Here is a 72,089-nt window from a genome sequence, read left to right as displayed (position 1 = left end):
GTATACTAATAAACTAAAGTAAAACCAAAGTCTTTTAAATAAACCAAAGTCTTTGAAAACAAGAACTTAATTCATGATAACTTGTGGATTGAGGGCGTGTCTCAGGTCCAGATGTATCTTCAAAGGCGCGCCTGAAAAACACAACACAACCGTTAGAAGGGTGCCGGAAGGGGATTCCGGCAGACATCTCCGACGGTCAAGTTAATAAATGTTTTAGTGAGAGAAAGAATAAAAAGTGAAAGAGAGCTAAAAGTTGAGAGAGAAAAAGAGTATTAGCCTTTTTACCTACGTTTTCTTAATCTTCAATACTATGACTTTGTTCCTCTTTGTCTAGGTCGACAAACCTGCTATAATTCTGTTTGTATGTGCAGTGGTTGCTGGGAATGTCAGTGTACCTTCTGTCAGGTTGTCGTCTAATAATCAGAGAGGTCATATTCGGTAGAACCGAGGTATGTTGTCTCGGCCAAAGGTGTTGTGATCGGTTTAACTGGCTCTGTCCGTAAGCAGAGTTTATGTTTTTCTGTTTTGGGTCTTTGTAACCTTCGTTCATATGCCTTCTTCAGTTTATATTGGGTTGATTGCGTATGTCTTGGTATAAACCGGTCTTATTATGTCTGTCTCGGTCTAAATCGGCCTTATTATGTTTGTCTCGGTTTCTGTTACCTCATGTTGAGGTAAGTCCATCTATCATGTTATCAATTCATAACTTAATAATGCCATAACCGTAAGAAGTAAAAACCCATATAGCTTGCCAACATTTGTTAAGTTTCATGCAAAGTATATATCACTTAAATAAGCCACCTTAAATGAAATCACAATTGATTTATAACACCTTTTAAATTTCAACTCTAAACTGAACTATCTTAGTAATCCATTACACAAACAATACCTTACATGCCTTAAACTTAATTTAACCAATTACTTACCCAATCACTTAAGATAATCTATCATCCTTTTATAAGTTTAAAACATTTTTATAATCACAATTTCAGCACTTAATAATTTGATTAAAACCATACTAAGTAAGGCATAAAACATAGGCACAACCACCACAAAATCAACAATTAATCTATCTATTAAATAGGCACCTAAGGTACACATGTAAATTTATGAACTCATCCTTTTAAATAATATTTTCCAGCTGTATATACATATCTTTAAAACAGCGAATTGTTATTAAAAAGCCGCAATTGACATAACGATTTGATATAACCAAATTTTCCAACTTAGTCAAAGTATGATTGATATCTAACAACCTATTATCAAACCTCATTAGAATTTCCAAGATTTTTTATTAAGCCAAAACAAAATTATAATTCAAAACATCACCCAATTGATAAATCCTTAATCAACTCAACCAGATCAATCCATCCAAAGTATAAGTGACATGTACCAACCAACATTTTCAGATTTTATAATCAACAAAACAGAAAAATATGAGCCAATTACCCTAAATAAAGGTCTAACACAACACTCATCCAATATAATACATAGATCCTATCATAAAACCTCTAACTTTCTTTTTAAAAAAATAGCTTTTTTGATTCTCTAAATATTTTTAAGCTTTTATGCTCCTTTAACTATTTTCTTTTTTCTTTTTTTACTCCTCTAAAAATAAATCTTGGCTTTGTCTCTACTTACGACTAGTGGTTATACAGTATATAAGGGGTTTTTGATATTTGGGTGCCTCAAAGGCACCCAAATTTCTAGTGTTGTGCCTCTTTTGGAATTAATTCCAAAAGAGCGGCAGGACCCACATGTTCCGCATTCTGGGAATGCGGAACATGTGGTGTTCCGCATTCCTAAAATGCGGAACATACTAATCAGATTTAATAATCTGATTAGCAGTGTTCCGCATTCTAGGAATGCGGAACACTGCAATTATTACCGTTGGGAGCTGGTCTCCCAACGGTAAATTAAATGCGTTCGCATTTCTTGAATGCGGAACGCATTTAAGACCGTTGGTAGACCAGCTCCCAACAGTTGCCTATAAAAGGGGGGTAACCCCCTTTACTCAATTAAAAAAAACAATACTAAAGGGAAGAAAAAAAAAAGAGTATAGGGGAGAAAAAAAATTAGTTTCGAGGTTATATTTTGAAGAATATTTCGAAAAAAAAGTTGGAAGAAGTTATATTTCGGAGCTAAACGAATCTCTTCATGAAGTGTTATATTTTTTATTCGATACTTATTAATTTAAAGGACTACAAGAGGTTAGTACGTGTAATTTTTTTAATTATTGCTTTAAATAATTTTGGTGTTAATAAATGTTAGAAATTTAATAATATGTAAAATTGTTATAAAATTAATTTTAATATAGCAAAATATTAGACTTTAATTGTAATTTAGAAATGCATGTATAATATAAAAAAATTAGGATATGTTTAATATAATTATATTAGGATATAATTGGAACATGTATAATTAGAAATTTCATGTAATAAGGAAATGTATAATTAGAAATTTCATACAATTATATTAAAATATGTTTAATTTATTTTTATTTAAAAAAAATATTAGAAATAAAGTAACAGTAATTGCAATTGATATGTTCATGCTATAAATTTAAGATTCGCATTTTAAATATAGCGGTGATATATTTGCTGTTTATTAATTAGAAATGACGAGTCCAAATATATCTTTGTTGATATGGTGTGATGGCCGTATTGTGAGTTCTCCGTGTGGAATAGAATATCATGGGGGTCGTCTGGTTAATATGGCGTTTAGCGAGAGAATGAGTTTCGAAGAATTACAAAATATTTGTAGAAGAGCAGTTTCTACCGACGGGGAAGTAGAAATTTCAAAAATCTATTTCCGGCTTCCAAGAATAGTTGAGGGTCGATACGGTCGTACGTGGAGAATAACGAGCATGTGTTTGGAATTTTGAACGAGGTCATGCGGTATCCGCAACTGGAGATTTTGGAATTGTACGTGGAATAGGAGGCAGTGGTTCGCAACAAGACTTTACTGGACCAGTTGGTTTTAGGTGATTCAAGCGGGTCTGAGAGGGGTAGTGGTGAAGAGGAAGAAGAGGATTTCTATGACAGCAACGAAGAGGATGTCAAGGAAGACTTAGGAGCAGATTCACAATATCAGTCGCAGCTTCCTGAGCATGTAAGAACGGCGGATCTTTGCGACTTTGACGTCGCCCCGGAGGCTGATGAAAAGATTATGTGGGATCCTTGGATGGAATTCCGAGTAGGGATGGTCTTCCCAAATCGCGATGTCGTCCGAGCTTGTGCGACTACTTATTCGGTCGGGGTGGGAAGGGAGTACAAGGGTCGCCGGACTACCAACTCCACAATAGTGTTGGCTTTTAGGCATAACCCTGTATGTAAATGGTGGTTGCGCCCTACACTTATGCAATCAACTCAGACGTGGACGTTCACAAAATATATTGGCCCGCACACGTGCAATCAGCTGTTACCTGATCCAAACCATCAGAATTTTGAGTCTGGTGCAATCGCAGACTATATCAAGGGTCAAGTAAAGCTGCAACGTGACATACGGATCGATACCCTCAGAGCTGGAATTTGGCAACAATATGGAGTTAGGCTTCCGTATAAACGAACCTGGAATGCAAAGGAAAAGGCAATAGCTGATGTTTACGGTGGCTGGTATGCATCATTTGCTATGGTTCACAAGTTCATGAACAAGATGATGCATGTAAACCCTGGATCTTTCTGGGATGCAGAAGGTATACGTAATAACTCTAATTTGTTATAGAACGAGGCGCTTCAAGTAATAATTCTAATTTTATTGAACTTGTGATATGTAGGCGCTGAGGTGTACACTTGTAATACCCCTAATTTTCAAAATATGGAATTTTTGAAAATGCGGTGAATTGGAAATTAGCGGCGGTAGAGTACCGGCTTAGAAATTAATTTTCGGTGTTTAAATGCATGTGATTGATTTATTTGCGATGTTTGATTAATTATTTAAATGTTTACGTGTGCATGGCTACGAAAATTGATTTATTGTGCATGGGTGGCATTTTTGTAATTTTCGGCCATTGAATGATAAAATCGATTTAAATAATTAAAACGTTAAAAAAATTAAGTTATAAATATATTTGCTCAAAATTTGATCATATAAGAAATTAATTTAGTTCGGAAACGTTTTTCGAGAAAGATTTTACGGAACTTCGAAAACCGTAAAAATAATTTAAATAAGCTAAGATTAGCTTAACTTGGGGAGAAAGCAAGTGAGTAAGAAAATGACACATATTGGACACTTGTCAACATGCATGTAGCCTAAGAGTTGAGCTAATGATTGAGATGAAAAAAGGGTAAATTAGACCCCACAACTTTTTGAACTAAAATGCTATAAGTGAAAAATCTCTTTTCTTCTCCATTTTCTTAGGAGCAAATAAGATTGTAGAGAAACCCAAAAGTCACTCATATTTTTCTTGTCTTGGCCGAACCACACCCTAGGAAAATAATAGACTCCATTAATCTTTTTAACTCAAGCTTTTTGATAAGGTAAGATTAAAAGCCTTTGTAAATGTGTTATGTGATTATTTTGTGGGTTCCTATTCTTCTTCTTCTTGGGTTTTATGCTTTAATGGAAGGTTTCTTTAAAGTTTTAAAAATGTGATCTTTCTTTCAAAATGTATTTTCTTAAGAGGATTAAATATGTGGGTGTTGTTGGTTTTTGAAAAATTTCGGATTTAATAAAATTTTGGTTCAAGGGTTTAAAACCTACATGCAATCATGGATTATGGCTTTAATGAGTAAGATAAAACATGGGTAAGAGTTGGTTTTAAAAGATTCAAGATTTTTGAAGTAGCTAAGTGTTAAATTTTATTAAAACTTGAACAAGTGTTTGAACAAAGCTTAAAAATGCTGGAAATTTATATTTTAGTGTTAAAGCTTGATTCTTGAGAAAACTTAAAGGTTTTTAAAAGAAGAATTTAAAGGGTTAAATTGTGGTGTTAAAAGGCCGAATATTTTCATGATTTTTCATGAAGTAGGGTTTTAAAATTTCATGTTTAAAATGATTTAAAATTTCTTAAGAAATTTGGTGGTTTCAAAGATCAAAGTGTGAAAATTTAATAATTTTCTTTAAAACCGAAAATAATAAGATTAAAAAGGAAAATTTGTGAGATAAATTGTTTTGAGTGTAAAAGTTGTTAAAATGGGTGATCATGTGTGAAATGTGTCTAAGATTTTGAAATAAAAATTTATGGGTAATTAATTTGTGATTTGCCGAATAGTGTTATGATTTTCTATTCCTTGATAATTTGTTATGTTCATTAAAATGTTTGCATGATTATTTGGAATTGTTTAAAAGATCAATTTAAATGTGATACATGATATAATTTTTGATAAAATGTGTTAGTGGATATTTTGTTGAAATGCCGAAATATGTATGTAATTTTTCTATGATTGTTGTGGCATATTTTAGGTAATTTTTGTATGTTATATATATATGTTAAGTTGTGTAGCATGCTATGTTGAAATGAGATCAATGATAGAAATTTGTAGCATGTATTGATTTAATTTTATTTTGGCCGAATATGATAGAAAAATTATTGAGAAATTTTTAAGTGATGTATTGTGATTTACATGTTGATGGTAGGGAAATTGCTAGATAAATTGTGTTGGTTGTGAATTGCATGAAATGGTGTAGGTATATGCCTAGGATGCAAATGTTTAAAAATATGTTTGAGTGATAATTAGTTGTTGGCCGAATAAATGGAAAAAATGCAATTAAATGATTTGTATTGTTTAAATGGCATGTTATTTGGTGATTAGATGAGATTGAAATTATGTTTACATGTTATGTGGGTTAAATATTTGAAGTGATAAATTTTGGCTAAAAGCCGAATAAATCTTTGATTTAAAAGAAATTTTACTTTTAAATTTCTTGATTAATTGTTGAGTTAATAAGCATGCCATGGAAATGTTTAATTGTTAAAAATTGTGTTATATGGTAAATTTGATATGTTGGCCGAGTAGTTGGCCATTTGATGTATGATTGTTTAATTGTTTGTGATGTGGTTAGTATTGTGTATTTAATCAAGTGTGATTAAATATTTTAGTAGAGTTAAAATTCATTCAATTTGAAATTGATTGGCTATTTTGGTATAGGTGGTTTAGAGAGTGGGGTGGTGGTCGGTGAACCACTACCGGCCGGTAAACGGAGCACGGTGTCTCTGTTTAACCGAGCCAAGATTTGGTCGGGTTGAAACCGAACCAAAATGGACCAAGGCCAAGAGGGGGCCGAAACCGTAATTAGATCCCGGACTAGAACTTTGGACTTTTATTTAGACTTGACTAAATAATTTGGACCCAAAGTTAAAAAAGTTAAAAAGGTAAGTAATTAATTAAAATTTGGTAAAAGGGACTAAAAGGCAAGATTTGAAAGTATAAGGACTAATATGTCCTAAATGGATTTTTGGTGGACTTAAAAGGTAAGTGAAACCTTGAATTTATTTAATTAAAAGTTTTTAAGATTCTAAACTTTTGATTTGGGCCTAAACCCAAAAGATTTATACTTTTAAATAAATTGGAATTAATTAGTTAATATAAACTAATTAATGTTTTGTTTAATTAAAATTGGAAAATTTTAATTAAAAGATGTGTATATGTATATTGTATTTTTATAAAAGAGGATTTTGGAATAAGGGTATTTTGGAATATGAAAATTTATAAGGACCGAATAGTATTTTCTGAAATATGGGAATTTTTCCGAAAGGGTAAAATGGTAAAATTTACCTAAGGTTTAGATGGACCAAATTATGAATTTAATTGGATTCCTAAGATTGAACCCGATACGTAGTGTATGTACGGGCCACGATGTCGATCGTGATGATTAGTGGGAAACGTTTTGATTAACAAACGTTTATAGAATTGACGAAAGGTCAATCTCGGAATGCGAGACATTCACGGGGCAATAATTGCCGAGGAGCTAAATATGGATTAGCATGCGTAAATTATTGTGGAACGACAGTCTGTGAGTTTGCATTATTACATGCATACATTAAAGTAATAAAATTATAATTATTACTTTAATGTGGGAAATTAATATCATAAAGCATTTTAAATATATCGTATATTTATTTTGAGTAAATAAAATTATTATGGAATGAGTCTACGAAACGTGCCATCCTATTTGGGCTATAATAGGACTATGTGATCACTAGTTATTGCATGCATATTTATTTTTACGTAAAGAGGAATGTACTGTGTGAATCTAGACGACGGTCTAGAAGTCTGAGACGACGGTCCAGACATTGCGGGAGAGCTTCTAAGACGACGGTCTAGAACCCCGAACAAGTTAACGGTGACAGAACGATAGAGTTCGGCCGATTGATTTAAGAACTAACGGCGTCATGGAACACTTAATGTTATCGGTCGTTGAGTTCATGAGAAAAGTTGGGAACAGTCTAAAGAAAGGTTTAGAACTGTAAAGGATAGTGGAAAATAAACTAGAGTCGAGTGAATCTACGGATTCAGCCGACTAGTTTATTAATCTAAGTCTGAAAGGAGACTTAGAGGAATACGGATTAGAAATTGCATTTCATTTCAAAAGCTTTAACGTTTCTGTGATTGAACCGGTAGTATATATTTAAATATATCTATTTTATAACGAGTTAAGTATTTAATGTGTGTTTGTAAGATGTCAACTCACCAGTATATCTGACCCCGTTGTTGTACCAATTTTTCAGGTACGTAGACTGTCATTTTGGTGAGGCTTCATATTCTTGTTTCGTGAAGTCTCTATTTTGGGCGATGTGGTATTTTGTAAATACTTTCCTATCTTAGCGCTGCAGTAGAAATGTCTAGATAGACGGAACTCCTTAGCATGCTTTATTTTGCGATGAATTGCCACGATAATACTCTGTTTAATTATCATCGCATTGTTATTATTATATTTATATATGCATGCTTATTATGGATATTTTGTGATGCCTCTCGGGTATTTGAGATACCGAGATAAATGTGGAAAACAGTAAATGAAACTGTTGGCATCGAAACAAAATGTATATGTGGGCCCGACGTGGCATTAATGAGATTTGCATGTCTTACCCTAAAAACGTTTTGAAAAAGGGTTATAAAAGTTGACATGTTGAGAAAAAGGAAAAGAGGTCCCGTGGAATGGGTGACCTAGTATTTATGTTTCGGAATTTAAAATATATGATGTTATTCCGCGAAAAAATTTATAGTGAATTTCGAAACAAATTTATATGAGAAAACTTTTTAAAGAAAAGCTAAATTGTTTTAATGGGAAAAATGGATTTTATTTTAAGGCTTGCTACGGGTTTCGGAGCAACCACTCCCATTCCCTAGCGCCAGTCTCGATCCGAGAATCGGGTCGTGACAAAGGTGGTATCAGAGCAATGGTTTATTAATTGGGCCATTGCGTGAAAAAGTGATTTTATTTTCGAAAAGAGAATCAAAAATTTTTGAGAAATGAAAAATTGTGATTTTATTTCGATGTGCGAATCGAAATTTTTAATGATGTGGCGTGATGTGAAAAGTTGAGTTGTTTATCGAGTTCCTAGGAAGGAATGAGTATCCCTAGGAAATCTACTGCAGCAAAATAGGAAATCAATGTCATGTCTTGACTAAGTTATCGTTTTTCAAAATTCTATTCCGTAGAGTTCCCTAGGAATTGAATTTGTGATGTTGTGATTAAACGATAATGTGATTGGTTGCAATTATGTGATTTAATGCTTGAAAATGTGATTTGGTGATTAATTGCAATTGTTTGATGTGATAATTGAGAATGTGATTTTGTGAATATTTGCAATTACGTGATTGATAATTGAGATTTGATTGGGTTATTGGAACCGAAAATTTATGGTGTAATTGCTATGTGAAAAATGTGCAAAGTGAGTATGTGATTTAATTTTTGCATGGTGTGTTGGTTGAACCGAAATGTGTTCGGTGATAATGTGAAAATTGTGATAATTGTGATTGTTGTGTGTTTAGTGTGCACGGGATTCACATGGGTTTTATTTTGTGACAGTATGTCTAGATTTTCGGATAACATGTCACAAGGGAATCGGTATGTTGCGGATGCCGGATCGGTTAATGTGAACGTAGAGCAGTTTTTGAGAAGCGTGACCCCGGAAACCGCAAATGCTGAAAATGGTAGTAATGCTATTGGAAATGGCTTTCAATCGGAATCGGTTGGGTTGCAACCACCGAACCCTAGCTTTAGAGCCGATTGGTTCACCAAGGGAGTGGACAAGTTTAAGGAGGCTAAGATGAATGCCATTGAGGCTAAGGAAAGGGTTGCCGAAGCCTTAGATGATGTGGCTAGAACCGAGAGCCGTGAGAGGTATAGGTATGTGTTGTTGGGAGGTTATCTCGATACTTTGACTAGGGGAAGCAAATCGGTTCGAGAGTATATGGAGGAGTTCATGAGGTTTAATTCGGCGGTACCGGATTTGATGATGAATACGGAGGATGTTCATTCCCGTTTCATTTACGGTTTAGGTGATGAGTTTTATGGATTGTTGAATGAGAGGGCGAGGCCACTTCCGTACTTATACGGACGAGCATTAGCATTAGAGGAGTATATGTTAGCCCGAGGAACACCACCGCAAGCTTATTTTTATCCCTATACCGAGAATCCTATTTTTGGAGCGATGATACCCGATGATGAGGAGCAAGAGGAGGATCCGGAAGAAGACCCGGAGGAGGATCCCGAGGAGTATGTTCCGTTGGATTAGGAGTGAGATTTAGATCTCGGGAGTAGCGACAGGTATTCTTTAAGATTAAGTTTCGTTTTAAGTTTAAAGTTAGATAATTGGCAAATAGAAATAATAGTATGATAAAATGAGTAGAAAACGAAATAATAAGAATGAAGCATGAATGAAAAAGGTAAAATGGAATTAGTAAATAAATTCACTCAATGAATTAGTAATTGGAGTAAGATAGTATAAATAAAATATGGAGTATAATTCAGTTGAAGAGTAGAATGTGAATTTTACGGTAAATAAATAAAATAGTGGAATAAGATAAAAAGAAAAGGGCAATAGAAATCATAAGAGAAATTTAGGATTAAGAAAATCTTAATTATTCTCGGAGTACAAATCCAAAAGTAACTTACGAAAATTTTTCTATGAAATTTTAAGGTTTGTATTTAAAAACGGTATAGCAAGCTCGGACCCAACATAAAATATTTGGCATGCATGTAAAATTTTGAAAATGCATAAAGATAATATTTACATTCATCATGAAAATAAAATTTAAAAGAGAAATGCAACTCTTTGATAGTGAGAGCCGTCATTATCCCGAGCTACGGTTATATGAGAAGTGATGAACGAAAATTTTATGTTTTCAAGAAAAAGTTGTGTCGACCAAAAGTTTATAAAAAAAAATTTGGAAAATTTTAAAGTGAGCAAAAACGGGTAAGTACTCCCGGAAATAATGAAAATTTTGTATAACTAAATTTTTTATTTTTGTTAAGTATGTCAAATTCTAAAATCTTTAGAATAATGAGAATGAGTTATTTCTAAAGAAAAATATATGTATGAGTTGGAAAGTCTATAGAAAAATATTTAAAATAAATGAGGAAGTAATAGAAGATAAAAGTGGTATAGACATTATGTGGTTATCCTAATTGAATATAGGATAATTGGGTAGTTAAGTGATAACTAGAAACTAGTTAAACTTAACTATAGAAATCCCATGAAAATATTAAGTCTCGGAGTAGATGTTATTTTGGTGGTATGCCTAAGTTAAGACTAAGTATAGCCTTAGCAAGTGTGTCTTAGTATGTGAGAATTTCCGTAAAGGCAAAGTCGTGATGTGAAAGGTGGAGTACCTTTGTGTCGGAAAAAGTTCCGAGTTACGGAAATGGAAAGAAAAGGAATAAAGTCGAAAGGAAAAAGAATTATGAAAATTCGAGGACGAATTTTTATAAGGGGGAGTGAATGTAATACCCCTAATTTTCAAAATATGGAATTTTTGAAAATGCGGTGAATTGGAAATTAGCGGCGGTAGAGTACCGGCTTAGAAATTAATTTTCGGTGTTTAAATGCATGTGATTGATTTATTTGTGATGTTTGATTAATTATTTAAATGTTTACGTGTGCATGGCTACGAAAATTGATTTATTGTGCATGGGTGGCATTTTTGTAATTTTCGGCCATTGAATGATAAAATCGATTTAAATAATTAAAACGTTAAAAAAATTAAGTTATAAATATATTTGCTCAAAATTTGATCATATAAGAAATTAATTTAGTTCGGAAACGTTTTTCGAGAAAGATTTTACGGAACTTCGAAAACCGTAAAAATAATTTAAATAAGCTAAGATTAGCTTAACTTGGGGAGAAAGCAAGTGAGTAAGAAAATGACACATATTGGACACTTGTCAACATGCATGTAGCCTAAGAGTTGAGCTAATGATTGAGATGAAAAAAGGGTAAATTAGACCCCACAACTTTTTGAACTAAAATGCTATAAGTGAAAAATCTCTTTTCTTCTCCATTTTCTTAGGAGCAAATAAGATTGTAGAGAAACCCAAAAGTCACTCATATTTTTCTTGTCTTGGCCGAACCACACCCTAGGAAAATAATAGACTCCATTAATCTTTTTAACTCAAGCTTTTTGATAAGGTAAGATTAAAAGCCTTTGTAAATGTGTTATGTGATTATTTTGTGGGTTCCTATTCTTCTTCTTCTTGGGTTTTATGCTTTAATGGAAGGTTTCTTTAAAGTTTTAAAAATGTGATCTTTCTTTCAAAATGTATTTTCTTAAGAGGATTAAATATGTGGGTGTTGTTGGTTTTTGAAAAATTTCGGATTTAATAAAATTTTGGTTCAAGGGTTTAAAACCTACATGCAATCATGGATTATGGCTTTAATGAGTAAGATAAAACATGGGTAAGAGTTGGTTTTAAAAGATTCAAGATTTTTGAAGTAGCTAAGTGTTAAATTTTATTAAAACTTGAACAAGTGTTTGAACAAAGCTTAAAAATGCTGGAAATTTATATTTTAGTGTTAAAGCTTGATTCTTGAGAAAACTTAAAGGTTTTTAAAAGAAGAATTTAAAGGGTTAAATTGTGGTGTTAAAAGGCCGAATATTTTCATGATTTTTCATGAAGTAGGGTTTTAAAATTTCATGTTTAAAATGATTTAAAATTTCTTAAGAAATTTGGTGGTTTCAAAGATCAAAGTGTGAAAATTTAATAATTTTCTTTAAAACCGAAAATAATAAGATTAAAAAGGAAAATTTGTGAGATAAATTGTTTTGAGTGTAAAAGTTGTTAAAATGGGTGATCATGTGTGAAATGTGTCTAAGATTTTGAAATAAAAATTTATGGGTAATTAATTTGTGATTTGCCGAATAGTGTTATGATTTTCTATTCCTTGATAATTTGTTATGTTCATTAAAATGTTTGCATGATTATTTGGAATTGTTTAAAAGATCAATTTAAATGTGATACATGATATAATTTTTGATAAAATGTGTTAGTGGATATTTTGTTGAAATGCCGAAATATGTATGTAATTTTTCTATGATTGTTGTGGCATATTTTAGGTAATTTTTGTATGTTATATATATATGTTAAGTTGTGTAGCATGCTATGTTGAAATGAGATCAATGATAGAAATTTGTAGCATGTATTGATTTAATTTTATTTTGGCCGAATATGATAGAAAAATTATTGAGAAATTTTTAAGTGATGTATTGTGATTTACATGTTGATGGTAGGGAAATTGCTAGATAAATTGTGTTGGTTGTGAATTGCATGAAATGGTGTAGGTATATGCCTAGGATGCAAATGTTTAAAAATATGTTTGAGTGATAATTAGTTGTTGGCCGAATAAATGGAAAAAATGCAATTAAATGATTTGTATTGTTTAAATGGCATGTTATTTGGTGATTAGATGAGATTGAAATTATGTTTACATGTTATGTGGGTTAAATATTTGAAGTGATAAATTTTGGCTAAAAGCCGAATAAATCTTTGATTTAAAAGAAATTTTACTTTTAAATTTCTTGATTAATTGTTGAGTTAATAAGCATGCCATGGAAATGTTTAATTGTTAAAAATTGTGTTATATGGTAAATTTGATATGTTGGCCGAGTAGTTGGCCATTTGATGTATGATTGTTTAATTGTTTGTGATGTGGTTAGTATTGTGTATTTAATCAAGTGTGATTAAATATTTTAGTAGAGTTAAAATTCATTCAATTTGAAATTGATTGGCTATTTTGGTATAGGTGGTTTAGAGAGTGGGGTGGTGGTCGGTGAACCACTACCGGCCGGTAAACGGAGCACGGTGTCTCTGTTTAACCGAGCCAAGATTTGGTCGGGTTGAAACCGAACCAAAATGGACCAAGGCCAAGAGGGGGCCGAAACCGTAATTAGATCCCGGACTAGAACTTTGGACTTTTATTTAGACTTGACTAAATAATTTGGACCCAAAGTTAAAAAAGTTAAAAAGGTAAGTAATTAATTAAAATTTGGTAAAAGGGACTAAAAGGCAAGATTTGAAAGTATAAGGACTAATATGTCCTAAATGGATTTTTGGTGGACTTAAAAGGTAAGTGAAACCTTGAATTTATTTAATTAAAAGTTTTTAAGATTCTAAACTTTTGATTTAGGCCTAAACCCAAAAGATTTATACTTTTAAATAAATTGGAATTAATTAGTTAATATAAACTAATTAATGTTTTGTTTAATTAAAATTGGAAAATTTTAATTAAAAGATGTGTATATGTATATTGTATTTTTATAAAAGAGGATTTTGGAATAAGGGTATTTTGGAATATGAAAATTTATAAGGACCGAATAGTATTTTCTGAAATATGGGAATTTTTCCGAAAGGGTAAAATGGTAAAATTTACCTAAGGTTTAGATGGACCAAATTATGAATTTAATTGGATTCCTAAGATTGAACCCGATACGTAGTGTATGTACGGGCCACGATGTCGATCGTGATGATTAGTGGGAAACGTTTTGATTAACAAACGTTTATAGAATTGACGAAAGGTCAATCTCGGAATGCGAGACATTCACGGGGCAATAATTGCCGAGGAGCTAAATATGGATTAGCATGCGTAAATTATTGTGGAACGACAGTCTGTGAGTTTGCATTATTACATGCATACATTAAAGTAATAAAATTATAATTATTACTTTAATGTGGGAAATTAATATCATAAAGCATTTTAAATATATCGTATATTTATTTTGAGTAAATAAAATTATTATGGAATGAGTCTACGAAACGTGCCATCCTATTTGGGCTATAATAGGACTATGTGATCACTAGTTATTGCATGCATATTTATTTTTACGTAAAGAGGAATGTACTGTGTGAATCTAGACGACGGTCTAGAAGTCTGAGACGACGGTCCAGACATTGCGGGAGAGCTTCTAAGACGACGGTCTAGAACCCCGAACAAGTTAACGGTGACAGAACGATAGAGTTCGGCCGATTGATTTAAGAACTAACGGCGTCATGGAACACTTAATGTTATCGGTCGTTGAGTTCATGAGAAAAGTTGGGAACAGTCTAAAGAAAGGTTTAGAACTGTAAAGGATAGTGGAAAATAAACTAGAGTCGAGTGAATCTACGGATTCAGCCGACTAGTTTATTAATCTAAGTCTGAAAGGAGACTTAGAGGAATACGGATTAGAAATTGCATTTCATTTCAAAAGCTTTAACGTTTCTGTGATTGAACCGGTAGTATATATTTAAATATATCTATTTTATAACGAGTTAAGTATTTAATGTGTGTTTGTAAGATGTCAACTCACCAGTATATCTGACCCCGTTGTTGTACCAATTTTTCAGGTACGTAGACTGTCATTTTGGTGAGGCTTCATATTCTTGTTTCGTGAAGTCTCTATTTTGGGCGATGTGGTATTTTGTAAATACTTTCCTATCTTAGCGCTGCAGTAGAAATGTCTAGATAGACGGAACTCCTTAGCATGCTTTATTTTGCGATGAATTGCCACGATAATACTCTGTTTAATTATCATCGCATTGTTATTATTATATTTATATATGCATGCTTATTATGGATATTTTGTGATGCCTCTCGGGTATTTGAGATACCGAGATAAATGTGGAAAACAGTAAATGAAACTGTTGGCATCGAAACAAAATGTATATGTGGGCCCGACGTGGCATTAATGAGATTTGCATGTCTTACCCTAAAAACGTTTTGAAAAAGGGTTATAAAAGTTGACATGTTGAGAAAAAGGAAAAGAGGTCCCGTGGAATGGGTGACCTAGTATTTATGTTTCGGAATTTAAAATATATGATGTTATTCCGCGAAAAAATTTATAGTGAATTTCGAAACAAATTTATATGAGAAAACTTTTTAAAGAAAAGCTAAATTGTTTTAATGGGAAAAATGGATTTTATTTTAAGGCTTGCTACGGGTTTCGGAGCAACCACTCCCATTCCCTAGCGCCGGTCTCGATCCGAGAATCGGGTCGTGACAACACTGACGGGATCCTTCAGCCGAAAGTCGTAACGTTCATCCGAATGTTCTGGACTTTCAAACCGACAATTGAAGGGTTTCGTTTTTGCAAGCCTGTTTTGTTCGTCGACGGTACTCATTTGTATGACAAATACAAAATGACCTTGTTGATCGCGTCGGCAATCGATGGGAACAGTCACATCATGCCACTGGCATTTGCACTTGTTGAATCTAAAAGTACTGCCAGTTACAAGTACTTTTTTGAACATTTGCGTGAGCAAGTGATTTGCGAAAGGAAGGTGGCCATTATATCTGATCGGCACGCTGGAATATTGTCGGTTTTGAAACGTCCTGAATGGGCCGGTGTCGCTCACAAGTTTTGCATCAGACATTTCTGTAGTAATTTTCAGACCAAGTTTAGGAACAAGGTTTTGAAGAAGCTGGCGGATAAAGCAGGTAATGATTTTTTACGAGTCATTATGTTGACAAAATAGGTTATTATTATGCGCTAATATTATGGTTTGCCTCATAGGCCGAGCATATCAGAAGAAGAAGTATAAACGCTACATGGAAGCGATCGAGATTAGAAGCCCATAAGCGTATGCATGGCTGACTAAGAAAGAAAAGCGGCCTAAAGAAAAGTGGGCAAGGGTGTATGACAAAAAAGGGCAACACCACCGGCGGGACAGACAGCATATACGACTCCTCTGGGCACGCCGCCGTCTCAGTTCCACCAGGCCACACCACCGGCGTCTCAATTCCAGCAGGCCACACCACCGGCGTCTCAGTTCCGGCAGGCCACACCACCGGCGTCTCCGTTTCGGCAGGCCACACCACCGCCGTTTGCTGCATCAGATCAGTATTACCGTCCAGCGCCATATACAGATGATCAGCCGTTCTCTTCTTTCGATCAATGTTACCGTCCCACGCTACCTTCGGATGATCAGCCGTCGACGTCACATTCGCGGCCATCTTCTTCTCACGAGGCTCAGGATCCATCACAGCTACATTTTACATTGTCAGAGTCATGGTTATTCGGTCCGGAGATCGGTTTAGAGGCGTACGAGGAGCTTTTATCACGACCGGATCTCACACCTCCATCTTTTAGACTCCTACCGCCCACACAGGAGGAGACCGGTACTGCACCACCAGCAGCAGACGTTGAGCATTCAGCTCAGGACGAGGACGCCCGCGACGACGGCGAGAGCCCTCCGGTACCCAGACAGTTTCACTCGATTACAGACATCTCGCGGCACCGACGAGAGACTCACGGTTTGAGGATACAGAGACCGAGGACTCATAGATATGAGGATTAGATTTCATATTTTTGTTCATTTATCGATTTTTGTATTTTAGTATATGTTGTATGTTTACTATATTCTGTATATTATAATCGTTTGTTAAAATTGTTATTTTTTTATAAGTGTCTGTTCATATCATTACTTAAATAAAACAAATATTTATATCGTCTGTTAAAATTTTTATTTATTTATAAGCGTTTGTTAAAATCAGTAGTTAAATCAAACAAACATTTAAATCGTTTCTTAATATATCGTTTGATAAAATTATTTTACATTGTTTTTAGTTTATAGTGTTTATTAAAATAATTAAAATAATATTTTTTTTAATTAAAATTCAGCAATGATTGGGCACTAAAAGTGCCCAATCATTGCAGCCCCAATGATTGGGAAGACAATTGGGGAAGCACGTTCCGCATTCCTTGAATGCGGAACGTGCTTAAGCAGCTGATTAACAAGTTAATTAGCTGCTTAAGGTGTTCCGCATTCTAGGAATGCGGAACAGCCACCTGTTCCGCATTCCTAGAATGCGGAACAGGTGGGACCAGGTACTCTTTCGGAATTAATTTCGAAAGAGGCACTGATTCGGAAATTTGGATGCCTTTGAGGCACCCAAATATCAAAAACCCGTATATAAGTGAAATTATTTAATCGACTCCAAAGCATATGTGAGTTGGTAAAGCGCTCTTTTGGTTTAAATGAGGTTGCGGGTTTGAAGTATATTCATGTATGCGGCCACTTAAAATTTTGAAGTTAGAGTTTTTTCTTCCATAAAAGATCTATCTGATTCGAGAGGGAATTAATCTGAATGTAAAAAGTTTAAAAATGCCATTTTATAGTTGAACCCATTCAGAACACCTTTTAGAATTGGCCAAATGTTATAAAAAGGCCAAACCTTTCACAAAAGTTTCACAAAAGTCCTGACCTTTCAATTTTATCGATTTTGGCCAAAAACTGATTATTTGGTTTCATAAAAGTTCTGACCTTTCAATTTTGTCGATTTTGGCCAAAAATAGATTATTTGGTTTCACAAAAGTCCCGACCTTCCAATATTTGGCATGCCACATAGGCGCCACATAGGCGTCACATAGGCAAATTGAAATCAAATTGAGAGTTGGCCACAATTGAGACCAAATAATTTGTTTTTGGCCAAAATCGACAAAATTAAAAGGTCAGGACTTTTGTGAAACTTTTATGAAAGGTTTGGCCTTTTTACAACATTTGGCCTTTAGAATTACCACTAAAAAAAATTACATCCGCCATGAATATGTCCTATGACTTATTTATTTTATATTAGGATCGTTATCTGTCTAGTGCACTTTACACAATTCAAGCCAACATTCACTTTCTAGTCTAAATATTTAATTGATAAAAGTAATAAAACTATCTTAGTTTTTTTTTTTTTTTTATGAATTATCTTAGTTTATTTTTATAATGAATTAATTCATAAGTAATAATTTTAATAAATTATGAAAACAGTTTCAATAACTAACGAACAAAGTAAAATAAATTACATAAATATATTAAAAAAATAATTTTTATTCCTGAATTGTTTAAAAAATAAATTGTAAATTAATTTATTATAAAAATAAATTAAAAGACTAAATTATATTTTAATTAAATAAACCTTTTAATAGACCAGTGGATATATTTGGCACAGTTCGCACAAATATTAAAACTGTAATAAAAAAATTAATATATATATTTCACATAATTCTAAAAACATTTACACATAATTCTAAAAAATCATAACGTAACTTTTTTTATTCATCTCTATCCTCTTCTAAACTACCTGCCCCGGAGCTCCTCCCTGCATCGAAAAACTTCCATGTCGCAGCTGTTTTTAGTACCCAGAGGAAGAAGCTGATCTTCTTCATCTGAACTCAAACGAAAATAAAACTGATCTTCTTCGTCTAAAGCCATGTTTGGATCCAGACGAGGAAGATGAAGATTTTCTTCATCGGGTTCAACCTAGACAAGGCGGTACGACGAGGGAGCGTTCTGACGGCAGGGAGGTGGTCTGACGGTGGAGGCTAGTGGCTGTGATATAGGATGGTCCAAATGAAAAAAAAAATACTTATTATTTTTTAAATTTGTGTGTAAAATTGAGTGAGTTAATTGACCTTTTTTGAGTAATGTGTCATTTAATGGGTGATGTGATATTAAATGTGTGAGGTGTGATAATTCCGGCAGTCCACATGTGCGAAAAATGGCCGAAAAATAAAAATAGACTACAAAATTGCAAAAATAGGAAAGATTGAAATTTATTTCGTAACGTTTTAAATTTTGGAATTAAATTATGATAGGTTGAAATTTATTTTGCAGATACTCTTTTTTTCCTACTACATAATGTTATTTGCAACAGATCCAGTATATTTTGGGAAAAACCCATTTCCAGGTTCTTAAAATATACTTGTTTTAATTATCTAGTCCCTAAATTAATTTTTGTCTTTTACTGGTCCCTAAACTACACGGAAACGCATTTTAAAATCCTTCAATAGATGTCTGTTAGGAGCGTGAAATCACGCTCCAAAATTAGAGCGTAACTTGTTAAAGAATGCCACATAAGCTATATTTAAAAGAAAAAAATACTCAAAACTAACTTTAAGGATCTTTTTATACTTTTTTCACCTTCTTCTCTAACAAACACGTTATTCTCTTCCACATCCACTGCGAAAGATCAAAAGCAAATCATCCATTTTTTTAACTTCAGAAATTTAATCATAAAAATAAGTAATTTATTTCAATCAATTAATCATGATTACTATACTATTCCAGCAACTACTATCTATCAAACTCCATTGACGGCACTAGTTGCGGTAGTTCCTTGATCGACAACGGCGTCTCATTCTTCTCCGACGTCGAACCGTTAGTCGACGTCAACCGCCCAACCGACAGAAGAACTGAAAGCGTCTTGAGCAGCAAATAGGAAATCAAAATGAAAGAGGCAACTGCCGATTTCAGCCGCTGGTTTAAGAAGGACTCTGCTCGCCGGTGGATTCCACGGCGGCGATCTCAAGAACAGGTTCACTTGAAGTGAATATCGAAGCCAATTTTATCAATAAAGATTACCAAACCCCAAACAAAAAACTCTAGAAAAGTTCAAACAAAATCATGAATTAAATTCTGAAACCCCAATATTATTGTTTTAAGCTAAAAAAATTCAAAAACAAAAAAGGCAATTTTAGATAAATTGAGTTTTAAACTGGTTTCTCCTCTGCCGCTGCTCGTTGCCCTTCCGCCGCTTCTGGTTGCTCCTCCTCCGCTTCTCGTTGCTCCTCTGCCTCTGCTCGTTGATGAAGAAGAAGATGGGTTCACTGATTTTGCCTTTGTTTGACTCATTCAAATTGGGGACATAAGCTATTTAATCTTCCTTAGATGAAAATGTGGGAAATGGAACTTGCTTAAAAGAAAACTTATGGTGCAGGGGTAAATTGATTGAAGACGAAGATGAATTCCTTATTTTTAATATGGGTAAATAGAATTTGTATAGAAATTGGAAACAAATTGAAAAAAGAGTAAAAAAAGTCCTTAAAGATTGTTTTTGAACTTTTTACCTATAGATTCTCTTTCCTACGTGGAATAAAACTTATGTTTTTTCCGTTAGTTAACAGAATTTGAGACCACGCTCTTAACGGATATGCACCAAAGGGCTTCAAAATGCGCTTCCGTGTAGTTTAGGGACTAGTAAAAGACAAAAATTAATTTAGGGACTAGATAATTAAAACAGGTATACTTTAAGGACCTTGAAATGGGTTTTTCCTATATTTTGATGGATCTTATGGCCTTTTTTCTGACATTATTCGATAGCACCACTTTGGGATATTCATATTAGATTAAACAAATAGAAATTGAAAAGAGGAAAAACAAAATGCAATTTTACATTAAATTTAACATTTTATTCATGAGAAGGCAGAGCCTAAGAGGAGAGACTTGGATAAGTTGGTAAACAAAGTTCAAACATTCAAATGGATAGATATGAAAATGAATCGCCATGAACTATAAGTATCTCATGACTTCTTCTTCACATTAATGGCTGCATCACTTCATTTCGCTGCTGGCTTGCTTGCTGTTGTCTGTCAAATCATTAAATAAAATGTTAAAATTTAATGGTCGGATATATGCATTAGTTGCAATTTGTAAAATTGGCGGATCAGAATGTTCAAATTATTTTATAAAGATATATTTGACCAAATTATTGCAATTTATAGATATAAAAAAAGCATTAAACCTAATTCAAAAGTGCATAATGTACCTTCCTCCTAGGCTCTCTCGGTTTTTGCTCAACCTTTTTAGGTGCCGACAGGGAGGCTGGAGCCTTGGGAGCACTGGAGGTTGATTTTGCGATGGTTGATTTTGCGGTGGTTGATTTTGTCGGCACCTTCTTGACCGGAGCGGTAGATTGAGCAGGTTTCTCAGCCTTGACTGATGCCATTGGTGTACCCTTAAGAAATATATAAGATTGAAATTATGAGTGTTAGGTAAATTGTATTAAAATTTCTCTACAAAGCTCTGTGTATTGATTGGTCGTCCCCAAGTTATAATTAAGCTGCATGGAGAAGTCCTTATTTATAGATAAAATTGGAATCAAAATTAAATCAACATGGATGAATATATAGAAAGATAAATAGATAGGGAATAGAATAATTAAAAACGAAGGGCTATTATGGGAGATGTGGTGCATCTGATGCCATGCACAGACCAATAATATTATATGTCGAATAATGTTGTTATTGTGCTTATTCTTTGATATAACTCAAAGGTTTCATCTAGTTGTGTGCATGATGTTTCAGTATCTTGTTCTGGTTGTAGATGCAAGTGTTTTGTTCCTATAATATTATGAATCATTGGTTAAATAATTAATTAACCTTACGCACCAATAAAATACTTATAACCAATAAATTATAACTCAAATGATATAAACACCGAATAATATTATATTAAAGTTGTAAGTCCAATTTTTTCCACAAGCATTTCCCTAGTACAATAATGAAAAAAAATGCATTACTTCTGATACTCTCGACGAGTACGTATTAATTGAATTTGAAAGGAATAAATATAAATCATTTTCCTATCAAGAGTCAAACTTTTGACTTCTTTTTTTGATAGTCCATACTAGTTAAATAATTAATTCACTTAATAGTTCAAGCTATTAGGTGAAACTTTAACAATTATATTGTTTCACCAGTGAGCTATAGTTCAAATGATACAAACGCAGGGCAGCAAACTATAAGATCATAGATTCAAATTTTCTCACAAGGCCTCTCTCCTCCTCAATTATAAAGAAAACAATTATATTATTTCTAACCGAACTATGTCATATCATAATAAATTATTACTGACTTGGTAGTGTTGAGCAAAAATCAAAAATAAATTTTATATATGAACCATATCGCATTAACTTAATAAGGTTTAGTTAAAATGATTTAAAAGGATTCATTTAGATGTGAACAATTTGAAAGTTTAATTTTAATTTTAGTTTGATTTCTTATAATTTAACATAGTCGATTATATGTACATATTTTGTGTAGTTTAATTTTTTTTATTTTATCACTTATAATAGGTTTAACGGAGCCAAAAACCCAAACATTTTCGAATTTTATAAATTTATCTAAGAATTTAAAAATTAATTTGGTAACATTGTTTTTATTTAATTTTTTTCATCAATTTAATTGTCTTAGTTTTTAGTTGAATTTCTATACTAATCGCTTTGTTACCAAAATTCATTTTTCATAATTGTAAATTTAATTTTTAATCAAAATAAAATCATAAACAACGTCAAAATTTAATTCTATATTCTCTATTTTTCGGTGGTTAAAGCAAAAAAAAGATATTAAAACTTTAAAGATAAAAATGAACAGAAATGGCAAATATTGTGATGAGTTGAAAAATTGGCACAGTTAAATTAATTGGAAAAAAAACTGGATAGAATTGCAACATAATTGTCGAATGATATTAAAATAATAATTATTTATTAGATAATATCAAATTACTAATATATATTATTCGCATAATTAATTTTTTTTATAAATAGTTTTAGTCAGTATTGTAATTTATTATATAAATAAATACATCATTTTATGATAAATAAACATCTTAAAATATTTACTTTATATGGTGAATAAAATAGGTATTTGATGATGATTTGAAATGAATTTAAAAAAAACAACAAAAATTATTTAGTTGTTATCTATCTAATTAGATTTCAATTTAAAAATTTATCAAATCAGTTTAATTGACTAAAGTAATAAACTATGTACACCCTAGTGATAGCATCAAATAAGGGAACATCTTAAGACAAAAGGTTGAATGAGAGCAGCAAAGTAAATAAATACTACCAAAGAGGGAGCCGATTAGAGTGTCTTTTTATAGAGGGACACATTTAATGGGCGCAAACAAGGACGAACCACAAGACGGTGGACCTGGCCCACCAAAGACCAATCACATGACGGTGGACCTGGCCCTATAAGGACGAATTACAAGACGGTGGACCTGGCCCACTGCTGGAACCAATGGAATGTTGCTATTTTCCCTTTCCGGTCTATAAAAAAGGGTTTTTTACATAAATCCCCTAAATATGCTATGGTGTTTCACTTTTCCCTCACCATTTTGATTTTGGCAAAAATCTCTCAAAAAAAATAAAAAGTTTACAAAAATCCCTCATAACCCAAAATAAAAAAAAATGAGACAATATTGTCCTTGATATTTGTCAACATTTCATTGGTCTATGTTTGAATCAATCAAATGATGACACGTGGCAAATGTGGATTTGGTTAGACAAACTAACCAACCGCCACCGACCAATTTTCGGTCCGACCGGTCGGACCACCGCGGTCAACGCCCGGACCACCGCGGTCAACGCCGGTCAACGGCCGGACCACCGCGGTCAACGCCGGTCAACGGCCGGACCACCGCGGTCAACGGCCGGACCACCGCGGTCAACGGCCGGCCCACCGCGGTCAACGGCCGGCCCACCGCGGTCAACGGCGGTCAACGGCGGTCAACCAACGGTCAACGGCAATCAACTATAGTGGTGAGATTTTAAAAGAATTAAATAAAATACAAATTTGCTATTAGTAGGAATAGAACCCATGACCTCTCACTCTTTGTCCATGTGTCTAACCATCAAGGTAAGACATGTTTGTTGTCTTTATTTACTCTTTTATATATATACATATACTCTTTAATAATGTATAAGAAAGCATTTAAACTAAATATAAACATATTAAAATGGTTGATTATAAATAATATATTATTATAAAATACTAATAAAATATTACGCTTGTTAAAATTTAAATTAATTTATTCTAATTAAATTAATACTAGTGTAAATTAAATATTAACTTAAAGTAAATTAAGTTAAAATAAATTTATGAATTAATGTATTAGAAACACAATTAACTTAATGTCAACTCGATATAAACTCAAAATAAATTATATAAGTTAATTTAGTTGATACTAAGTTAGTTTTTAAAATTATAATAAATTACTAAAAAAATTGCTTCAAATTGATATGTAACCTTCATCAAGTTTACATTGAGTTGACATTAGGTTCACATCGAGTTGACATTAGGTTCACATTGAGTTTACATTGAGTTGATATTAAGTTACATTTCAAAATTAAAATAATTTACTTTTTCAGATTAACATTAAATTTATATTGAGTTGACATTAGATTTGCATTGCATTGACATGATATTTACACTGAGTTGACATTAGGATTACATTGAATTGACATTACGTTTATATTGAGTTGACATTGAGTTGATATTAAGTCGACGTTGAGTTGATATTAAGTTAATTTTTAAAATTATAATAATTTATTAAAACATTTACTTTGAATTGACATGTAGTTTACATCAATTTTACATTGAGTTGATATTAGATTTACATTTACTTGACATTGAGTCGACATCGAGTTGATATTAAGTTTAATTTATATTAAGTTTACATTTAGTTGATATTAGGTTTATATTGAGTTGACATTGAGTCATCATTGAGTTCACATTGATTCGACGTTGAGTTAACATTAGATTTATATTGGGTTGACACTAAATCATCATTGAATTTACATTGATTTGACGTTAAGTTGACATTAATTTACAAAAATAATTGCAAAAAATCTTAAATAATTTACTTTCAATATACAATTAGTTTATTTTTAAAAGTATGAATTATAAAAAAATAATTTTACTATTATAATAAAAAATAATTTCATTTAAAATTTATAATTATTTATCAAAATATTTACTTTGAGTTGATATTTAGTGAACATTAAATTTACATTAAGTTGACATAAATTTATATTAAGTTCACATTAAGTTTACTTTGAGTTTATATTGAGTTGACATTGAGTTCATATTAAGTTTATATTGAGTTGACATTGAGTCATCATTGAGTTTACATTGATTCGACGTTGAGTTGACATTAGGTTTATATTGGGTTGACACTGAGTCATCATTGAGTTTATATTGATTCGACGTTGAGTTGACATTAAATTTACATAAATCATTGCGAAAAATCTTAAATAATATACTTTCATTCTACAATTAGTTTATTTTTAAAAGTATGAATTATAAAAAAATAACTTTACTATTATAATAAAGAAATAATTTCATTTAAAATTTATAATTATTTATCAAAATATTTACTTTGAGTTGATATTTAGTGAACATTAAATTTACATTAAGTTGACATAAATTTATATTAAGTTCACATTAAGTTTACTTTGAGTTTATATTAAGTTGACATTGAGTTCATATTAAGTTTATATTCAGTTCATTTATTTTAAATTTACTTTCGACTCATGTCAATAAAATCTTAGATAGTTTGTTTTTAAATTACTATTACTTTATTTGTCATTTTATAAATTATTTTTAATAGTATAAATAATAAAGTTAACATTAAGTTGTCATTGAGTTGACATTAAGTCGTTATTAGGTTTATATTGAATTTTTGTCCACCATGGCGGGTCCCACCACCACGTATTCGACCACGACCACCTCGGGTTTGACCAATAAACCATTATATTTTTTAATTTTAACAAGTGAAATATCTTACTAGTCTTACTCATGTATTAATAAAGAGTGTAAAATATAAATATATGTATATTTTATATTTTTACTGTGTAAATATTTATTAAATAAATTAAATTAGACTTATTTAATAGTAACTTTAATTTAAACTGATATTTAGTTTATATTTAATTTATACTATAAAAATAATTTCATTCTAATAAATTTATAATCAGATGTATATAATATATATATACATTATAGAGCAAATGTTGACAGCAATAAGCCTTTGCCTTAATGGCAAAGCACTTGGTCATTCTTTTCAAATCCCCTTAACCCCAATATGATGTTTTATTTAATTTTTAATTATTAAACAAGTATTGGTCCAACCATTAAAAATGGTCAGACCACCAACCATTGGTGGCGCGGTGGTCCGGTCGTTGACCGGCGTTGACCGCGGTGGTCCGGCCGTTGACCGGCGTTGACCGCGGTGGTCCGGTCGTTGACCGGCGTTGACCGCGGTGGTCCGGCCGTTGACCGCGGTGGTCCGGCCGTTGACCGCGGTGGTTCGGCCGTTGACCGACCAATAATGGTCTGACCGGTGGTGGTTCGGTTAGAATTGGCCGGTTTATGTAAAATGAGGAGAAATTATTAGGTGTAATGAAAACACAATAGGTAAAATACACTATAGGGATAAAATAGTAATCACAACTATTAAAAGGTAGGGATGAAAAGAATCTTTTAAAATTGAGGGATTTTTGCAAAAAAGAAAAAGTTGGGTGATTTATACAAACTTTTGAGTTTTTGGGTGATTTGGTGTAATTTTCTCTATAAAAAATTCATGGACCCATTTAATAAGTTGTTAGAAAAATGAGAAGAAAAAAAAAATAAAAGAGAGAAAATTGTATTTGATTTTCTAACACTTCATTGGATAGATGCATGGAAAATTTATGGACCGAGTATCGGTAAGAATTTCCCTTTCCCTAAATCTTAAGTGAATGCATTGCACAACATAGTGCGTATTATCTATACAATAAATTAATAAAAAAAATAAAAGAATAGAATATTTCACTTAATTAATTTATTGTAAAAATAATATAACATAATCGTTACGTGAATTAAACATTTTAATAAAAAGTAAACCAAAATTACCACCAAATATATTGCTCCCTCCATCCTTAATTATAAAATAATTATACAATACTATGAGAACACTATATTTTTCATGTAATAAACCAATGAGACATCTACATTGTTAAAATTTTATGATAAAAAAACAGTAAATAAATATTTAATATCGCAGATGTTTTTTGGATGTTGTAAAAACGATAAGGCACGACCGCTGCAAGGAGTAAACATTCCTAATTATAAGTTGGCTACTATTTGTAACGTTTTACATTGTAGGCTATTTTTATAAGTAATTTAAAGTTTAAGCATCTTATTTATTTTTAACAAATATGTATAATAATGCGCCATACAAATTATTCACGGAACAAAATCATTAATATGTTATTAATATATCTAAGAAATTTGAAAAAAAAAACAAAAAAAGTATAACAAATTAATTATATTTATTAGAATTTTATATATTTGTTTAAATGGCATATTATTTGAAACATCGTGCTATTTCATCTTCGTATGTACAGCTTCATGCTTTAAAAACTAAACTAATATCGATGCTTTAAAAACTAAACTAATATCGATTTTTGGTTTAACTGCTGGTTGAACCTTTTGAATAAATTGTTAAAAAAAAAAACAATTGAGCATATATTGTATATAGTTTATTTCCCTCATGGAAAATTCATGACTCAATATCAATAATAAATTCAAGGGAAGATAGGCAAATACTAAAAAAATTGATAACCGTTAAAGGAACAAGCGCAATAGCCATATAGTAGTCAATACCCGAATAACGGTAAATGGATTTAGGAGAGAAAGATCCCAGCCTAAGTGATAGAGTGGCCGAGCCAAGTCAAACTTCGCTCGAGAGTCAGGAAAGCAAGGGGGGAGATTCGAGTTTACATGAAAGATCAGTATCCACATAAAATTGTCCAATATTAAAAATATTGTAAGGTTTAACTAATTTTAAAAATTCTATAGTACGACAATCCTGTGTGGTTGGATCGATTTTTCGAAAAATTGGTTGGTTTCCATTTTAATTAATTGAATTGCCCGGTCCAACTTTTTAATCGCTAAAATAGCCTAATAGGAATATTATAATTTGACTTAGGATTTTCAAGTTCAGTGCTCCATGTTTTAATTATTAATTGAACCGAATAGTTGGTTGATTTCCATTATAATTAGATGAATCAGTCGATCCAGCTCTTTAATCACTGAAATAGCTTAATATAAATATTATATTTTTTTTGACAAATTTAGAATTTAATTACGTTAATAATTAGCAGTTAAACTTTTGAATTTATAAATGACCTTCAACCACTGGCCCTATTAAGGGATAATAGATTTTGGGGTTACTCTACTTTTTCAAACTTTTACAATGGTTAACATACTAAAATTTGTTACAAAATGGCAACCCAACTTGACTTTTATAAATCTTCAGTGGTTTTTAAATAAAATTCGATGACTTTTATCCTACGTAGTACGTAGTCACTGAATCCAGACTCACTCTATCTGCCTTTTGCCATGTCAGCTCTCACCCTTGCACCAAGCCGCATCACCTGGCCATATCATTTCACTCTTGAAGTTGATAACATGTACTTGATTCCATAGTTTCCATCCCTCACCCTTGAAGTTGATAACATATATATGTTCTTGATTCCATAGTTTCTACAAGTCTCTTTGAATTGTTGGAAATTTATTTCATCCATACTTTAAACTAAAGATCATTAATGTTTTAACAAAGTCTGAAAACCTAGACCTAGATAACCCTTTATTGTCACTACCATAGCATGACACTAAATGATCTGACCCTGCAAACCCAAATGAAGGGCAGTCTACAGTCTCAGCATTGTCTGCATCAACTTCAAACTCCACAGCCTCAGCATCGTCTACAGCAACTTCAGATTATTCCTTATGGAAAGACTCAGATCCTAATGACATTATATCATCATTTTCCACATCCTCATCACCACCAAATGAGTAGTCAGAGTCATACACATCACTATCAATGACATCCGCCATTTTTGGTTCATTGACAAACAAATTAGAATTCACAGTGATAATCAACCTATCCTCTACAATCACAATCTTAGAAGGACCCACGTAATTGGCCATGTTAAGAACATCAAGGTCTCAACTTCTTTAGGAAGCCATAAGGTGTAGGTTGCATTAAATAAAACTTATAGTCCACATCTTGCAATCCTCAGACTTTATCCATCTTTATAATTTTAATCCTAGACATGTGTTCTGCATGACACCAGTGTTGCCTAATATTCTATCATGACCTTCACTATTGAGATTTATAGTTGTTTTAAAATATCGAATCGAGAAAAATTCAGATAGAGGCGCTGCAATTAAAACAAAGAAGAATACCACAAGTTTTAATCATAATTTCAAATATATCACAATATCAAAAACAACATAATTCTAATTATGCAAACTGAATCCCAATTTCTAACATACAAAACCCTATTAGAAATTCAAGTCATTCTCAAGTATACTCAATTCAAAACTGAGCAAAATTGCAAACATACGAAATTCTAATTTTAACCCAAATAAATCAAGCATAGAAAACTCCAATTACAAACTAACCCCAATTGCAAACATAGAAAACTCTTATCGAAACCCAACACATTGAAATTATTCCCAATTCAACACCAAGCACCAATTGCAAATATATAAACCCCTAATTTTAACTCAAATCAATCAAAACTACTCCCAGTTTCAAACTGACTCCAATTACAGACCTACACAATACTAATTTTGAAAATAAAACCCAATTTCAAACATAACCCAAAATTAGGTTTACACTCTTATTACAAACAGTAAATCATACAAAAGCATCGAAAAGATGATTAGAATGTAAAACTTACAAAATTCAGGCCCGTCTTGAATGTCGAACCGTTCACTCCACACACCTAAGGACATCGTGCGAAAGCTTGATCTTCGTTTTATCTTCCAGTTTCTTCGATCGTTTTATCTTTCGGTTTCTTCGTTTTATCTTTTAGTTTCAGTATCTGATTTGAAAGATAAACTTTTAAGGAACAAGAAATAATTGTTTGAGTGTTTAGGGGATTGCATGTCTTGGGCTTTTAAAAGGGAAATAAAAGAGAGTGATATGATGTGCTAGGTGAGGTGGCTTGGGTGCAAATGTAAGGGTTGACATGGCAAAAGGCAAGTGGGGTGAGTCAGGATCTGGTCACCACGTAGGATAGAAGTCACCAGATTTCATTAGAAACCATTGAAGGCTTATAAAAGTTAAGTTCGGTTACATATTTTAACGAATTTTAGTAGGGTAACTTGAAACTTTGAAAAAATAAAATAACCCCCAAATTCTATTAACCCCTACTGAGACTTGGAACTAAGACCTCAACAATGCACCGGAGGGTCTTAGCAACTTCGGCTAGATTTCATTGGCTTAAGAGTATTATGATATTTTATAAAACATATTATATTTTATAAAAAAATTTAAAATACATAAATTATTTTTTCTCTTTCTTTTTTGATGAATATCTCTATTTATTATAATTTATATTCAAAATAATATATAATAAATGAAATTGAATTTATCAAAAAAATTCCTTTAAAGTAAAAACGAAAGGATTACATAAACAATTTGTTGGAATATGTCTAGAATTCTAATTTCAATTTGTATTAGGATTCTAATTAGTGAAGTATTTGGGAGAATGATAACTTTGTTATCATTGAGTAATTAGGAAGTATAAATTCAATTAGAATTAATATTCATAATACTTTATAGATGAATTATTCATTATATATATACTACCTTATTCACTTTTTTTTTATCTGATCATGAGGTGTCCTGAACGGGTTCCAACTATGAAACGACACCTTTAAGTCTTCCACATTCAGACTAATCCCCACTCGAGCCGAGTAGGTCCCTTGCGGGAGGCAAAGCTCTGGCCCCAAGTTTTAAACGGCTGCATACATGAGTACGGTTCGAACCCGCGACCTCACTTAAGCTATACTACCTTATTCATTTTTAGAATACACCAAACCGAACTCACAGTGTAGACATTGATATGAATAAGGGGAAAAGAAGGTGTGTGTGATATGAGGAATATAAGTTAATTTTTACCCTTTTGACTTACTTCTTGTAAAGAGAGAAACACTTTATAGGTTTTTTTCCTAAGAACATATTTAGTAGAGATGTTCACTATTTGGTGATTCTCCACCAATTTTATACTCCTTTTGATGATTAGTGGATGGCTCGAATCTTTCGCCCGTGGATGTACGCTTTAAAACAGAACCACGTAAATCTCTTATGTTATTTATTATTTTGCTATATTATTGTTTGTTGATCAAATCCATAATTAAATACCTACCGAATGTTTTCGATTCCGTGAGCGTACCAATCCGATCACGAACCAGTCACGAAAATTGATACCAAAGATTTAACAGTCGGTATCAATATTACAACACAATTAATTCACAACTAAATATCAAAATATATGACTATAAATTTATAGAAGAAACATGGATCATAACTGTCCACTACAACAACTGTAACAAGGTTTCAGACAATCCGAATCCAATTTACACTTAATTAACACTTCTTCAAACTAAAACATCAACATTTTTCTTATAAAGCTTCACACTAAAATTAACCAAGTTAAACATAATTAACCTAACAAAACAATTTTCTTACTCCTACATCAAACATCAAACTAAATCTTATAGTCAGTGAGGTTGTCCCATTCTCAGAGCAACATAAGCCAAAACCCTATAACCCACCAACATAACCGACAGCGCAGCCACGTCCCACCACTTATTAGCAACTCCCAAGTACTTTATCGCCGGAAAATCCATCACCCTACAATGCATCCCCGCCGCACAGTCATAAACCTCCGCCTCCGAGTACTGAACACCCACCAGTAGCTTATAGCAGTAATGACTAAACGACACGTACTTCAGCCACGCTATGAACCCCGGAATCTGCTGAATATAGTAACCGCCGACGAGCAGAAACACCAGCATGGCCACCGAGGCTAACGTGGTGCCTTGTTTGACGTCCATTAACACGGCGCCGAGGGCTAGTCCGAAGCCTTGTGAGACTAACACGTTGAAGAGGATGATTAAGAGTGTTAGAATGAAGGTGATTAGGGATGGCTTGAGTCCGCCCATCCAGTAGGCGACGGTGACGAAAATTGTGGGGAGAACGAGCTCCATCGGTAAGTCGCCGGCCATTCGGGCGAAGTAATAGGATGAGAGACGATATGCTCCGGATGAACGTTCTTTTATTAGCATTGGACGTTCTTGAGGGAAGGTGAATATGGAGTTGAATAGAGGGAAGAATCCCCAGAAGATGGAGAAGAAAAAGAGCAGTCCCACCTGTTTTATAAAATTGGTTATTACACACAAATGAAAAATGGTAAATTAAAACTATATGTTTGTTATAAAAACAGATTATGATATAATAAATATTTTTTACGATATTAAAAAGAATAATTTAGTTATAATGTTAGTACATGTGGACAAAATAAATTTTTCAGGTGGAAAAATAAAAAGTTTAAATGGATAAAATTGTACTATTGGCTGCATTTTTATGGCATTTTTTAAAAATTAAAATTTAAGAGGACAAAGTGTATAAAAATTAAAAGTGAGTATGTTTGTAATTTTAATTAATGGACAACATTAGATTGGCAAGTTAAAAGAATTTAGATGGAAAAAACTATAATATTAAATCTATATTAATCATTTATTTTAAAGTTCAAATTTATGGGATAACAATTTATTCACTATATGCACTATATAAATATGACAAAATTGTTTGTTGTTTTTCTTAGTCATTTTAAATAAAATCGCCATATTGTTTTCTAAAATTTAGGTATTATTATCGTTAGCTAAATAATATTCCCTCCGTTTTTATTAAATTGTCCATTTAGCCAAAATTGTAGTATATATTAAAAAAGTGGGTTTTTTTATCTTAAATTATAGAAATAAATACTAATATATTATATAATAAATGTCTGTAAATTGAGTTATAAAATCATTTATTAGGGAGGGATAGATTTGAAAGATAATAGCTAATGTTATCTTGAAATTCTAAATGGACAACTAATTAATTATAGACAAATTTATTTGACTACATGGACAACTAAATAAAAACGGAGGGAGTACCTAAATATCAAGTCTAATAATTTCTAAAATGAAGCGTTTCCAAAAATAAAAGTAAAAGGCTGAAACGTGAAACTTGATTAATTTTATGTACAACATAAAGTCAGCACTTAGAAAGCAGAGTAAGTAAATATACCTGATCTTGTATATGAGAAGTATCAGAATGCCACCATAAGAGTCCTGAAAGCAGAGCAACTGTCATAACTTGGAAAATCCTTAATCCTGAGTATGATTCATGCTTCCTTTCTTGTAATCCCCTCCTTAGCAATACCCTGAATTGCTGCCACCACGTCGTCGTCCATTGGTTCTCAGAATCTGAAACGACATGTCGACAGAATATGGTTACAATAGGTTCTATATAAGTAGTTCATCAAAATTTATATCTGGTGAACTTTATACATACTTCTTGGTGATTGAGTTCCTGCTAATGAAGAAGGAACCAGGTCCTGAAAATTTCTACGATTGTCAGCTTTCAATGCAGGATATAAATTCTTCTTGTAAGCTGAAATTAAAGATTGTTTTGTTGAATTTTGATCCTCATGCTGGTCTATTCTGACATGGACCTCTAACTGAGCATCTTGTTTTGAGTCGGGAACTATACCTGCATTTCCATATGAACAACATTAAGTTAATTTGGCTAAATTTTAGAGACAAAACATTTCACAGGATAGGGTCAGATCGAGTGGAGAAACTAAGAGACAGTATAGACGGTCACGACAATTAATCATCGATTATTTTTAATTATTCTCTATCTCTTTAGATATTGTATTTTTTTATATATAATTTTAGTTGTATTTTTTTTATATAATTTTTTCAATCAGTCTTTTTCTTTTATTATTTTCTGATTTAGCCGCCAGTTAGTTCCTATATCATTTCCGTCATTATCCATGTACTACATGATATAAATGGCAAAGTTGATAATAGTGAGTTGTCGGCGAGTTGCGCGGTGGACAGGGGTCATTCATAGCACCGTGAGATTCATGGCATGCATAGTTTAGGGTCCAGAAATCATAACCAAAGTTAGCATATACAGCTAAGAAAAGGATCATATATGTAAGTTGTAACTATAAATAGTCCTTGTCGTATCCCATGTTTCTTATGACTCATTTGACTTAGCTTTACATTGAAAATAACTTCTTTTCAAGAGAGATTCTTAGATAGACTCAGTCTACCACGTCATCCGTAGATTAACCTATTATACTATAACACGTCAGTAAAATAATTGCACTATTATAATTTTGTTTATTACTTATTTACACTTTTTAATAGTAAATTACGATAGTGCATTATTTTCATGACGTGTCATAATGTCATAGGTTTAGTCCACGGATGACATGGTGTACTGAATTTACCTAAGAATTTCTCTCTTTTCAATGAACACTAGCGAATCAATATTTTATCCTACTCAAAAAGGTAATAAAATGTAAATTATTTTATTATACCTTTCTATATAGAAAAAAATATGCATAAAAATAAAGAGAAAATAAAAATTAAAAATAAATCGATATATTTAAATAAATAATATCGAATTAGATAAGAGACGGTGGACGATAACTATTAATGACAATTAAGAGAACCATTGCATATTCTACTCTTGATTTTATTACTGTATCTTTATAGTCTACCAAAATTTAAAAATATTAATTAGTAAATTAGTCAAATTTGATTTAATTACATTTTTTTAGTTTTTATAACATCATCTATAATTATTAGAACTTTTTATATCAATTTTATGCATACGATCATCTGAAGTTTATGCGGCCGACTGAATGAGACTAGGTGAAAGTTTAAACAATAGTGCGTAGCCATGTCAGTTTCAGATGACCGAGTTTGAATGAGTTCAAAAAAAAATCAAAATTTTATTGTTAATTATGCTAAAGGTCAAGCATTTTTTTAATAGTTAATTCAATTCAAAATAAATTACAGATAGATCAATTAAATAAGACTTTTAATGTGAAAGATAACTTACCATTAGCAAGATCAAGCAGAAAATCAGCGGGATTGACAAAATTAAAGCCAGGTTCATAACCAATTGACCCAAAATATTCCATAACCCGACCCGCATCTCCGCTGTAAATGGGGCAACCATCCGACAACACCACAAGCTTATCAAACATTCTATAAAGCCGACTCGAAGGCTGATGAATGGTGGTTACAACCGTTCTACCACCGCGAGCAAGTCCTTTTAAGGTGGCAACAATACGCTGCGCCGTCGTAGAATCAAGACCCGAAGTTGGTTCATCAAGTAACAACAAACTCGGGTTAACCAACAATTCTTGACCAATACTGACCCGTTTTCTTTCCCCACCCGAAACACCTCGAAGCAAAGCCCCACCAATGATACTATTTCTACACCGGGTTAACCCGAGCTCCATTATAACCAACTCAGCCTGCTCCACTTTTTCTCGGGTCGTCAGCTTATTGGGCAGTCTCAAAAGAGCAGCGTATGTCATAGTTTCTATAACGGTTAAATGTGGATATAACACGTCATCTTGGGCTACAAAACCGGTTCTGCGCTTCATGGAGCTAGAAAACGGTTGGTTATTGTATCTTATAGTGCCGGAAACTTTTCCCGGTAGTCGGCCGGCGAGAGCGGTTAACAGAGTCGTCTTGCCGCTCCCTGACGGGCCTAACATTGCTAAAAGCTCGCCGGGACGGACTACTGCACTGACACCGTTGAGAATAATTCTTTTTGATTTTGGCTCATTTGAAGAGCAAAAGCTACTTTTTTGGGACAAGTTGATGCTGTATCCGACATCTTCAAACTGTAATAAAACATTAACAAATTTAAATTAATTAGTTGAATGCTGATCAAAATGTCTGCAAATGGACTCACTCCCCTAAACCGAAGTCTAGGATCAGTGATAAATCCTAGGCTACGGAAAATCCTAGGCTACGGATTGCCCGCAAATTCATATAACTGGTAAATTCGGCCTATAATAGCCGGCAATCTAATTCTAATCATTTTATTTTTTTTAGAGAAGGCATAGCTAAAGTTTGAATTCGTGACCATAATATCCAGACTGCTGAAGTTTAGACCACTAGACTAGACTTGTGCAAACGTCTGTAATTTGTTTTGCATAAATTAAAATGATGGTTTATATATATATATATATATTATACGTACCTTGAGGGTGACAGGACGTGAAGATTCACGTAAAACGGAGAATCTTGATTTGGTTTGTTCTTGATTACCAGGAGTTTGATGATTTTGGGAAGACGGGTTCGGATTAATCGATGAAACGGAAAGATTAGCGTAAGCAGAGACGGGTTCTGTCGGAGGATTGGTTTGTTGCGGAGGGGACATCTTATGAAAGAAATGAAGAAGAAGTTGGATGGAAGAAGAGAAGGTGTGATGGTTTGATTATAAAGTGAGGAAGAAGGCACGAGAAGTGGAGTTGGGTGTGATCCATCATATAGCCATGGCAACTACTACTGCTCATACATAACAACAGTATACACAATTACACCAATACATAAACTATGGATAATTGATATTGACCGTATCCAAACTAGTATCATTTTTTATTTCATTTTAGTTAATAAATTTTAATTTCATCTTAACAGAAGTTTTCCAGCCAATATGCTAACGTGACAATTAATGGCGGATTCAAAAATTTATATGGTGGAGTCCATAGATATATTAAAAATTTAAATTAAAATAATACTTTTTTTATAATTATCAACAATAAATTTTCATATTGTAAAAATATTATATAACTATATCGTCACTCACACTATTAATTTTTTTATTTAAAAATATGTTTTTATGCATTGTTAAAATAAGTATTTTAATATTGATAACTTATTTTACTTTATAATTCATTCATTAGTTTGATCGTAGAAAAGCTCGATTTATTATTACTATAAAATAAGTAATTAATATGTATGCTAAAACTTTAATAAAAAACAAACAAACAATTTAATTTATATTAAATAATTTTTAGATTTTTTGTTTTCTATACACTACGAATGACTTTTTTAATGTGAAATTGTAATACCGTATTAATTAGCATGAAGCAACTTAGAATTTTAAAAAGTGGCTTCATTAGAATTTGAGAGGATAGATGATTAAAATATGATCATTTACTACTCCCTCCATCCCGTAAAGATAGAAAAAGTATCCATTTTACAAGAATTAAGAAAGTAGTTATTTATAGGTAATTTGTGATAATTTGTCTAAATTACTCTTTGTACTTTATTAGTTATGTACACTTTCCAAAGCCACTCTATTAATTATAGCACTTACAACTCATTTGTTTATCTTTTCAAAATATGCATTTAATGTTTTATGATAAGCATGTAGAGGTATTTTGATAACTTTTGAATTAACTAACTCTACTTTTTCTATTTTTATGGGACAAAAAAAGGTGGTACTTTTTCTATCTTTATGAAACGGAGGGAGTATTTATTTTTTACATATAGATAAATGTTAGCGCAGCAGAAAATAAATAAGAGAAGAAAAAAGAATCACACAAGATTTTTACGTGGTTCGATCAATGCGATCTACTCCACGGGCAGAGAGAGAATTTATTCTATATGTTTGTTGTGAGTTTACAATAGGGTCATCACCTCTATTTATAGTGAACCCTTAAGACACAATTTAAGTCCTAATCCAATAAGGAACTAGACTATAAATCCTAAAAGGAAAACAATGCTAAACAAAGGATTAAGTATCCTAATCTAAATAGGAACAATATATCCTAATCCAAATAGGAACAATATGAGCCATAACTCAACAATCTCCACCTTGGCGAATACATCCAACAAGATTAATCTTGAAACCTTCTTCAGCAAATCACAAAGGCCACCAAATTGCATCACAGAATAAACTCTCCACCTTGACTTAAAATTACTCCAAAGTCAAAGTTAACCAAGACCAACTCTCTCTCTGCCATCCATGCCCCTTAAGGGCCTCATGCACTGCGTACATTGACCAAGTCCAAGCTGAGCTTGAACTTTTCAGTAGGCAACGGCTTTGTCAACATATCCGCTGGATTAACTGCAGTGGCTATCTTCTCTATAAGAAATCTCTTGTCTTCCACGACATCCCGAATGAAGTTCATCCTCACATCAATGTGCTTTGATCTCTCATGATACACCGGATTCTTCGCCAAGCACAAAGCACTTTGACTATCGCAATAAATCACAGGCTTCTGAACTTCTAAACCCAAGCTATCAATTAGACCTTGCAACCACATACCTTCCTTGACCCCTTCCGTCAATGACATGTATTCCGCTTCAGTTGTGGACAAAGCAACTGTAGATTGTAAAGTTGCTTTCCAACTAATAGCACATCCATATAGGGTGAAGATATAACATGTTAAGGACCTCCTTCGAATAAGATCTCCTCCATAGTCGGAATCTGTGTAACCCACAATTCCATCAGAACCACCACTAGAACCATAAACCAGACATATGCCACTCGTTCCCTTCAAGTACCGCATAATCCATTTGACCGCCTCCCAATGAGTCTTTCCCGGATTACTCATAAATCTGCTAACCACACTAACAGCATGTGCTAAATCAGGTCTTGTACAGACCATTGCATACATCAAGCTCCCGACCGCACTCGAATACGGAACATCGCTCATGTATTCCTTCTCAGCATCAGTACTAGGTAGTGCATTAGCATCAAATTTAAAATGCGATGCCAAAGGAGTACTTACTGGCTTAGAATTCTCCATTTGAAAAGATTGCAGCACCTTCTCAATATATTTCTGTTGAGAAACATACAACAGGCCTTCTTTCCTATCTCTCCAAATCTCCATGCCCAAAATCTTCTTGGCTGCACCCAAATCCTTCATCTCAAACTCACTACTCAACAAGGCTTTCAAGTCATTAATTTCAGCTTTAGACTTAGCTGCAATTAACATATCATCCACATATAACAACAGATAGATCAAGGAATCATCAGACAGCTTCCTAGAGTAAACACAGTTGTCAAACTGATTTCGAACATACCCATGAGAAAGCATGAAAGCATCAAACCTCTTGTACCACTGTCTAGGAGACTGCTTCAAACCATACAAGGACTTTTTCAGCAAACACACATAGTCCTTGTGATCAGAATCAAGAAATCCCTCCGGCTGTGACATATAAATCTGCTCCTCTAAAGTCCCATGCAAGAATGCTGTTTTCACATCAAGTTGTTCTAACTCAAGATCCAACGCACTCACCATAGATAGAAGAACCCGAATGGTTTTGTGCTTCACAACAGGTGAGAATACTTCATTGTAGTCAATTCCCTCCTTTTGTGAAAAACCCTTCGCTACAAGTCTCGCCTTGAATCTAGCTGATTCAACTCCAGGAATACCCTCTTTCTTCTTGAAGACCCATTTGCATCCTACCGGTTTCACTCCTTTTGGTCGAGGTACCAACTCCCATGTACTGTTCTTCTCAAGAGACTGCATCTCCTCATTCATGGCAATTAACCATTCAGATGCTTCTCTACTCTGCACTGCCTCTTTATACGAATGTGGCTCATCAAAATCAATGATCTCACTTATTGCCAAAGCATAAGCCATAGGATTAGTATCAACTGTATCAACACAATCCACATATCTCATTGGTGTTCTGATTTGCCTTCTTCCTCTCCTTGTTGCTATACTCTCTTCTACCACTTCTTCATTAGGCTCGTTTATAGGATCAGTAGTAATCCTATTTGGAGCTACAAACTCCACCTTCTGGCTAGCACCCAGATCAGTTTTTCCTGCAAGATCACCAAGTTCCTCTTTCTGGCCAAACATAGTAGATTCATCAAAGGTTACGTCTCTACTAATAATCAGTTTTGGAGTTCTATCCATCTCTGTACACCACAGTCTGTACCCTTTAACTCCAGTCGCATACCCTAGAAATATGCATTTCATTGCCCTCGCCTCAAGTTTACCATCATTAACATGAGCATAGGCAACACAACCGAAAACACGCAAGCCAGAATAATCAGAGGGTTTACCATACCATACCTCTTGAGGTGTTTTCAAATCAATTGCAGTAGATGGCGATCTATTCACCAGATAACAAGCAGTGTTAACTGCTTCAGCCCAGAAACGCTTTGGAAGACCCGCGTTTAACCGCATGCACCGAGCACGCTGTAGTAGTGTTTGGTTCATCCGCTCTGCAACCCCATTCTGCTGTGGTGTGTACCGTACAGTGTGATGCCTCACTATACCTTCCTTTCTACAGAAGTCATCGAATGGTGCATTGCAAAACTCTAACCCGTTGTCCGTCCTGAGTGTCTTGACCTGTCTTCCAGTATGTTTTTCAACCATGGTCTTCCACTCCTTGAACCGCCCAAACACTTCATCCTTCGATTTCAGAAAATACAACCACACCTTTCTCGAGTAGTCATCGATAAAGGTCACAAAATATTTGAGTCCCCTGTGGGATTCAACCCGAGCAGGACCCCATAAATCCGAGTGAATATAATCCAGGATGCCTTTAGAAGTGTGCCTTCCAGAAGTGAATTTCACCCTGCGTTGCTTGCCAAGAATACAAGTTTCACAGAACTTCAGCTTCCCCGTTTCCGCTCCTTCTAACAACCCTTGTTTACTCAATATGGATAGCCCCCTCTCACTCATATGACCTAACCTCTGATGCCACAACTCGGTTTTACCATCATGTACCTCCAAGGACCGAGCAACCGCCACAGTTCCCACTACTGCACTCCCTGTGAGAATATAAATGCCGTGTTGTAGTACACCCTTCATCACAGTCAATGCACCTTTAGAAATTCTGATCTGTCCATCTCCACCTGAGTGGTTGTACCCTTGCTTGTCAAGTGTACCCACAGAAATCAAGTTCTTCCGCAGTTCAGGAATAAACCAAGCATCAAATGTTCTAACCATACCATCATACATCTTGATCTGAACAGAACCACTACCCTTGACAGCAAGCTCCTTATCATTCGCCACCTTTACAGTGTCATTCCACTCCTTGAAAGAATTAAACAATTCCTTTCTAGAAGACATATGATAAGATGCACCAGTATCTAGGACCCAGGTACTATCAGAACTTGATGTACTCACAGTCAAAACATCACCGCTTTCTTCCTCGTCGGAACTCTCCTGTACCACAGCTGAATTTGCATTACCGCTTGATTCCTTGTTTTCGCCACCCTTTTTCAGCTTCGGACAATCTCTTCTAAAGTGCCCCTTCTCCTTGCAGTGATAGCATCGTCGTCCATTAGACTTCGATTTGGAACACGACCTGTTTCCTTTCCCACCATCTCTCTCATGACTCCTACCCCGACTCACCACAAGACCAGAAACCGATTCCTCCTCATTAGAGTTAGAGACCTTTTTCTTTAGTTCTTTGGATTGCAAAGCATCCTTTACATCACTAACAGAAATCGAATCTCTACCATATAACATTGTATCAACAAAGTTTTCATATGAACTGGGCAAAGAACATAAAAGAATGAGGGCTTGATCCTCTTCTTCAATCGAAACACCAACACCTTGTAAATCTATAACAATTCGATTGAAGTTATTAACATGATCTCTTACCTGAGTATTTTCCGTCATCCTCAATGTATACAAACGTTGTTTCTGATACAACCGGTTTGTAAGAGATTTCTTCTGAAACTTGCTCTCCAACGCTCCCCATAAAGCATCAGCAGATCCTTCACCGATAACCTCTCTCAACACCTCATCAGAAAGACTTAATAGAATCGTACTATGTGCCTTTGACATAATATCTGCCTTCTCTCCCACAGACAAATCTTCCGGTAAATTGCTTTCTCCTCCTAACGCCGCTACGCATCCTTGTTGAACCAAAACAGCCTTCATCTTGACTTTCCACAAAGTAAAGTCATTCGAACCATTGAATTTCTCAATATCAAATTTATGAAGCGACATCTTCAATCAACAAAATACCTAGAATCTCAGATTTGAAATCTAGGCTCCGATACCACTTGTTAGCGCAGCAGAAAATAAATAAGAGAAGAAAAAAGAATCACGCAAGATTTTTACGTGGTTCGATCAATGCGATCTACTCCACGGGCAGAGAGAGAATTTATTCTATATGTTTGTTGTGAGTTTACAATAGGGTCATCACCTCTATTTATAGTGAACCCTTAAGACACAATTTAAGTCCTAATCCAATAAGGAACTAGACTATAAATCCTAAAAGGAAAACAATGCTAAACAAAGGATTAAGTATCCTAATCTAAATAGGAACAATATATCCTAATCCAAATAGGAACAATATGAGCCATAACTCAACAATAAAATTTCTTTTTCCCAAAAAAGGCGGGGTCCATAGAGGTGGATCCGCCTGTGGTGACAATCGTTTTTTATTTATATTTTTCTGAAAAATATATTATTTATATATAATTTTAATTGAATGGGAATTTTTTAGATAAGTTATGTCAAGTTTTTAGAAGAAAAGACAATACATTAATGCCACGCATTTATTTTTTATTAGAAAATCACTGTTGGAAATAAAATTAGAATTATCTAATCAAATTTTAAAAAATTAAATTTGATTATTAAACTGAAATTTAAAATTTAGTATCAAAAAATAAAAAACACCAAATGCGATAATTTAAATACCTAAAATCAATTATCCCAAACCTATTACTACTCACTCGCTGGCTCACTCAACCAGCAAACTACTGTATCTATTGGATAGCTCATAAATTGTAGCCCAGGGGAGATGTACTAACTATGTATACAGTTTGAAGATTAGCAAAAGCTACCTCAATACATTATCTACTTGCTTTTATGTTCATTTTGCGTTTTAAATATTTTTTTTACTTCAACCATTGAAAAATAGAAATTTAAAACCAAGCCATATTTTTCAAAACTCGATCTTTAGCCTCTTTACTTCACTCTTTTACTATTTCTTTTAATCTTTTTTTTCTAATTAAGATGAGTTTCATAATTGTGAAAGAAGAATTTTGGTAGTTAAAAAATTAGTATAAAATTTCAACTAAAATTTTCATTGAATATAATTGGATAAAATTATGAGGAAATTATCAAATTGTAATATATTATCTAAAAAATAAGTACTTTTTGCAATTAAAAGAAATTGTTTATATACTCTACATTTGTTTGGAGAAGATGTCATGAAAATTGATGCCTCTTAATTAATTTTGTCACAAGGCCTAGGAACAGTTGCAACTGTATCCAGATGGAAGAAAGAAGAGGAAGCAATTGACCACAAACAGATTAAGAAGACAATTAGGTCATTAAATTCACTTCAAACTGAGACCATTGTGTTAATTAACAACATACAAAGAAATCTGGTCCGCCATTAAAAGCAGGCTTCAAAAAGAAGTCGATTGAATTAAATAGTTTAAATGTAAAATGTCACGTGACCATCAAAATATTGTCAATCTATGCAAATTTCATTAAAAAAAATGGATTACTTTTAAATAACAGAGTTTTAAATTTATTTAAATCTTTTTCACCAATTTTTTCATAATTATCCTCGCTATGTTAATTAGAACAAAGGGTCAACGCGCCTCTTGAACTTGTGACACGGGATCATCTAACCTAATTTATACTTTTTTAAACAACTAACCACAAAAACTTCAATTTTGGGTCAAATAACCCCATAATATATATTTTTATTTCAAAAAATAGATTTAAGATAATTATATCGCAACAATTAGCAAAGTATTTAATTACTTTTTTACATCCCTCACTTCCAGTTTGTATCTTACACGTTTTAAAAATACAATTATGAGGTTATTTGATCCAAAAATGAAGAGTTTTGGGGTTATTTGCTCAAAAGAGTATAAATTAGGTTAGATAACCCCGTGTCACAAGTTCAGGGGGCGCGTCGACCCTTTGTTCATTTTAATTACAACCATATTTATAAATATACTCTATTATATATGTAGAAGGTTTCAACTTTAGGTCATAAATATCACACAGCCGTACTTCTCTCTCTTTCTCCATTTCTCTTCTTCTCCAAATTCTCGGCTCTCCTTCTATTTCTCTCAACTTTCTTTTCTGTTCTTCTACTTCCGCCGCACATCTATCTCGTCGCCGTACATCTTCCGATAGATTTTTTGTCGTGTTTCTCGGTGTCACGTTTTTTCGATTTTTCATCGCCGCAGTTATTCCATTGATTTTATCGTCACCGCGTTTTTTCCGATGAATTTCTCGATATCGTTTTCCGATTTTTTATATTTTTTTAAAAAAATTATGATAATTTAAATTTTTTGTAAAAAAATTATTGTAGATCCATTATTATTTTTGTTTATAAAATTTTTCTATTGTTTATATAATTATTTTGTCTTCCTATTGTTTATAGATTTGTTGTTTTATTTTAATGCTACTGATTTTGTAAAGATGAATTATATATGATGTATTTACATTATAGTTTACTTCTGGTGTATCTATAATGTATTATTAGTGTTTTTCTGGTGTATCTATTTTTTTCCTAGTGTATTTGCAGTGTTTATGGTGTATTTGCTGCGTTTATAGTGTATTTGGAGTGTTTTTTTTGGTGTATCTATTTTTTTCTAATTATAGTTATATATATTCTCGATTTTGTTCTATATTGAAAATGTACATAATATATCAATTTTTCATGTAATAGCTTTTACATAATTAATATTGATAATATATTATTCAACTCAAAAAAATTCATATTCAAATATGTCCACTATTATTCTAACCTTATTTTAAAAATCATATGGGATGTTTAAATAATTTCTAAATAAGCATTTACTTGCTTTTATTGACAACAAAAGTTCTAAGATAAGGAAGAATCTATAGCTAGGAGCATATAGGAGGTGCAAGAATAGAAAGTTGAACTATTGATTATTAGCTCCTTCCAAAATAGGGAAAGGAAAAAATAAAAATGTGTAACATCATGTGCTGTGATATGGTATTTATAGATATTAATGGGCCTTGAATTGAATTCAACTCATTTTGAGTGAATGAAAATTAACTCATCTGCATTAATTAATTATTACCCAAAAATGAAAATCTTAAATTGTTAAACAAACTTTCTTGCATGTGATGCGTCAATGAATTTGTAGAAAGACCCTAACCAAATAGAACAAATTGATTGTCTTTTAATGGAGCAAATAAATGTTTAAAATGAATCAAATAAAGAATGGAGCAAAAATAAATGTTCAAATTGAATTAAATAAATTAAATATCTTTACAGATTTAGTCTAAGTAGTAAAAATACATTTCAAAAAGTACTACAAAAACTTGCATATTTAATTCTCTCTCATCTCTCTAAACTCTCTCTTTTTTTCAGAAACTCTAGCCGCAACAAAAGGGAGGTGATTTTGGCCACTTTTTGGTTCAAAATCACCTCCCTACCTTCTCGTTTTCTGTTCAAATCTCGTATTTAGTTTATTTTCCGTCAATAATCACAGATCTGAGATCTGTTGGTATTTTTCTTTCTTCCTTTATGGATGTTTTGTCTTCCTTTGTGGAGTTCTGGCTCTTACCCTTTATGGGTTTTACTATTTCCTTGATGGAATTATCTACGGAGCGTAGATCTGAAGTGCTATCAGTAGAAATCTTATTTTTAATATTCTCTCAATCGGACTCATTCAAAGACCAAAGAGTCGATTGGTGGTGTAAAATAACCTTTAAGTGGAGTGGACGGATGGGCGATTTGCATACCCAAAGAGCTCCGTCAATGCGATTGAAGAAATTAGATATAATTTTCTGTTATTTTACTGATGTTCTATTATCGTACTTCTTGAATGTATTGATTTATTCAATATTTGATCAAGTTGTATTTTTATTTCTCTATTAATGAAATTTCATTATTCTCAAAAAAAAAACATTTCAATATAAGAATATCATATTTAATTCTCTTTTTCCTATGATAATGAAATGGATGAAAACTAGAATTAGAGGTGGCATGATTCGATTCAATTTGGTTTGATTTAGTAAAATTTAAAGTCAAATACAATTTAAAGGAAAAAAAAAACAAAAATCAAACCACACTAAATATTTATTTAAAAGTTTAATTCGGTTAATCAAAATATACCTTCGGTTTAATTAGGTTAGGTTCAATTTGATTAATATATATTTATATACAAATTATGCATGATAATTAAATTAATAGGTATTAATTTATATATATGTATACACATATATATTATATTTATATATAAGTATTTACATAATTAAATCATGTATACTATTTTGGATATATATAGACACACATGTGTATATATTTCATTTTGAAGTTTAATTTTTTCGTCGGTTCGGTTAACCGATAACAAAAATTAAACTGTTTAAAAAATCAATTTTTTAATCACTCATATGTAATTCAATTTAGTTCAATCAAATCGAATAATTTTCGTTTAATTTGATTTGGACTAATGGTTTTATTTAGTTTTTTTTCAGCCATAACCGAAACAACAATTTTCCAATAATTTTCTAATTTATGTTTGAAACATCTAACTTTATTACCAAAACTCTTATACAAATATGTTCTTGCCCTAATATTTTCCTATAAATTACACTATTTGTGTTCAGTACTAATAACAAAAAACAGAAAGCCCCATCAAATACTAATTTTGTGAGAATGGGAATATGTATTTGTATCCACTAATTAACATGCCTTATTCTATTAGGACCCTAATAATAGTTGCCAACATTATCTAAATTTCCCAAAGAGCATTTCTTCTTATCTTTTTTTTCTTTCTTTAATTAGGGATCAGTTGTGACTATTAATTGACAATTAATTCTTGAATTTTTTTAATAACTACAATTATATACGCCATCCATCTCGAAAAGAGTATTCACTATATTCACTATTAACTTTTAAAATTTAATTAATTTCAAATATTTTAAAAATAAAAAAAATTCAGTTTTTAGTAATTTTTTATTAGTGTCATAATTTCAAGGGTTACTTACATACTATAAAATTGGAAAAAGAGTCATTTTTACTCCTAATGTTTGGAATAAGGATCAGCTACGCTCTTATGGTTCGGAAGAGAAAAAAACTACTAATGTTTATAAATTGACTTTTTTAGACAACTAACGTTTTTTTCTTTTAAAAGAGTTGAATGCTAAGGTAGACACGATTGCAATGCACACTCTGTATTTTTATATAAAATCGTGCTATTGCATACGGTAAGGAAATCATATTACAAAGAAATTGGAGACGACTGGAATAACATGGACAATAACTTGCCTAATTAGAATTTTCTTTCAATTCGGACTAAATATTATTTGAACGTTTAATTCATTTATGTTCTTCCGGCAGTCCGGGCTTAACATTTTTTTAGCCCTGACTTTGACTACAAATTCGACCTCCTTTTATTAAAAAAAATAAGGATTGTTAATAAAAGAGTTTAAAAATTTCTAATGTTAGTTCGTGCTGAAGTCTATCTCAGACTTCATGTGCTTCAACCCCTGGAAGCAACTCCGCCCGTCCATCTCGTTCTTCTTGATTCCATCAGCAATTGCACTTGATAATATTTTAAAATAATCACGTACGTACGTACGTGACATATATATTATTAGTAGTTGATAGCTCTAGAAATGTGAAATATAATGGAAATCAGAATCAAACACAAGATAAAATGAAGTGACCTCCCATTCAAAAAAGAAAAACTCCAGTGCTAGGCAGTCTGATCATCAATACAAAAACTTGAACAAGTTGTAAGATTCACATATAAGCTGGACATCATTATAAACAATAAACGATAAAACTTTTATTGAGGAATTTTTTATTTTTTTGTATATGGTCCAAGATATTTACTGAACGGGTCTCAACTATGAAACGGTATTTTAAATTTTGCACATTCAAACTAATCCTTACTCGAATAGTGTAGGTATAATGTGGGAAACAAATTCTAACCCCAAATTTTAAACGTCGGCATGCGGTTTGTACCCATGACCTCACTTAAGTTAGAAAAATGTTTTACCAATTCACCTGTTCAAGAGGAATTGTTTTCAATTATACATTACAAGTAATTTGTTTTGGAGACATGTTTGATTGAACCTCACTCCCATTGTTGCTGCCCACTCTATCTCTCTTGAAGTGAACATATTTGGCATCTTCTTTTGATAAATTTTAGTTTTTTGGTTTCGGCTTAAATTATGAAGTGTTTACTGATCCAATTAATTAAAAATAGGCTTATTTCTATGGTTTAGAACTAAGACTATAAGTTTAATATTCTTTTGTTTTTTATTGTTTTAGAAAAAGAATACGTGCTTCATGAGAGCTGGCATCTTATACGAAACTAATCGACTAATACTAATTATTAATTATTTTTAATAAAAATATTAAAAAAATCGTAAAGTTAAATAATAAAACAAATTAATTTTTCTGAATATTTTTGTTCAGACTCATTACTATCAATATATCACTCAACAATATAAATTGACTTGATCAAGATCGATATCACATACTGCTTGGAATAGGTACGTATTAGTTCAAACTGTCATCGAAAAATTTCAAGAAAAGATGGTAAAATTTATAGTGAAGTTAGAGTTAATAAACAGCCAAATTTGCATTGTCGGATAATTAAAGGTGAATTAAATAATCAATGAAAGTTAATCCGAACTGAAAATTAATTCTAATTCTGCTATTGATTTTGATCAAAATCCCGATTATCAAATATATAACTCGATTTGGTTTTCAAATCTATTTTTTTTTTAAATCATGAAATCAAAAAACAATGATGAACAAATAGTTCATAAACAATTATTAATTTAACTTTAGACATAACAATATTTTACAAATTATATAACTCAATTTTTTTATTCAACATGAGATGACATATACCTCCCATAAGAACACAAGCTAGTTGATGGGAGACATCAAAAATAAAAGTTGGTGGTGGATGAGATCATCAATCTTTATCAAACACTTTATGCATTGTACACAAAGACATGCTATATAATTTTGTTTGCTTCCATCATCTATATATTTCAAGAAACATTTGTGAAATGGTCAATTTGGTTTTTATTTCTTTGGCCATTAGACTACATATTTGCCTTTATACATAATGGATTTTTCCTTTATAACTCATCTTTCTATATAGACTCTTGATATTTTTAATTTTTTAAACTATAAGTGCAGGAGATTCAAGGATTCAAATTTTGAGTTTCAATGTACCTAAAATGAAAGAAGATATTTTTTAAAAAACAGAAACTATGTTCCAAAATTTTAATCCTTGTCGTCTTTCTAAAAATAAATTTAAAGCTTTTAAAAATTATAAACTTATCCTAATTTGATAATTATGTTATAATTCTATTCAATTTTTTTATTTAATTAATCATTTCAATTTTCTGTTGAATTTATACTAACTCGTTAGTTAGCAAAGTTTATTTTTCAAAATTGTGAAATTTAATTCTTTATCAAAAGAACAGTAAAATTAATTTTTAAATTCTCTATTTTTTTAATGGTTGAAGAAAAAATAAATTAAAGTTCAAAAAAAAGACAAATAAATATTGTAATGTGATGAAAGATTAACACATTTAAATTGTTCGTAAAAAATTGAATAGAATTAACAAAAATATTAAAATGAATGAGAGATGCAAATTTTGAAAGATTTAATTGAACAAAAGATCAATTCACCCCCTCAACTTAGCATGAAATATTCTATGAGTTATTTTGAGGACTTTTGGTCAAAGTAAACCACAACTTGCGTTTTCGTATCAAAAAACCCGCAACTTGAATTTCGTATCAAAAAGGTCCCTCTAACACACAAAAAAAAAGAGAATGTGATTAACTAATTACAAATTTAAAACCCAATTAATTCTAATTTAATATAATTAAACACAATTAAAACCCTATTTAACACTAATTGAATCTAATAAAACCTAAACCTAATCTCCACCGAAAACCGCAACTGACACAGTCGCCGTCCTACCGACCGAAATCTGACGCATGTTGTCTCCTTAGGCGAGGAGCAATAGCTCCTCGTTTGTAGTTGCTGCTTCTTCAAAACGAGAAGTCCTCATTCAAGAGGAGAAGCAACTCCTCTAACGAAGAGCTCTACTACAGTGGTGAGGATGGAGGCGTACGTCGGTGGGTGGAGATGGATGGTGGATGGAGGACGAATGGTGGCCGGAAGAAGAAGAAGAAAAAAAAAAGAAAAAAAAACTCCTAAATTTTTGTTAAATATTAAAACAATTCTTAATTTTTAGGATTATAAAGATATAATTAAAATTTAAAAATTATTAAGGATCAATTAAGAGATAAATAAAATTTTAAGAGTTTTAAAAACTTTTTTCAATTTTGTACGGAAAATATAACTCACTTGCGGAGGTGAAAGTGGGGATGTGCTAATTCAATGTATTTTGATATAATTGCGGGTCTGTTTAACCCAAAAAACTTTAAAATGACTTTTGATATTTCGTGTTAAGTTAGGAGATGAATTGACCTTTTGTTCTATATAAAAGTTATAAAAAGTTGAAAAAGTTTTACTTTTAACTATTAAGCCTAAAAAAATTATGATATTGATTCATTATTACTTTTCATACTCAATCAAAGGGTTAATTATAATAAAATATCAAACGTGTGCCGACTTTATTAGTTATAATTAAATTTTTCAAAATCGGCTAGTTTTACGCATTTTGAAATATTTGAAACCTTTTCTAGCCATTTATGAACCAAACCGAAATATTGGTCATTCGTGAAGGGCTAAACTAGCCGATTTTGATTGTTTTCGCTAGAAAAGGTTTCATATATCTCATATCATTCAAAATCAGTTAGTTTAGCCCATTCACAAATGACAAATTTTTCAGTTTGATTCGCAAATGGCTAGAAAAAGTTTCGTATATCCCAAAATGGGATAAACTAGCCGATTTTGAAAGTTTTGTTATAGATGACAGACCCTGCAAACATTTGATACTTTATTGAAACTAATGCTACTTTACGTGTTACACACGTGGCTCGTAGTGTGACTCGTTAAATAATGATAAAGATATTTATTATAAATTAAAATAATTATATTTATGTTTAATTAATAATTATATTTTTTTAAGTATAAAATGTTAAATAATATAAAATATTAAATAATAATTAATTAAAAATGGTATAGTGTATTTTACTTTTATTGGAAATATATACTATATTAATTATTGACATGATATCCGAGAATATACCATCAAAATATTACAAATTATATAATATATTTACTTTGTATTAAAAGCAAAAAAAATCTTAATTTTATATTTTATATTCTCTAATCATATGCCTAAGTGATATTATAGATTATAATATATAAAATCTTCATTGAATTAATAAACCCAATTTAAAATTGGATTAGGAATCCCATCACTTATATATATGCATTATACTTCTCAAATAGTAAATGCATCGGCTACTCTTTTCTTTAACAATAATGTTGACTTCTAAAAATTAGTCATGCATTATACTCCTCAAATAGTAAATACATCGGCTACTTTTTTTTGTAACAGTAATGTTGATTTCTAAAAATTAGTCATTGATTAGGAATTAAATAGATAAATTACATATAATATAAGAGATTATTTTTCAAATACCTGATTTGAGTAAAGTATTTATAACATTTTGGCCCATCTTTTTCTCTAATCCTAAATTATCTAATAAGCTAACTTATTTACAAAAAACACCTACTATATAAAGAAGTCTTATTTTATTTTAGGTTAAATTTTTTATAGCCATCTTTTTTTTTCTCTCTCTCTTCTCTCTCTTCTTCTCTCTTCTTTCCTTCTTCTTTTTTTCTTCTTTTTCATTTAATTTTCAGTTTATCTCCTCCGATTATTTTTCCGTTCGTCTTTCCAGTCGCGCTTCCGTTCGTCTACTTCCGATGAATTTTTCGTCGTTTCCGGTCGTTTTTTCGTTCGCGCTAGTCCGTTCGTCTTTTCCGTTCACGCTATGGATTTCTCGACTCGTTTTTAGATTTGTGTAATTTTTTAGATTTTTTGTAATGATTTAAATATTTTGTAAATAAATTATTGTAGATCTATAATTTTTTGTTTATAAAATTGTTCTATTATTCATATAATTATTTATTTTGTCTTTTTTTATTCATAAATTTGTTTATTACTACTGATTTTGTAAAGAAAATGTTGATTTATGGTGCATTTGTAATAATTTTATAATATTTTTACGTTTTAGTGTATTTTTGGTATATTAATAGTGTATTTCTGCCGTTTTTTAGTATATTTATGGTGTATTTACAGTGTTTCTGGTGTATTTGCAGTGTTTATGGTGTATTTGCAGTGTTTCATGGTTAAACCACAAAAACACTACAAAAATACCATAAATACACTATTTATACACTACTTATACATTACTTATACACTATATATACACTAATTTTACACTATATAAACACCATAAAAACACTACTGCTACACTATAAAAAATAAAATAAAAAATTCCAGGAAAACATTTATAAAAAATAAAAATTAACACTATATATACACTAATCTTACACTATATAAAAAAACTGCTGGTCGGTTCGGTCGGTTCGGTCGGTTCGGTCGACCGAACCGAAAAAACTGAAAACCGAAATTAAAAACCGAAAAAGGTATTTATAAAATTAAAAAAAAGAGATATTTTTTGTAAATGAAAAAAGTCAAAAAAGAAAAGTCAAAACTTGCAATGTAAAATTATAAATAAAATGTCAAAACATGTATTTTGAGAAATTACCACATAATATAATTCTATTTTAATTAAAATTCTAATTTTAATATATCTAATAGGATTTTAATTATAATAAATCTTTAGTAATAAATTAAACAAATAATTAATGAATGACCATTAAACAGTTATTTGTAATAAATAATAAAGGATTATTCGGTAAATTTGTATGTCCCCCCATTCGTGCTTTTATATATAGTACTAGCGTTTCGCCACGTTCTACGCACGTGAACGATATTCATTTGACCCGTTATATATATAAAATTATTAAATACAATAAATTTGTTTTATTAAGTATTATATATTAGTTAGCCATGCGCTACACACGTAAGCGATATTTATATGATCCGTTATATGTATTGCATATTAAGTGATTTATTAAATAAATATCTTAAATAAATATCTTAATTTAACTATTATTAATTATTTTTTATTTAAATTAAAATTTATAGCACATGGTGATATATATATATATATATATATATATATATATATATATATATATATAATAAAATATTAAATATAATACTTTTATTTTGTTATAAGATATTTAATCCAATTTTATAGAAATTAAATTCTTACAAAATATTAAATCTATATATTATATAATTGAGAGGACCAACGGAGCTCTCTAATTGATTCTCACCAAATAGAGCCTTCTCATAGTCTCCACTTTTATTAAAATACCTATTTTATTTTTACTACTTTACTTTTAATGAGTTTTTAATAAACTATTTACCTTTAATATTTATCTTTTTCATTCTAGGATTTATACCTTTAGAGTTTATATTAAAATACCTATTTTATTTTTACTACTTTACTTTTAATGAGTTTTTAATAAACTATTTATCTTTAATATTTATCTTTTTCATTCTAGGATTTATACCTTTAGAGTTTATATTCATCCAAATCATCTAATCCTATTAGCATACAAACTCTTTTCCGATTTGTACTTTATATAATTCTAAATTTTTTCAATTGGATTATTACTAACTCATAGAAACAAGTGAATGGTTGAACTGAAACTTACACCCAACGCCCACTGCCAGATTGTGAGATTTAAAATTCAATTTTAGTGCATGTAGTATAGATTGATTAACGCTATTAATATCAACCTTATCTTATTATTTGCTCTCCTTTCTCTTGATTCCAAGTCATGCAACCTCCTTTTTTTCCAGCAAATAAAAGGTAAGTAATTGGTTTACAGATTTACTGGGACTCTAATATGCCTTCGAACGATTTGCTAAATTGTGATGAATTATTGTATATACTATTGGATGATGATTAATATTATTGTCAATAGATATCATTCATGTTTGTATTTTCTGAGTTAGACGAACTCATGAAATTTGTTGCAAATGATAGTCGTCATTTGGGTTTATTTGTGCGTACATAATCATTATGTGACCAAATATTATGAAATTATATATATTTGTACAAAAAGATTATCAAACTACATAATATAAATGTGGCAATATATCTTTACCTTTCATAATTTTTGTGCAGATTATTATCTAGGTAACTCATTTTTTCATCTATATCTTCATTAGTTATTAAGGCAATATTGAGTTGTATTTCATCAGTATATAGGTTTAGTTTTTTACCTCAAAATGATCAAGCGAAACATATATTTATCTAATCTACCGGCATTAGGTCGTGTTTATACAAGAATTTTTAGAGAGCGTTTAATTTTTCTGCAAATTGGTTTGTTTATTCTGTATTTCACATTCTTTTAAGTTTCCATAAAAATGTCAAATTTGATTTTTATCTAATATAAAAATTATTAATAAAAGAGTGTTAATAGATATAATCAATACTTTCAAATAATCTATTACTAACATTATAATAGATTTTAATTTTATTAGTTTGTATCTTTTTTTTTGGTAAATACGGAAGGATGTAATTCCTATCCCGTTCATAAAATTGGGTACTCCTATTTTCTTTTTTTATGTTTTTCTATATATTTATTTTCTTCTAAATTTATTATCTAAATAAATATTAATTTGATTCCGCGTAAATACGCGGGGCTTACGACTAGTAAGAAAAATAATACGCACGTGAATAATATTTATATGACCCGCTATATATTAAATATTATTTAAATTATTAAATATAATAATTTATGTTAACTTTTTTCTTTGATGAATTACTTACGTTAACTTATTCGTCACATGAATACAATAGGAGTAGGATTATTTCTTGATAAATGAGGATAGAAATTTGAAAATTATCATAGCTATAGTATTTGTGCCAAGTTAGACTCTTACGGATTATTTGCAACATACTACCGGTTACAATTATTCCTACGCCAATTAAGAATCCCTATTTGATGGTACTCTTATTAATGTGCAGTTATTATTCCTATTAGAAGTAAAATTCTTATTATATTTATTTTTTGCTCTATAATTTTTTTAATTATTAAATTATTATATTAAAATAGTCAATGAATCTCTTAGAGAAAAGAGCAAATTCTTGCAGATATAGAAGAAAAGGTTCTTTATTGATTCAAACGCTGTACCTATGGGATAAGGATAGCGAAAGAGGAAAAAACCGAAGATTTCACATAGTACTTTTGATCGAAAAATCAATCTGATTTATTTCAGAAAGTGTATGTTCCTTCTCGAACACTACAAATGATCTCATCCACTCTAGTTTGACTCAAAAGACCCTTAATAAAACCCAACATCGTAATTTTGCCTGTCCCCTCCCCCCTCTCCCCCCCCCCCCCTCCCTTTTCCCACATATAAGATAGTTATAAATAGATAGATATAGATTAACCCAATTTTTATCTTAAATACAAAAACCACATTAAAAAGACAAAATGACTAAAGAAGGTCAAACCTTTCATAAAAGTTTCACAAAAATACAAACCTTTAAATTGTACTTGAAACGCATGATTTCGTTTTAATTATGTCCAACTATACAATTTTTCTTATGTGGTGCTGATGTGTGGCATGTCACATCAGCGCCACATAGGCGACACATGAGAAAAATTACATAATTGAACATTATTGAAACAAAATTATGTATTTCAGGACAAATTAGATAAAATTGAAAAGTTTGAACTTTTATGAAACTTTCATGAAATGTTTGGCCTTTTTTGGTCATTTGGCCCATTAAAAACAGTTACATAAAGTAAATAATTGAAACTAGAAGAAAAGGTCGACATCATTCATGTTTTTTATTTTTTTTAGAATTCGAAATCATGCATGTTGATTGCTATTCTTGAACAAAAACACGTGCAACATTGTTTACAAATCACCTAAAAAATTAAAAGTTTAATTATATAACTACCTAAATAGAACAACACAATCAAACTTAATTTTCATGATAAAAAGACGAACATAACTTTGGCATCGTGTTCAATTTCTTATTATGCTAACTGCAGTGAATTGAATCTAATTTAATACTTCTCTGAAACTCGTATAACTTTGGCATTTGAGATCAAAGAAAAATTGCTACATGGAATGATCTCATCTGGCGATTAATAAAGAATGTCTAGCAGGATACAGAAATGATTACTGTAATGTATGCTGCATATGAACATATGATGATCTAGAAATATCAAAATGAAAAAACATGGTGACAGCAGAATTAGCGACAGAACCCTCTTTTTTTGGCATTGCAATCACCAAAATTAAGCTAGTGTATATTATCTAACATAAATTTCACGAAATCCTCAACCTAAATACAGTAACCATATTCACGACTGCACCCATCATACGATAATATCAGCATAAACATTAATTTATAGGAAATAGAAAGGCATAGAATTCGGTCAAGTTTATACTAATAGAGCTGGAAAGAGTCTGTTTCTCAGCCTGTGTTCCTCATACCGGCAGCAATCCCGTTTATGGTGATAAGCAGGGCATCTCGGAGCTTATTGTTGTCTTCGTCACGTCTCAACCTCTTTAAAATCTCAACCTGCAACATGTTCATAGGATTGAGATACGGTAGCCTGCTCTCTATTAGCTTCCTTAGGCTTCGGTTGTTCTCAGACAGTTTTTCGTGCTCGCTAACCACCAATACATACTTTTCCGTAGTTAAAAGCTCCCTCCTAAGCTCGGAACCAAGCTCACGTCTATTCTCAGATACAAGCACTTCATCATAGTGCTTGGCTATTGGAATGTCTGCCTTTCCAAGAACCATCTCTATAAGGTCAATTATAGATTGGAAAAACGGCCATTCTTTGTACATTGCTTTCAAGTCTTCAGTAAATCCCTTCTCGCAAGCACCCTTCAGACCGGCTCCGACTCCAAGCCAAGCGGGAAGAACAAATCTGGTTTGTGTCCAAGCAAATACCCATGGAATGGCACGGAGATGTCCGATACCAGTCGAGCTCTTTCTTCTTGTAGGGCGGCTTCCTATGTTAAGGAACCCGAGCTCAGCCTGGGGAGTAGCCTCGTGGAAGTAAGCAAGGAATTCTGGGTTTTCATACACTGTATTCCTGTAATTCTGGCAACTGATTTTTGAAATCTCCTCCATGACATTGCGCCATTTTTCTTCTCGTGGTGGCTGTGGAGGACGAAGGGTAGCAAGAAGCACAGCAGTTGTGTATATCTCTAGCTGCCTGACAGCTGTTTGTGGCAGGCCAAATTTAGCCTGAACCATTTCTCCTTGCTCGGTTGACCTAAGAGTACCCTGCCAATTATTTTAGTGTTCCAAGTTAGCTATCAATTTACAGTCTTTGCCGCATAATCACTTGCCACAGTACTCAGAGATTATTGACAGTGCATAACTTTAGCTACGAAAATCAGCTATAGAGCTCGGTAGGAAATGACTAGGCATGATGAACATTCATATTCACCCCAAAAAAAACTAAAATTACCAATTTAAGTAAATGGTAGAGATGCATAACTCACCATTACCGAACCAGGTGGTTGCGATTGAATGGCAAGATATGTGGGACCACCACCACGACCAATACTCCCTCCACGTCCATGGAACAGAGTTACTTTAATGCCAAACTCATTGCAGGCGGCCACAACATCTTCTTGGGCTTTGTAAAGTTCCCATGCAGCTGTGAAGCGTCCAGCATCTTTACCAGAATCAGAATATCCAACCATCACCTGTCCACATATAGTGTGAAAGCAGCAAAATTTCAGGAGAATCCTGCCAAACTTTACAGTGAAAGTGAATTCACAAAACAAGTACCTCTTGATGACTGTCATGGTTCTTGATAATGTGCTCCCGATACCAATCAATTGATAACAATTTTCTAATCACTGAACCAGCCCCTCGCAGATCTTTCACAGTTTCAAACAATGGAACTACTCGCAATCTGTTCCAACATGTATCTCATGAGAACAGTAGCCAGAGCACAACTGACAAAAAAAGATCAGAGCAAAAGTAAGAATTTACTCACGTTCCACCAGGGCATGGTCTCCCTAACTCTCCACTAACAGCAAGACGGGCATCCTTCTGTAGAAGCTCCACAGCAAGGACATCACTTGCCTGCCAAACAGAAAATTCAAGACAATATTGGTCTTTTATCCTTGAAAAACAATTGCCAGATGATAATATTGGGTGCATAAAATATTCTTTTAATAGGGAGTTTAATTTATAAAATCTAGGAGCAGCAGCTACTTATACATTAGATGCCATAGAAATCACATAAGCTCCAAGTGAATCACTTCCCAGCTCAGCAGCAACACGGAAACTATCCAGGACTTCTTTAACATCAGGAGGAACCTGAAACATCCAATTAAACATACAAACTAAGATAAATGATATAAAGAGAGCAGCAAATCACATAAAGGAAGAAAAGCACCATATGATATGAGAAAATATTAAAATACTATCTTGAGAAATGAAAAGACCAACGTTCTTTATTCAAATGATCTGTATAAAGGAAGCATGACAACAATTCACATGAAATTACTCTCCAGACCAAATGTACTTTCTAGCCCAAGTCTGTGCCATGAGCATACAGAATGGTTTCTGGACAAAGATCTAAGTCCAATAGAATGGATAGCTCTTGACTTTACAAGTAACATCAAAGCACTGAACAATATAAAGGATTTCATACTACATGGTCCAAAAGTTATTAGTAAGGGTCAGGATAAACCTCCCATTTCAGTACCACGGTGAAACCATGAAGAAAATATTGCATATTAACCTCAAATAATAGTGTAAAAATGAAAAGTGAAGGACAAGAAAAAGAACAGCTTGTCCTCGTTTCTAGAATGATTTTGCAATATGTTCCAATTAGAAGAAGAAGCCTATAGACCGTCTTACTTTTCAGCATTTCGCATTATCTTTTCTCAGCCTCAAACCCGCCAACCAGTCAGTTGCAGTTCCAATTCCAAGTGTTTTAACGTCACACATATTGATAATGGCCAAGCGTTCACTTTATTGAAAAACATAAACATGTTGGTGGTCACTGAAATGGAGCTCAAACACATTACCTCAATAGTAGGAGGAACCAGCGGCCTCTTCCCTTTCAGTTCTCTTGTTAGAAATTCCAACTTCTTTTCTTCATCCCACTCGCTATATGTGCCCATTTCCAAATACTTAGTGATTGCGTCTAGGGTATCAGCATGTCTACCAGATTCCTGTTAACGGCAAAAGTTCAGCATATATAACTTTACTAGAGCACAGTACCATACAACATTACAAATAAACCCCAAACTAGACGCACCTGGCGCAAATCTAGCTTCATCAACACCATCCCAAAAGTAGCAACTCTTCTTATGAGGTCGGCCAGCCTTCCATCAGCAAGAACCCCAGCTCCACATGATTGCTGCAGAAATTCATCACTTAACATCATTTTGCAACTAAAAACACTAGCATTTTCCCTTTTTGTTATGATCTAGAGCAGCAAGTAGTTCTAAGATTCATAAGATATTACCAGAGACTCATAGCAAAGAAGTAGTCGATCCAATAATTGATCTGTTGTTTCATAGTAATCCCAAGGATCATATTCACAAGGAAGATCCTCTAAAAGAAGTTCCAGACGTCTTCTTGTCCTCATAAGCTGAATTCATCAATCACACAGAAAATCTCAATTTTGTGATAAATAGAAAAAACGGAACCGAAGATAACAGAAAGATGCTCCTTGCCAAATAAGAGAAATAAAGACTAAAGCAAATCAAAGATGATGATTATAGGTAATGACAAGTTGAAAACTAAATTAATTAGTGTACACATTACAGCCATTTAATTGAAACACACATCAATCAGAATCTGTGTCTACAATAACTGATATCTTAATTTAAAAGATATAGTTTTATCTTTCCTTATTAAACTTCACTTTATCAAAACCTTCCCCACAGTTTAATTTTATTACTCACCAAAACATTTACTTATATGCGGGCTTATCAGCAGATGTTCCTGAGCTTGACAAAATTTTAGCACAAAGACCATTATGCTTAAAAAATCAAATAAACTGGGCATGGAAAATATAAAAGCTCTCTAAAAAGACAAAGATATACTCCCCATTGAGCAATTAAATACATTTTTGAATTGATCCATAATTCATATACTGCAATCATTAATATTTCCTGGAATCTTGCTAGGAATTAAGTCAACACACAGTAAGTAACTCTTACAAACTGACCCATTAGCCCACCTTCATCATCAAATTTTCTACAAACCAGAAATGAACAGAAGATTTAGTTTTTATGCTTGTCCACATGACCTTGGATATGTAAAGAATGTAAACTATTCTTGTTTGAATTTATTTTCTCTACAACACTACTAAGAACTGCTTTCGCATTTTTCAATAGTTTTCTTTACTGCACACAGTAATCAACAAAGTTTCCTTGACACAACTTCTAGATCAAGCAAAATATTTGAAGAGGACTATAATAATTAAGCATATGACAGTGTTCTCATTAATTAAGCATATGACAGTGTTCTCATTGATTAAGCATATGACTCTGTTCTCATTGATTAAGCATACAACCATTTTCGCACTGAATAAGCATAAAACCCATTCTCAAATATGACCTCCATCGCGAAAGCCATATGTCTAATGTCACACTTGCTATCAACTAAAGAAAAAAAATTCAAAAATGCCATATCCCTAGCCTTTAGCCCATCCGACAACTTTGAAGGAGCAGATAGAAGGAATACCTTATCTTTTACATTCCCGAGAACAATTCTATAGGGAGCAATGCCAGGGAACTGAGGCAGACTTGGCTCTAAAAGTTTCTGGAAGCTGGATCTTCCTATCTTAGATTCTGCAAATATTTTCCTCTGCGCAAGCAGTTGACTGGAGGTAAAAGATCCTCTTGGAGAGCCACTAGAATTTGCAGTACTTCCATTTGCAGATGGTTTAGGTAAACCATTATTTGTATCCTGTAATGAAGACTCTGAAATGCTACCCAAGCCATCCTAAGATAAAATACAAAAGAAAAGGAAAATAATTAAACTATTGCGATAATTTCCAGCTATATGAACAATTTCAAAATCAAATGATTGGTTCACCTGACGACCCAAGGGCATGTAATCAGTCCCTGGAAGTTCTAGTTTGGGATACAGAGATTCACCATCATTGCATTCTACGAAATGACAAGATCAATAAGGAATCTTTAATCATCTATAATCCTGACTGGCAATTGTACCACATTATTTAAATAAGTGATTTGGAAATTTTCTGGGTTTACTTCAAACCCTTTGCGTTTCTAAAGCCATAAGCATCAAACAAAAATTTTGGGAAAGAATCATTATGGTATAATAAACTCAAAAATTTAGATTAAGGCATGCTTGAAATTGTGCAGCATCAATTATAAAAAGAGAAGAAATTTGATGTCGATACTGACGTCACTATCCAAATCAGATGACACCAGAAATTTCCCAACCCAATTTTCTTTACCTGTGCAAGCCGGAAGATCAGCTCTGGCTGGAAGTTGAGTAGGAAGAGAGTGTCTATGAAACTTCGTTTGACTTCTGCCAGTATGTTGGTTCCAACTCTCATGCTGCGCCTCTGATGATGTTTCTATTCAGAATATTGACCGATAATCAAATTTCAGAAGAATACAGCTGCAACTGGAGCCTCACAAAATTCAAGAAGCATCATACATAAAGTAGTTACATGGGAGAGTTTGAGAGTGATATTCAATCACATCTGTACCATCTTCATCTAGAAGAAAGGCGTGTAATAAAAGTTAACTAAAAGAAACACAAAAATAAATGTTCTGCATTTGCATATAATTTCTTCACAAAATGACAGTATGATTCATTTATTAGCTATTATTTCTAACTTTAGTTTCATATATCCCAATCAGACTATATCAAGCATGAAATTCGTCACACAAACACCCACCCCCTTTTAGAGACACTGAAATCTAGGAACACGTGTAAGCCAACTATTCAAGGAAAGTGGCAAAGGGAAAACATTAATTATATTCTTAGCAGATCGGATACTTATCGAAACTTGTCAAAACAAAATAAAAACAGGAATGCAGAAGAGATCCACTACTTATCATACTGAACAATTTGCAAGAGAGGGGCCAGGAGAAAATGAAAATCTCCTGATGACATCAAAGAAACCCAAAACAATTTCTTTACCCTCTACTCATAATAGAGCAAGACCAACATGAACAAAGGTAGATAAGGAACTCATTCATACTTCATTATAGCTCCTAGCAGATATAGCCACAAGCAAACTATTATAACTTATAAGGTAAGTGCTAATAATTGCTGCCATAAATATATAACTGTTGTCAGGCATATGTCCACCAAAGTACTATTGCTTAACATATGTATCCATAACATTTCAAGATATATCTCTAATCGACCACCATTTCACATTATCAAATCCAAGAATCATAAACTTCAGGATTATTGCTCCTGAGAGCACACATTGAGGCTTTGTTACGGTCTAGTGCACCTGAGAATAAATGTACATTTAAAGTTTCATATAATCCAGATTCATTTTTATATGGAATTTTCCATTTGGTTGTTGGCAAGGGAATCAAGCACAAATTACAAGTGAATTCCATTAGAGCTCAACATTTGAAAAGTGGTAGACATGCTAATGTTCCAAACCTTCTACTAGAATGTCATTTGCCACTTTCAACAAACTATCACTGCATTGAGTCATGGATAGTTCAAATCTGAGGCTATCAACTTCTCGAATGTAAAGGTCAACAGCCATCCACCTAGATAAAAGAGAGACATCTCTTGTAACCTGAAAAAATCAAATGAACACTACTTGTTAATATTATATGCCTGAGTAAAACCATGGGATATGAAAGTTAATAGTTTATTCACATATCACATTTGTATTGTCTTGGATCAAGAAGGTTTCTTGTATTAAGAACTGCAGCTGCTGATGAATCAAGGGGACTAGAAATTTCGATCTATCCATTTAATAGATACAAAAGAAACCATATTTTAAATACTCTTGAAGATCCATTGTCACGCAACGCCTTGAATAAAGGTAATTAGATTCTCTAATAAACTTAACAGATTTCAGTTCACAAAATGTTATGGTTACTAAAACAAAACCAGCTTCTTTACTCTATTATGTGCCTACTTTTCTAAAACATCCCTATGTCTCTGACGCAAACATAACATTGCGAATTAGTGTACCATTGATATCAGCAGACTTAGTTGAAAACTTTTCAGGAAAAGGACAAAAAAGGAAATTGCCAACTCTCATGTTCTTCCCTTCTATATTTTAGCATTCTAAGTCTACAGGAATGTCTTTCCTATAATAATATTACAATACTATTCACAAGAGCTACAAACTCGCTAACCACATGTACAAGTAATTAATTCTTCAGCTAAAAAAACCAATCTAATACACATGATTGTTAATATCTACACCAACATAGTTTGTTATGACTTTCAAACCCAACTCAAAGAACTTTAGATGTCTCACCTTTGCTGTGACATTGGGATTCCCATCTCTATCACCCCCCATCCAGGACCCAAACTTTATTGGTGTGCAAGTTAAGGGAAGTGGCTTTCCAGTATGCTGTTGGAGGAAAGAAGTGAACAAAACAAAAAAGCAAAGCAGCAGTGAGAATCATGTACCATAACTAGAAAATAAGCAGACTCGGAAAATGCATATAATGATCCATCACAACATAGCATAAATCAGTTATAAACCTTCTTAAGGGCATTGCTGACGCGACGCAAATAATGTGGCACAGCTTTCCACAGGGACTGCTCCACAATGTTCAAGCCTGAGAAAATTAAACACTAAACTTATTAGTACTATCAGAAAGAGAGGAACAATGTTACAATGTTATGAACTACTAGAGTGCATTTTCAATCACATTTAGAAGTTCAGTGATCTACCAGCTCTAGCTTCATCTACTGGTGTAGGTTTGTGACGCCTAAGCTCATCTGTCTGCCATATTGAAGTGACCTCTCTCACCTACAAAAGCAAGATTCAACTGTAAACAACAAAACTACTAGAAAGAAACGACATTTCAGTTGATCCAAGTTTTCATTTGATTACAGTTCCTTATGCAAGAGAAGGATTTGCTTAGAGTAAATCACTACCAGATCTTCAATCAGCATTTCTCGATCTTCATGAGTAAGATCAGGCCGGTCATTATAATCAAGAAGATGCTGCAAGAAGAACCATGCTCACGTTCAAATAAACACAATCTACGATTATATCAGTTAATTGAATACAACTCTATGGAAACTTACAGCAATTCTGATGTGCTTATATTGCAAGGTGCGACGATTGATTTGAGTAGGATGTGCAGTAAGCACAATTTCAACCTCCTGCAATAGCAATAATGTGACAAATAATTACAACTGTGTCAAAAAGTTAATAATATTACAATAACACACTTGAACTGAACATGCCCTTAATTTGAGCTAACTGGCGAGAAAATATGAAAGACCAGTCATTGATTATAAATTATAATGTTGGGAGGACTCATCCTCTTTCCTGTAACTAAGATCCCAATAAACGTAACTCTATATACTAATTTTAGCTAAGTTGAGTTTCTCTGTAATTTATCAAAAACCTGAACAACATAAATATCCTCTCTTGATTTCCTAACTATGTTGTCAACATGACTAGCTTGCCAAACTATGACATTAAATGAAAACAGGATAGCAAAAAATTACAAAGTAGAACTATCAGTATAACAAAACCTGCTTGCAAAACGTGTTATAAAGCTCTTCCCCAGATACTCCACTCTGCAGTAGCTGATTAAAAATGTCATCGCAAGATTTTGACAAATGTGTCATACTCCGTGCCTTACGAACTCTGCAACATAAAATATTTGCCCCATAATTAACTCGGGAAGAATTCACACCTCTTAAACTGAACTAAAACTCAATTAAAATACAAAGCTGTAGAAGCGATCATCAACTGACTACTTGTATATCAACTTAAAGGAACAGAAGTAGCAGAAGGCCGAAAAATGCAAATCGTAGTTACGATGGCTTTTTTTTCTTCTACACTCTGTAGTAAAACACCTTAACAATGCAACTTAGTGCTTCCATGTTATACAACAAGACTTTATACATCAAAAGGGAACTATGATAGTTTCCGCAATATCAAGTTATCAACGATCGTAGCATATCATTAACATAAATAGTATAAAAACATAAATTTTTTACCTGTGATGAGTCTCAGCAATGCCCATCAAATTAAGGTAATGACTAAATGCACGAGCAAGTGTCAATGCTTCCTCTAGAGTCATTCTTGATATCTCTGAAGCTAGTTGCTTCTCCACAAGCTCTGCAGTATTTTCTATACCAGCCAATCTCATATTGCAAGCACTCTGTAGTCATCAAACAAAACAAATACATCACATATAAATCATTTATCAACATCAATGTACCTCATCATCGTTGTCCTAATATAAAACATAAAAAAAAATCAAAAATGCAAAAATTGATTCGTGATTACAATCAATAACTATATCGATCTGAAAACAGTTCCATGATCTGAGATTTAATTCAATATAAATCATAAAATTACAAAATGCAAACAAAATGTCAAAACAAAAAACACGATACATTTTCTTAGTATCCAAACAGACAAATATCCAAAACTATATGAAAAAGAAAAAAAAACTAAAAACACATGAAAATCATTGTATCGTATTTAATCAAATATAATCACTAACAACATTTTCTCCGTTTCTCGGCAGCCAAACAAAGCCATGCAAAAAAAATAAAAAAACACCAAATCAAAAAATGAAACAGAGATAATTCGGACCTGAGCAAGGATCCGATTGCGTTCAAGTTTCTCCATGAAATTCGAACCGACTTCTCGTTGCAAAACATCGTTAAACAAATTACCGAGAAGCTTACAGTCATCATCATAGCTCTGAAACGAAATTTCCTCGGCGATATCATCAGTAGTATCCGTCATTTTCTTATTCTTCTTCCACAAGTTTTCAACACACTCTCTGATCACACAAAAACGCACTCTCTGATCACACAAAACGACACTGATTGTGTTTTTAGAGAGAGAAATAGAGTGAAGGTGGCCTGCACAGAGCAGCAAGCAAGTATAGTAAGTGATGGAAATGTTGTAGAGAGAGAAATAAAGATTAAATTTAAAAGATTCAGTCCTTTTTTTTATTTGGTGTTGTACGATAACTTTTTGTTAATTTGTGGGACCTATTTGTATTTTTTACAGAATTGTCAGGCCATCTACAGAACGACACGTTTCATTCAGTGAGACAAACTTGGTGACGTTTGTAACATTTTTTCTTTCTTGGCTCTGTGTTTGATGTTTTCCTGGAAAATATTTGTGTAAATCTTTTTGTACTGTTTTTCTGTTTGGTTAAGTGGAAAGTTAGGAATTTGGGATTATTCTTAGGAGATTCGTCTGGCGGTAAAAGTGGATTATCAGCTAACTTATATTATTTATTAATATTTATATTTTTTATGTATAAATTCTAATTTCTGCAACATTAATGTCTATAATAATGTTTATATTGTTTAAATGCAAATCCTAATTTACATAAAATTGTAATTGTAATTTGAATCCGAATTATATGGACACGGTTTGAAATAATGAATTTTAAATGGATAGATTGTATGAATGTATGTAAAATAATTTGATAAAATTATAAAATTATAAAAATATATCATCCTTAAAAAAATTCATTTTAAGTTTTATCTTTAAAATTATTAATTATTATATAATTCAAATACATCTATTCAAGATCTTTAAATAGAATTGGGATTTCCTAAACTAATCTACACCGTTTATTTTATAGTGAATAGTGTACATCGTGAACATAACCTTCTCAAATTCAAATGAATTTGGAATCTCAATCCTTTTAAATTTTATTAAATTACAAGACAGGACTACTAGACTGTAGCTATTATAAAATATAGAAATTTAATATTAAACATTCTAATTTTCATGCGTGTATTTCGATTAGCTTGCGAAAAAACAATTATCAAAAGTTTTATTGCCAGATTCCGATTATATTTTAAAAAAATAAAAAACAAAAAGGTAGTGGTAAATCTTATATAAAAAGGACAAAATTGTATTAAAAAAATAGATAAAATTGACAAAATATAAATTTTAAAATAGACAGTGCTATAAGTCTTAGAGCATCCACAATGCAATGGTAAATTGCCATGCTAATGTTATAATTTGGCATTGAGCTTTAAAATCAATCTCCAATGTTATGCTATATTCGGTGCTAAATTTAGCATATGCTATATCATGTCTTAAATTTAGCATCCACTATAGCATATGCTAAACTTCAACAACCAATCAAAATTCATTCTTAATTATAATTTTTTACTATTACTTCTTTTTGTATTATTTATTTTAATTTCATTATTTATTTTAAATTTTATACTCTTTTTTTTATTTTACAATTTTGATTAATTAAAAAAATAGACCACACGCCAATATATTAAATGATTTGTAAAATAATTTATATTTATATAACCCATCGATTATTTTAATAATTTTTTAGAAAAAAATTTCATTATTATATCAATTGAAAAATAAAATTTATGTTAAAATAATTTATAAAACATATAATTGAATTGTTTTTTTTTTTAAAAGTTGATATATATTTATTATAGTAAATAATTATAATATTTTTTAGCATTTTTCATTGAAGATAAAATTAGAATTGTATGTTAAAATATAGTATTTTGTTACTTTTTCATGCTAAATTTAGCATAAAAAATGTCACTGCATTGTGGATGCTCTTAAAGTGCAAAAACTATACTATCAAATTAAATATTCATATTTTTTAAAAGATTCGAAATAATAAGGTGGGATCGGACCAGCCAATCGGGCCAGTCAAACTGGGATCCGGCCAATGACCCGGTTTAAAAAACACATAAAAACTGGAAATCTAGTTGAACCAGTTTGGACCGAACTGAACTGGATGAACAAGTTGGATTGATGTCAACCGATAAAGAGAATTCGCGACGGAAAAATCTGTCACTAGAAACTTAAAATCAGTCGCTAATTTTTTTTTTTAATATTGAACCAGCTCAATTTACGGTTCAACTGGAAATCGATAACTTCACTGGTTCAGCCACCGGTTTGCTTGTTAAACACTGCTTCCTAAGACCATCTCCAAGGGGAGTCATCAAAATGGGAATTGATGACTCCTCATCTCCAAGGGAGTCACCAAAATGCATTTTGCTGACTCCCTCACACTCTCTTTCATCAAAAATGGTGAAGGAATTTTTCCTTCACCATTTCACTTTTTGAATATAATAATATGGTTAATTTACATTTTGGTACATATAATTTATTTGTAGTTGCATTTAATTAATTACTTACTTTTTAAATAATTTAACGAGACAATGATATACAAATATTACATGAATAATTTTATAAAACAATATCATAAAAATCTTACATGAATAATTTTACGAGACAATTAAAAAAATATTACATAATTAATTTTACGAGACAATAATATAAAAATATTACATAAATAATTTTACGATATAATAACCTAAAAACGAAACATACTACGACATTAATGTAATGTTTATTTTAGTCTTTTTATTGTGTTATTTTAAATAAATTAATATAATGTTCATTTTAAATAATTTTAATATAAATTAAATTTTATAAGATATTCATAATTAAAAAAATTAATAGCAATTTAATTTTTTAAATATAAATAATACTATAATTCGGATGAATATGAGCATAAATAAGTTTGTGGGTGTAATTGGTAAAAAGTGTATAAAATGTTAAGAATTAAAAATGATTATTTTATTAAAAAGTAAAAATGTATGTTTTTTGGTGAAGAATTTGGTGATTACTGATGGAGTCTGCCTTCTGAACCGGTGAGTAAGACCTGCAAAACAGGGTAGAAGCTAACCGGACGGTGGTTGTCCGATTAACTCTCCGATGCTAAAGTCAGTTTAGAGCTTTGAGCAGCGTTTTGAGTATATGAATGTAATTGTGATTCTAGGCATATCTCGTGCTCCTTTTATAGTAGTCGAATATACCTAGTAGAGTTGTATTAGGCAGGTGAATCCTACTTTATAGGGATTTGGCAATATCGTAGAGATTCTCCTGATTTGTCGTGATCTACCTTAATCTGATAAGAGTCCTATTTAGGAACGTCTTCCTAAATAGTCTTATCTTCCTAAAGTAGAGCTTATCCTTCCATATGTAGTGTTTGTGTCCGAATAGGACAATATTTCCATACTTAGTCGATTACCCGAATTCCGGACCCGACGCGCTTTCGGCGGATCATGTGGGATTCGGTCTTTATGTCACCGGATCTTAAGAGATCCGGCGTCTCCTTCATATCTTCGGATTTTCAGGGGGAGTCCGGTATCACCTGAGAGTGGATCTCCTGCAACTCGGCTCCATTATACTTACAATAGGATTCGGTATCCATCATTACCCCCCCCCCCCCCCCCCCCCGCAAGTGAGCTGAAGTAGTTTGGCATTTTTGCCTTAGTGGATTTTAGCTCTTTTGGAGCTGAGTTCTCTTATACGGGCGAGTCGTTTTGTATTCCGGGCGAGTCGTTTCGTATTCCGGGCGAGTCGTTTCATATGTTTGTGGGTGACGTTTCTTCTTTAGTAAGATTCTGTGTTGCCACGTGTCGGCATTTAGTGATTCAACGGTTAATGATTCAAAAACTCTTTGTATTTAATCTCTTTGCATTTCTTCTTTTCCCTCTTACTTGCTTTTCGAATTTATTCTTATTTCTTGCAGCTATTTTCTTTTCGTTCTTTGTTTGATTATTTGGTTCTTCGTGACTTGTTTCATCCAGATTTTTCAGGTATGTTCTCTTTTGTCGCTTGGATGTTAATATGGTTTTCTTCTTTGTATATGTTCTCCATGATTTATATTCTGGAAATTCCCTTTCTGTACTTGGTGTTCTTCGACGTGTTCTTCAACGAGTTCTTCAATATATTTCTTATTTGATCCTTATTCTGTATTTATGTTTGTGATTTCCTGTTCTACGATGCCTCTTAGTCGAGTGGAAGATGCATGCGCTGCTATGGCTTTTACCAGATCAAAGCTTCGTAGGGATGAAGTCTTAGATATCTATTTTAAGTATAGCTTTCCTTTCGATTATAGGATAATATTACCTGGTGCCGATATGGCTGCTTCCGATTCTCCAGGATCTTCTTGTAGGGCGGTTCTCTTCGAAGAGCAATTTGCTGCTGGTCTTAGGTTTCCTTTAGATTCATTTTTAGTAGAAGTGTGTAGGGATTTAAAGGTTGCTTGGGACAACTTTATCCTGGTACGATTAAAGTAGTGCTCGCCTTTTCGGAGGCGTGTAGGCTCCGGGGTTGTGCCCCTTCTCTCAACGTGTTGTATCATTTTGTAGACTTTAGGAAGTGCGATGGTTGCTTCGTTTTCGCCCTTGGCAGAGAAGGGCGATCTCGTATTTATCTTCCTTGCCTAACCAGTCGTTGGCGAAGGCGTTTCTTTATTGTTTACCATAAATTTGCTTTTTTTCATTTTTCGGATGGTTTTTCTTCTTACCAAGTTCGGAGTTGTCCGTCTCCTTTAAGTTTATCCGAGTCAAAACTTGCTTTCGACATATCTTCCTGTGGTGTTGTATCGCGTCCCATTCTAGATGTCTTGGTCAATAGTCATCTTCGGCGTCGATGGTTTCCTTTGGAGGATCCTCCTCGAGGCTTGGCGGATCTTTGCTACTCTTTTGTTCAAGGTATATTAATTTGCTTAAGTTCTTTTTGATGTTTCTTTTGTAAGATGTCTTCTTCTTCTGACGATTTCCTTTCCGGGTTTCAAGTAGATTTGGACGTTCCGATGGGTGGTCCTGACGTTCCTATCGCCAACATTATTCCTGGCGACATTGACGTGGATGTGGCTCATGTTGATATTCCCATAGCTCCCGTCGAGATAGCGTTGCCTGCGGGTGGTGAGGTTATTGTTGTAGATGATGATGATGACTTGGCTGATCCAGTAGGTGACGAGGCAGTTCCGTCGCTACTTCCCCCTCTAGCATCATTTACCGTCTCGGGGGGAGTTGGGGGTGTGACTTCAGAGGGGCTGGTTGTTGCTGATTCGGGAGAGATTTCTCTGGGTCGAGACCCGGATTCTCCGTCTAGGAAAAGACGTCGAGTTGGCGATGGTTCTCCATCGAGGGAGAGTTTTCCTGGAAACTCTTCTTCTGCTCCAGATTTGGTGCAGTGGGTCGAAGGTCAGGATCCTGCTAGTTTTCTGAATCCTAGAGTGCTAGCGGAATATATCCGAACTTTGGCGATTCCTGATGATGTCACGTGGTTTTGTGGTAGGCCGGGTCAGGAGCTTTCCGATCTGGCTTGTTTTCATGGTTTCTCTGTAAGTGCTTTCTTTCTTGAATATAATATGTTTTTTGTATTCAGTTGTTTCCTTATTTGTTTGTTTCTGGTGTTTGTAGGCTCTTCAATCTGTTCTGGTATTGAACGACCGCCGACAGTGTGCCGAGGAGGAGGTTGAGCGTCTGTCTTCTCTTTTAGCGACTTCCGAGTCTGAAAGGGCAAAATTGAAGGCCTCTTTGGAAGAGCATGATTCCCTTCTGGCGCAGCTTAAGGCGCAGGATGCGATTAATGATCGCCAAGTGAAAGTGATCGAGAAGAAGACCGATGACTTGACTCAAGAGATTGAGGAGCTTATTCGAATCAATTCCCTTGTTGGTGGGGAGAGGGACAGTCTAAGATCGGAGGTTGAAGGTCTTCACATCCGTTTGCTAGATACGAAAGCTTTTTACTCTGCTTTGATAAGCGAGTATCGCCTTGCGATTGGGAGGAAGCTTCTAGAGCAGAATCCTAATAATTATCTTTCTGGGGTTAACGGGTTGGATCCCCAGGCCATCGCTCGTGACCTTCTTGTCAAGATGTCTAAAGACCGTGTCTAGTAGTTTTTCTTTTGATTGTATTTGCTAATGTACTAATTTTGCTTTTTGTAATTCGCAATTTATGAATATATTTTCTTCGTGTTTCTTCGAAATGCGCTTTCGCCTTATATCAATTTTTATGTACTTGTCTTGCCTCGAGGGTTATTCTAAACCCTGTTCTTGGCGTTGCTTTTTATAGAGTTAATCTAAACTCTTTTATTTTTGTTTTTGTTTCGAGTTAATCTAAACTCTTTTTTGGCGATTTGCCTTTTCTGAGTTAATTTAAACTCATTTTTTAGCCTT

At 32.6% G+C, this 72,089-nt stretch overlaps 2 protein-coding genes and 1 long non-coding RNA gene across 4 annotated transcripts; all 3 read right to left on the bottom strand.

The window, feature by feature from the left end:
- Positions 1-20,575: 20,575 nt before the first annotated feature.
- LOC126673828 (uncharacterized) lies at positions 20,576-21,549 on the bottom strand. Its single transcript, XR_007639370.2, has 2 exons — positions 20,954-21,549; positions 20,576-20,774 (listed from the first exon to the last, which is right to left on the bottom strand). It is a non-coding gene; the product is annotated as an uncharacterized LOC126673828 (long non-coding RNA).
- A 9,743-nt stretch (positions 21,550-31,292) lies between these two features.
- Positions 31,293-36,412, bottom strand: LOC126673824 (ABC transporter G family member 21). The gene is made up of 5 exons (XM_050368127.2): positions 36,097-36,412; positions 34,939-35,734; positions 33,373-33,570; positions 33,106-33,284; positions 31,293-32,183 (listed from the first exon to the last, which is right to left on the bottom strand). Exons 1-5 carry the CDS (start codon positions 36,274-36,276, stop codon positions 31,533-31,535), a joined length of 2,004 nt encoding a protein of 667 aa, XP_050224084.1. The 5' UTR covers positions 36,277-36,412; the 3' UTR covers positions 31,293-31,532.
- Positions 36,413-56,141: 19,729 nt separating this feature from the next.
- On the bottom strand, positions 56,142-66,027 carry LOC126673823 (phosphoenolpyruvate carboxylase 4). Of its 2 annotated transcripts, none has more exons than XM_050368125.2 (20): positions 65,692-66,027; positions 65,088-65,251; positions 64,617-64,731; positions 64,161-64,238; positions 64,008-64,076; positions 63,801-63,879; positions 63,609-63,685; positions 63,379-63,474; positions 62,541-62,682; positions 61,366-61,488; positions 60,978-61,051; positions 60,624-60,884; positions 59,398-59,523; positions 59,188-59,289; positions 58,955-59,101; positions 58,140-58,238; positions 57,913-58,001; positions 57,702-57,828; positions 57,410-57,616; positions 56,142-57,188 (listed from the first exon to the last, which is right to left on the bottom strand). In XM_050368125.2, exons 1-20 carry the CDS (start codon positions 65,845-65,847, stop codon positions 56,364-56,366), a joined length of 3,156 nt encoding a protein of 1,051 aa, XP_050224082.1. In that variant the 5' UTR covers positions 65,848-66,027; the 3' UTR covers positions 56,142-56,363. The 2 variants fall into 2 exon arrangements, with proteins under 2 accessions (XP_050224082.1, XP_050224083.1); XM_050368126.2 differs by having other exon boundaries at positions 61,366-61,476.
- Positions 66,028-72,089: the final 6,062 nt, after the last annotated feature.

The sequence above is a fragment of the Mercurialis annua genome, linkage group LG3, assembly GCF_937616625.2.
Source record: "Mercurialis annua linkage group LG3, ddMerAnnu1.2, whole genome shotgun sequence".
NCBI lineage: Eukaryota > Viridiplantae > Streptophyta > Magnoliopsida > Malpighiales > Euphorbiaceae > Mercurialis > Mercurialis annua.
This window is presented reverse-complemented; position numbering and strand designations above follow the sequence as displayed.

What these genes read in the sequence shown, in the direction of transcription:
- LOC126673823 (XM_050368125.2), bottom strand. Translation starts at nt 65,847, where the DNA reads ATGACGGATACTACTGATGATATCGCCGAGGAAATTTCGTTTCAGAGC. An exon ending in TGATCTTCCGGCTTGCACAG is followed by an intron (nt 61,052 to 61,365) that starts GTAAAGAAAATT and finishes GTCATTTCGTAG; the next exon opens with AATGCAATGATGGTGAATCT. An exon ending in TTCTTTGCTATGAGTCTCTG is followed by an intron (nt 59,290 to 59,397) that starts GTAATATCTTAT and finishes GAATTTCTGCAG; the next exon opens with CAATCATGTGGAGCTGGGGT.
- LOC126673824 (XM_050368127.2), bottom strand. Translation starts at nt 36,276, where the DNA reads ATGTCCCCTCCGCAACAAACCAATCCTCCGACAGAACCCGTCTCTGCT. An exon ending in AGGAACTCAATCACCAAGAA is followed by an intron (nt 33,285 to 33,372) that starts GTATGTATAAAG and finishes ATGTCGTTTCAG; the next exon opens with ATTCTGAGAACCAATGGACG. An exon ending in CTTCTCATATACAAGATCAG is followed by an intron (nt 32,184 to 33,105) that starts GTATATTTACTT and finishes TTTATAAAACAG; the next exon opens with GTGGGACTGCTCTTTTTCTT.